The sequence below is a fragment of the Nicotiana tabacum genome, chromosome 12 (assembly GCF_000715075.1).
Source record: "Nicotiana tabacum cultivar K326 chromosome 12, ASM71507v2, whole genome shotgun sequence".
Taxonomy (NCBI): Eukaryota; Viridiplantae; Streptophyta; class Magnoliopsida; order Solanales; family Solanaceae; genus Nicotiana; species Nicotiana tabacum.
This window is the reverse complement of record NC_134091.1, coordinates 76,449,960-76,522,048: the sequence shown is the minus strand read 5'-3', so window position 1 is coordinate 76,522,048 and position 72,089 is coordinate 76,449,960. Positions and strand designations below refer to the sequence as shown.

The 72,089-nt window shown below is 37.0% G+C and overlaps 3 protein-coding genes and 1 long non-coding RNA gene across 14 annotated transcripts; 3 read left to right on the top strand and 1 right to left on the bottom strand.

Moving 5' to 3' along the window:
* The first annotated feature begins 12,687 nt into the window (after nucleotides 1-12,687).
* Nucleotides 12,688-15,039, top strand: LOC107789515 (uncharacterized). 2 transcript variants are annotated; one of them, XR_001648866.2, is made up of 2 exons: nucleotides 12,688-13,297; nucleotides 14,635-15,039. It is a non-coding gene; the product is annotated as an uncharacterized LOC107789515 (long non-coding RNA). The 2 variants fall into 2 exon arrangements; XR_012697377.1 differs by having other exon boundaries at nucleotides 14,436-15,039.
* A 19,646-nt stretch (nucleotides 15,040-34,685) lies between these two features.
* LOC107798599 (ENHANCER OF AG-4 protein 2) lies at nucleotides 34,686-58,072 on the top strand. Of its 10 annotated transcripts, none has more exons than XM_075226637.1 (15): nucleotides 34,686-35,227; nucleotides 36,231-36,307; nucleotides 37,293-39,149; nucleotides 39,307-39,811; nucleotides 42,049-42,157; nucleotides 43,139-43,251; nucleotides 43,329-43,516; nucleotides 45,553-46,237; nucleotides 46,308-46,803; nucleotides 48,433-48,525; nucleotides 48,624-48,707; nucleotides 48,886-49,040; nucleotides 49,581-49,746; nucleotides 56,734-56,844; nucleotides 57,723-58,072. In XM_075226637.1, exons 1-11 carry the CDS (start codon nucleotides 35,117-35,119, stop codon nucleotides 48,677-48,679), a joined length of 4,290 nt encoding a protein of 1,429 aa, XP_075082738.1. In that variant the 5' UTR covers nucleotides 34,686-35,116; the 3' UTR covers nucleotides 48,680-48,707; nucleotides 48,886-49,040; nucleotides 49,581-49,746; nucleotides 56,734-56,844; nucleotides 57,723-58,072. The 10 variants fall into 10 exon arrangements, with proteins under 10 accessions (XP_075082738.1, XP_075082734.1, XP_075082733.1 ...); XM_075226633.1 differs by having other exon boundaries at nucleotides 39,304-39,811; XM_075226632.1 differs by lacking the exon at nucleotides 49,581-49,746 and having other exon boundaries at nucleotides 39,304-39,811.
* Nucleotides 58,073-59,664: 1,592 nt separating this feature from the next.
* Nucleotides 59,665-63,971, bottom strand: LOC107798601 (uncharacterized). Its single transcript, XM_016621616.2, has 3 exons — nucleotides 63,557-63,971; nucleotides 62,826-62,956; nucleotides 59,665-60,814 (listed from the first exon to the last, which is right to left on the bottom strand). Exons 1-3 carry the CDS (start codon nucleotides 63,680-63,682, stop codon nucleotides 60,025-60,027), a joined length of 1,047 nt encoding a protein of 348 aa, XP_016477102.1. The 5' UTR covers nucleotides 63,683-63,971; the 3' UTR covers nucleotides 59,665-60,024.
* Nucleotides 63,972-69,018: 5,047 nt separating this feature from the next.
* Nucleotides 69,019-71,282, top strand: LOC142167221 (uncharacterized). The gene is made up of 3 exons (XM_075227379.1): nucleotides 69,019-69,308; nucleotides 70,634-71,114; nucleotides 71,199-71,282. The coding sequence occupies exons 1-3, from the start codon at nucleotides 69,019-69,021 to the stop codon at nucleotides 71,280-71,282; spliced, it is 855 nt and encodes a 284-aa protein (XP_075083480.1).
* The last annotated feature ends 807 nt before the right edge of the window (nucleotides 71,283-72,089 follow it).

Sequence of the window (72,089 nt, the reverse complement as noted above, 5' to 3'; positions counted from 1 at the left end):
TGCCAATCGGGAATCAATTTTACTAGTTTGAATGCCCCACATCAATAGCATTTCAAGTTCGACTACACATGATAGAATTTTACAAGGATTCAGGAGTTCTGATACTAGAAGAAGAGTTTAGGCTTCACACCTCGCTTTGAGCTTTCCTTAATTCACTACACAGTTTTGAAAATCCTAGCAACTTCGATCTATTTAGAGACACAGCAAAATTGAACACAATTTAGGAAGATATTCATGGTTTCAGCTCATTTGAGTATTTTATCAAACACTAGGTGTGCGAATTTGATTACAAGGTTCTTTCACAAGATTTCCTTCACTCCACAACTAATTCAATACCAAGAGTTTACTCATACTAGTTCAATTACCTCCCCACCATCCTCATAGCTACATGCATGCATAAATAACAACTCTCATACCCAAGAATCATACTCACAATTACCCATCTTCTACCTAAACTCGCAATTGAAGACTAGGGTTAGAACCTTACCTCTTGGATGAAGACCTTGTGAGTTTTCCTTGAGAATTCTCCAAGTCTTGAGCAAGAATTGATGAACAATTAGCCTAGGGTTTCCTCTTCTCTCTCTAGAACACTCTTCCTTCTCTCTAAAATAACAGGTTTTTACCTTCAAAACGAGCCCCAAGGGCTTTTAATCAAAATAGGGTCGGGTAAAAAAATTAGAAAAATGAAGCCACAACACATATCTGCGGTCGCATATGCGACCGCATAACGCTTCTATGGTCCGCAAAATGGACCGCATAATGGCCCTCCAGAACTGGGCAGTCCTGCCTCACTCTGCGACCGGTCTACGATCCACAGACCTATTCTACGGTCGCATAATGCACTGCAGAACTGCACTCCAAAATGTTTTTGTGCTGTGTCTGCGATGGATTATGCGGCTCGCAAAATGATTATGCGGCTCGCAAAATGATTATGCGGCCGCATAATGGGCCGCATAATGGTCCTCAGTATGTGGCAGATCTGCTATCCGCAGATCAATTTTGCGACCGCGGAATGGGCAGCAGAAACACCCTGCACTTCCAACATATTTCTTCAACTCCCCAAAGTACTGGGGAGTCTACTTCGGCACTACGAAACCTCAAGTTTTAGGTAAAATTTTACGGGGCCTTACAACGAGGCACCACTGAAACCACCAAAAATGACGAGGCATCTTAACAGATGTCTCATCTCTCTCTCTAGCCACGAATTTGCTCAATCCTCCTAGTAATCTCAACCACCTGAGTGAATGAAGTCTTAGTCTCGACGTCCCTAGCTATTTGAAGGCTAATACCATAAGCAAGCCCATCTTTGAATCTTCGCACCTTCTCCCTCTCGGTAGGGATTAGGATAGCTGCATGACGAGACAAATCCAAAAACCTCATCTCATACTGGGTGACTTTTATACCACCCTACTGATCAAACTGGCCATGTAGCTCATCTCTCTGAATGAAGGGGATAAACTTCTCCATGAATAGCTATGAAAATTGGGCTCAAGTAAGAGGAGGTGACCCTCTTGGTCTTCCCATCTCAGAGGTCTGCCACCATTTCTTGGCCAAACCATGGATATGAAAGACAGTGAAATCAACTCTATTGGACTCAACTAGTCCCAAATTGCGCAATATATCATGACATCGGTCCAAGAACTCTGGGAACCCTTTGAAGGTGCACCACTAAAGTGAAGAGGAAACAACTTCTGGAACCTATCCATACTCTTTAGCTCATCACCTGATATCATATGCCTAACTTTATGCTGCATGGCAACACTTGGCTGAACCACCCCGACAAGTAGCACCCCTGGGATTTGATACCCATGTACCATCTACTCAGGAGTGTGTGTAGCGAGAGTAAGTTCCTGCACCATCCTGAGAGGCGGCTGGTGCCATAAGGAGCACACCTGCCTGAACCATGCTCTCCATAAGGCTAACCATGCGGACCAAGGAGTCCTGAAGCAATAGGGTAGTGATTAACCCCTCTAAAACCTGAGCTGGTCCCACTTGCTCATCCTGAACTGGAATCTCATCATATGGAGCTATCTGAGCCTCGAATGATGCTGCTTTAGCATGAGCGTGAGTAGCTACAGGTGCTTCTGCACGTGCTCTAGGCTGGGCTCTGCCTCTGCCCATACCCCTGCTCTGGCCTTTACCCGTGGTAGTGGCTACAACCTGGGGCTCTGGCTCCTGCTATGATGTGGTTAAAGCGCGTGTCCTCACCATCTGTGAGAGAATAGAGAGTAAAGATTCAAACTTTAGGATGGAAAGAAAGAAAGGGAAGTTTTCTAAAAGCCTTATAGCCTATCGAAGATAAGTACAGACGTCTCCATACTGATCCTCAAGACTCTACAAAGCTTGCTCATGACTCGTGAGACCTATGCAACTTAATGCTCTTAGACCTACTTGTGGCAACCCAAAATCTCAAACAAAAGGTCGCGATGGAACCTAACACCGCTTGCTAGGCAAGCCAACACTTAATAATAAATTAAGAATCAAGGCTAACAGTTAATAATATATTAATATAGATAAAGAGTGAAAGCTCATAAATACATTATAAGTCTAAAACCAAATACTATCTAGTCCATTCCCCAATATTTGGTATCACAGAGCACATGAGCTACTAAGAGCACTAAATACAAAGTCGCAAGGAATATAATATTGTCAGATACAATAAATAATAATGGAGATAATGGAAAGGTGACTCTAAGACCTGCGGACAAGTATGCACCTCTACCTCGAGTGGCTTGTCTGGTAGAGTCTAAGCACCTCTCAGGACTCTTTTTGCTCCAATGTCCGAATCTGCACAAGAAGTGTAGAAGTATAGTATGAGTACAACCGACCCAATATAAAATATCGAGCCTAACCTTGACGAGGTAGTGACGAGGCTATGATAAGACACTTACCATATATAAACCTATACAATTAATAAGCAATAGTAATGGCAAGGGATATAACAGTAAACATAATAGGAATAAAGGCAGAAAATAGTAAAAGGATCCAATAACATAAGTAATAACTATGTTTATCGAATAACACAACCAAAATCCTTTTTGCAGTTCAAATCAAAGGGGAAGAAACAAAATCCATGAACAACATAGCCAAAACCAACAAAGAAAGAATATATCACAAACTAACACCAATATTCATAACATCTACGTTGTGGTGCACAACCCGATCCAACATACAAAAAATTCTGTTGCGGCAGCAACCTTATTCCATGGACATATTATTGTTACAACGAGCAACCCGATCCTTATCATAGCAATATTGCAGTGGCAACCTGATCTAACATAACATACCAATTCATATAGAAACATCCAACAAATAACCAAACATGGCAAGGTTCATAATATGATATCGAGGAGAATAAATATGCATAATTCATTAAGGAAAAGATGAACACGAACAAGGAGTTGTAGAAATCCCATATCCAAGAGCTAATCTCACTCTTATAACTCAACAAGAACTCAAACAAGGTCATTAACACGTGAACAATCAAGTGATCACACAATCCAACATAGCATAGGTGAATAAGGCATGAAACAAGTAAGGTATGAAACAAGTATAGACATGTTTCAAGTGAAGGCATAAAATAAGTAAAGGCATGTAACAAGTAAAGGCATGAAACAAGTATAGACATGAAACAAGTAGAGCCATGTAACAAGTAAAGGCATGAAAGAAGTAAAGGCATGTAATAGGTAAATGTATGAAATATGTAAAGACATGAAATTAGTAAAGGCATGAACAAACTAGTTCTACCCGCATGCTTTAACCCATGAAAACTCATATACACTCATCACCTTGTATGTACTCTAACCCCCAACCCATAAAACACATAGCAAATAGACCCAATCACATCCTAGTTCCCTCATATTAAGGTTAACCACGATACTTATCTCTTTCCAGAACAAAATCAACAATCCAACACCACTTTCCTTTTATAATAAGCCTCCAAACCACCCGAATCTAATCAAATAATACCCAAATAAGTCAAAACAAGCTTTAGAAACTACTCTAGTATCAAAATGGTTCGGTCTTCAACATATTTGGAAATGTCAACAAAAACTCAACCCTAGCCCACTTGGTTGAAATCTGAAATCAAGATCAAATCCTAATTACCCATTCATCTCCAAGTCAAAATATGTGATTTATTTCGAGATCCGACCTCAAATCGAGGTCTAAATCTCTAAAATACAAAATCTTAAGTTTCTACCAAAAAGTCCTATTTTTACTCTATGAAATCCTAGATTTAGGGATGAAAATCTATGGAAAATAATAAAAATTAATCAAAAACGGGTTCTAAGGATCTCACAAGTCACGAGCAGGCTTGGTAGAGTCTTGTGGATTGATACAGAAACGTTAGTATGTATCTACGAGATGTTATAGGGCTTTAGGAACTTTCTCTTTCTTGATTACCCATCATGCATTAATTATTGCCTATGTCTAAATCTTTCTCTTCTCCTCTCTCATAGATGGTGAGAACGCGTGCTTTAGTAGCAGGAGCAGGTGAGGGAGAGGTAGTACCACCAGCTATAGCCCAGAGAGGTAGGGCTCGGGTAGGGGCAAGGCCCCCGCTAGGGGTCACACAGTCATAGCTAGAGGTGGAGCATCCACCAGAGCCTGTGGCCACGCCAGGGAAGTTGCAGCAGAACCGCCTGCGGATCATATGGAGAATCAAATTACGGATGATCATATTGAGGCTCCAGTACCTACTCAGCATCTAGAAGATTTTATTGTTGCACCAGTATTTCAAGAGGCTATGAACAAGATGGTCAGTTTCATTGATGCGTTGACTTAGGCTAGAGTGGTCCTAATGGCCCCATCCACATTCAGATTGGAGGGGGAGCTCAGACCCTATTACTCGTACTCCCGAGCAGGCAACATCGATGTTTCAAATGCCAGGAGTATATCCAATTGGTGACGAGCGGCCTATTGTAGCAGCTACACTTGAAATTATGTTTGTCATGTCTGCTAAGGAGAAGAAGAGGATGGAGAGGTTTCAGAGATTACATCCTCCTCACTACGAGGGTGGCTCTTCAAAGGATGCCCAGGATTTTCTAGAGAGATATCATCAGATGCTTCGCAATTTAGGTTGGGTAGATTCCAATGGGGTGGACTTCACTATATTTCAGCTGAGAGGGGCTGCTAGGAGATAGTGGCAGATGATCTAGGCAGGCCAGAGGGTTTATCTCCTCTTACTTGGACTCAGATATTGCACTTGTTTCTTGAGAGGTACGTACCACTCAGCAAGAGGGATGAGTTGAGATTCCACTTCGAGCATCTTCAACAGGATCGTATGTCAGTTACTGAGTATGGAGTGAGATTCATATAATTGTCTCGTCATGCTGCTTTCTTGATCCCCACCGAGGCAAAGAAGGTGAGGCAATTTATTGAGGGTTTAACATATAGCATCAAGGTTGCTATGGTGAGAGAGTCGGTGATTGGGACAACTTTCTATTAAGTAGTATAGATAGCTCAAAGGATCGAGCGTATTTTCAGTCAGGGGAGAGAGGCCATGATGAGAGATCAGAGCTCTCATCATTCTGGGTAGTTTCGGTGGCACCTCATCTGGAGGTAGGGGTCAGTTTGGCAGAGGCCATCATGGTAGGTCAGCTTATTCTACACAATATGTAGCATGTGATACAGTGGCTCGACCATCTTTTAGCACTCTAGTTCCTTCATCTTTTAGTGTTTTTCCAGTGAGTTTTTACCGTGCTTCATCTATTCAAGTTTATTCTAGTGTGTATTCAGGTCACCAAGGTAGATTCAGGTTCAGAAGCCTCAGTCAGCTAGAGGTTGTTATGAGTGTGGAGAGTTCGACCATATGAGGAAGTATTGCCTCGGGCTTAGTAGAGGCACAACTCCTCATAGTTCCCAGTCAGTGGTTCCCACACCAGTTGCATCACCCCCTGCCCACTCAGCTAGAGAGGGAAGACATGCAGCTAGAGGTCCCCTAGAGGAGGGGGTTAGGTAGGTGGAGGTCAGGCTCGTTATTAAGCTTTTTCGGGTAGACCTGAGGCAGTCACCCCAGATACTATGATTACAGGTATGGTTTCTATCTGTCATAGAGATATTTCTGAGTTGTTTGATTAGACGTCTACTTATTCATATGTGTCATCATTATTTTGCTCCTTATTTGGATATGCCTCATGGTTCTCTTGGTATTCCTGTTCATTTATCAACAAATGTTGGTGATTCTATTGTGGTAGATCGCATAAATCTGTCTTGTGTGGCCACCATTTGGGGCAGTGAGATTAGGGTTGATCTTCTGTTGCTTAATATGGTAGACTTTGAGGTGATTTTTTATATGAATTGGCTATCTTCGTATTATTCTATTCTTCATTATCACACTAAGACTGTGACATTAGCTATGCCAGGATTACCAAGGTTGGAATGGAGGGGTTCTCTTGGTCATATCCCTAGTAGGGTGATTTCATTTCTGAAGGCTCAGCGGATATTTTAGAAGGGGTGTTTGGCATATCTGGCTTTTATTAGGTATTCTAGTGATGAGACTCCTACTATTGATTTAGTCCTAGTAGTGAGGGAGTTTCCGGATGTGTTTCATGCAGACCTACTGCGCATGCCACCAGATAAGGATATTGATTTTGGTATTGATTTATTGTCGGCCACTTAACCCATATTTATTCTCTCATACCGTATGGCTCTAGATGAGTTCAAAGAGTTGAAGGAGCATTTGCAGGAGTTGTTAGATAATGGATTCATTAGATTAAGTATTTTTCCTAGGGGTGCACTGGTGTTGTTTCTGAAGAAGAAGGATGATTCTAAGAGGATGTGCATTGATTATAGGAAGTTGAACAAGGTCACTATAAAGAACAAGTATCCACTGCCTCGTATTGATAAGGGATTCATTAAATATAGTGTTTCTCCTTGTGGTGCACTGGTATTGTTGGTGAAGAAGAATGATGGTTCAAAGAGGAAGTGCATTGATTATAGGCAGTTGAACAAGGTCACTATCAAGAACAAGTATCCACTGCCTCTTATTGATGATTTGTTTGATCAGCTTCAAGGAGCCACAGTGTTCTCGAAGATTGATTTGAGGTTGGGTTATCACCAGTTGAATATTAGGGCTTCGGGCATCCCTAAGACAGCTTTCAGGACTCGTTATAGACTCTTTTGGTTTGGCGCATGCCCTACCATCTTCATGTAATTGATCAATAGTGTGTTTCAACCATGCTTAGATACTTTTGTCATTGTGTTCAGTTACGACATCTTGGTATATTCCCGTAGTGGTGAGGAGCACGAGCAGCATTTGAGGATTCTGCTTCAGATTATAAAAGAAAAGAAGTTGTACGCCAAGTTTTCCAAATGCGAGTTTTGGTTGGACTAGGTGGCATTCTTGGGCCACATGATGTCTAGTTATGGTATCAAGGTGGATTCGGAGAAGATTGAGGCAATTCAAAATTAGCTTAGACCTTCTATAGCTACAGAGATCAGGAGTTTCTTGGGTTTGGCAGGCTACTTTTGTCACTTCGTGGAAGGTTTTAATCTATTGTAGCTCCATGACCAAGTTGACTTAGAAGGGTGCTCCATTTATATGGTCTGATGAGTGCGATGAGAACTTCTAGAAGCTCAAGACTGCTTTAACTACAGCTCCAGTTTTGGTATTTCCCTCAGGATCAGGGTTGTATACTGCCTATTGTGATGCTTCGCGCGTTGGCCTTGGTTATGTGTTGATGAAGGATGGTAGGGTGATTGCTTATGCGCCGTGCTAGTAGAAGCCCCATGAGAAGAATTATCTGGTTCATGATTTAGAGTTAGCAGCTATTGTGCACGCGCTCAAGATTTTGGAGGTATTACTTGTATGGTGTGTCATGTAAGGTTTACACTGATCATCGGAGTCTTCAGCATTTTTTCAAGCAAAAGGATTTGAATTTGAGGCGGCAAAGATAGTTGGAGTTGTTGAAAGATTATGATATCACTATCTTGTATCATCCGGGTAAGGCGAATGTGGTAGCGGATGACTTGAGTAGAAAGGTGGAGAGCATGGGGAGTTTGGAATTTATTCTAGATATGGAGAGGCCATTGGCTATGGATGTTCAGGCTTTAGCCGATAGATTCATGAGGTTGGATATTTTTTAGCCTAGTAGAATTCTTGCTTGGTTGTTGCACAGTCGTCCTTGTTTGAGCGCATTAAGGCTCGCTAGTATGATGATCCTCATTTTCTTATCCTTAAGGACATGGTGTTGCAAGGTGGTGCTAAATAGGTGGTCATTGGTGATGATGGTGTATTGTGACTTCAGGGTCGGATTTGCATTTCTAATATGGATGGCTTGTGGAAGTTGCTTCTTGAGGAAGCTCTATCTAGGTTCTACGAAGATGATCGCGACTTAAAGAAGCATTATTGGTGGCAGAGGATGAAGAAAGACATTGTTAGACATGTTTCGCAGTGTCTAAATTGTCAACATGTAAAGTAAGAGCATCAGAAACCGGGTGGTTTGACAGATAGTGATACCGGAGTGGAAATGGGAGCAGATTACTACGGACTCTACGGTATGATTACCACGGACCTTGAGGAAGTTTGATGTTGTTTGGTCCATTGTGGACAGACTAACTAAGTCTGCGCATTTTATTCCGGTCATGACTTCTTACACTTCAGAGAAGTTGGCTCAGATCTACATCAAAGAGATTGTCCATTTGCATGGGGTGCTTGTTTTTATCATCTCGGATCGGGGTGCCCAATTCACATTGCACTTTTGGAGAGTTGTTCAGCGATACTTGGGCTTGTAATTGGATGGCCAGTCCAAGATGACCATTCATATCCTTGAGGATATGTTTAGAACCTATGTTATTGATTTTGGAGACCATTGGGATCAGTTTCTACCATTTGCGAAGTTTTTTTACAACAACAATAACCAGTCCATTATCTAGATGGCTCCGTATGAGGCCTTATATAGGAGTCAGTGTCATTCTCTGATTAGTTGGTTTGAGCTTGGTGAGGCTAGGTTCTTGGGTACATATTTGGTTCGTGATGCTTTGAAAAGGTGAAGTTAATTTAGGAGCATCTTTGTACAATGCAGTCCGGGTTGAAAAGTTATACTGATAGGAAGGTTTGCGATGTGGCTTTTATGGAAGGTGAAAAGGTTCTTCTTAGAGTTTCGCCTATGTAGGGCGCGATGAGATTTGGGAAGAAGGACAAGTTGAGCCCTCGGTTTAGTGGCCCATTTGAGGTTCTAGAGAGAGTTGGTGAGGTGTCTTACAGGCTTGCATTTCCACCCAGTTTGTCAGGAGTTCACCTGGTATTTCATGTTTCCATGCTTCGAAAGTATTATGAAGACCAGTCACATGTGTTTGATTTCAGTTCAATGCAGTTAGATGAGAATCTGGTTTATGAGGAAGAGGCAGTGGCCATTCTAGATAGGCATGTTCATAAGTTGAGGTCGAAAGAGATTTCATTAGTGAAGGTTCAATAGAGAGGTCAACCGGTCGAGGAAGCGACTTGGGAGACCGAACATGATATGCAGAGCAGATATTCTCATCTTTTTGGCATTCCAGCTATGATTTTAAACCCGTTTAAGGATGAAGTTTGTTTTAAAAAGGGGAATGTAATGACCCGGCCGGTCATTTTTGTGTATGAGAGCCATGTTCCCCCTATTTGATACTTATTGTATGTTTGTTTGATATTTTATGACTTGCGGGAATGGTTGGTTTGGTTTCGGGAAGGTTTGAGAGTGAATTGGAATGCTTAGTTCTATTTTTGGTAGCTTAAATTGTAATAGTTGACCAAGGTTGAACTTTTGAGTAGACGACCTCGAATTGGTGATTTGATGGTTCCAATAGGTTTTTATGGTGATTTTGGACTTTTGCATATGTTCAAAATACGATTTGGAGGTTCCTAGAAGGTTTTGGCTCTATTTGCCGAAAGTTGGCAATTTGAAGAATTGGAGAGTTTATAGGTTTGATCGATAGTTGACTTTGACGTTATCGGGTTCCGATTGGTGTTCTGGGACTTTGGAGAGATTTATTCTTTTTAATAGAACTTGTGTGCGAAGTTTGGTTGAAATCCGGAATGTTTATGCATGATTCAAATGTGTTTGGCGAAGTTAGGAAGTTTGGAAATTAAAGAATGGATTTTGATCTTCGATTCTTGGTTTTGATGTTGTTTGTGGTGTTTTGAATCTTTGGATAAATTTGGATTATGTATTCGAACTTGTTGGTAGGATTGGATGGGGGCTCGGGTGCATTTTGGGATAGTTCTAGACCATTTAGGAGTTGTTGATGTTGTTGGTTCTGGTGCATCGCACCGGTGAAGGGAGGTGCGCAGGTGCAAGGGTCGAACCTGTGAGGAATAATATGCGCCTGCGAAGGCATTCCTAGGATGGGGACCGCACATACAGAGGTCCTGGAGAATATACATTGTCGCGCTTGCGAGTGAGTGTGCGCACTATGATTCTGCAGATGCAGATTGTGTGTCACATGTGCGATGTCTGGCTGGTGAAAGGGAGCTCGTGGATGCGAGGCTTTAGTCACAGAAGCGGTGCTCGCAAATGCGGACATTTTGGGCACAGCGAAAATGCTTGACGTCATGTCATATTTCGAGTTTTGACTCTTTTTCATTATTTTGAGTTTTGGAGCTCGGCAAAAAGTGAGTTTGGAAGAGATTTTCACCATAATTTTGGGAGTAAGTAAATTCCACTTGGGTTTAATTATATCTCTTGATTCACATGGATTTCTACACCTAAACATGAAATTTTAAAGTGAAATTTTGGGGATTTTATCTAAAACCTAAAAGTGTGTAATTTGGGGTTTTGAGTGCCGATTTAGACTCCGTTTTGGAATCTAATCATGTATTTGGACTCGTGAGGTGATGGATAGTCGGGATCTATTCCAATACTCGGGTTTTGATCATGTGGGGCGCGGGTTGACTTTTGTACATTTTTTATTAAAAATTGAAGCTTTATTGTTTGGAGTTGATTTCAATAGCATTATTTGACTTATTTAAGTACTATTTGACTAGATTCGAGTCGTTTGGAGGTGGATTTGAAAGGAAAAGCATTGTGGAGGTAAGTCTGTTGTCTATCCTTGTAAGAGAAAATTCTTCATATAGGTGATCTATCTGCTACCTGTTACTTGATTCAGGAGCCACGTATATCCGAGGTGATGTGCGTATATGCGTAGCTAGGTTATGACAATACCTAGTAGAGTTTGGGTTATGATATATTTTGTTTGGACTATGTGAATTTATTATCCATTTTTCGTTGATTATATGACTACGTGATGCTTCATAGTTATGTCTTAGAAGCATGCTTAAGATTATGACTTGTTGAATTGGGCATAAAGGATCATTTTGGCATGTTGAGCTTTCTTACTAAGTCGTAGTCATACACTTACCTTATTTGATTCATGATTGGTGGTTATATGGCTTAATTTATTCATGTTAAATGTTATGAAAAGACTTTTTGAATGTTAAAATTACTTATTGAATTGTTGAGATAATTTGAGTTACATGATTAGTCATAGTCATCGTTTAGCCATATGAGCTTTTATCCGCGTCTCTATTGTTATGTCTGTTGCTTCTTAATCATATTATTTCATACACATATGCATGAGCTGGAGAATAGGATATTGTGAAAAGTAGAGGAATTTGGCACTATGGTATTATGAACGGATATCTATTATTGATCACTAATTGTAAAATGATTAACGCTTGGATGTGCATTCGTCTCTCTAGATTTAGGTGATTACCCATGTTACTTTGGTCCCTATGAGCATAGGCATTCAGATTTGGTGCTTAGTTTTGACACGTGGCCTGTGTCAGGCACATGGATTTGTGTTGTGACCTTTGAAAAGGGATCCTGACATGCATATTTACATATCATAGACTCTTTATATAAATGTTGATTGATTTGCATCATGTTTTTGTGCGAGGATTGAGGTATTGGACACCTCATTTGACCTCCTATATATGTTAAGCATGCCTAAATTCCATATACACTGTGCTTCTTGCTTTCGTACTTATTTGATGATTCCATGCCTTATTTCATATCTCATTTATGCTTCTGCCTGATTATTAAACTGTTAATAAGTGTCGATATCGACCTCTTACCCCTAGTTCTTCGAGGCTAGACTTGATACTTACTGAGTACCATGGTGTTGTACTCGTACTACACTTCTATATATTTTTTAGCAGGTTGTGAGGCAAGTACTTGTGGTACCCATCCAGTTGAATAGGAGCATATTTGGAGACTCTGTGGAGAGCTGCTTTACTTGATCCGATCCGCAACACATGGAGTCCCCCTTGTGAGCTCATAATTTTTGCCCCATGCAAAATTATTCCTAAAAATACTTCAAATTAGTTTTTTAAATTATTTTAACTTTTTATAGAAGTTTTAGGATCCTTTATTTATTTGTTTGTTTACATTTTATAGCATTTGTAGATTTACATGCATTTTTTGGCATCATCAGGCACACTTTAAATCACAAAATTACCCAAAAATATGTGCATTTAGTTATTTTGCATTTTTAGAAATATAATTGGTATGACTAATAGTCAATTAGGATAATTTATATAATTTTGATAAAATGGTTTTATTAGACAATATAGGCTGGAATTGAAAATAGGTTTTAGTTTGTACACATTTTAAATGTGGTTACAAATTAAATAGGATGGAGAGGGCATGTTTTGGATTTAGATCAGACTGGGCCTGCTCATTTGGCCTATTATTACAAGAAATACCCGCTCCAAGTCCACTTTCAATGCCCGGTTTGCCCCGCATTCAATTCAAAGATCAAAGCGATGTAGTTGCGAGCCAAAACTACGTCGTTTTTGTCCAATTTCAATTTTAATAAAATTAAAATGTAAAGGTCGGACCTTTATTCTCAAACAAACTCACTTCCAAAACCCCGGCGCCCAATTTCAGAACCTGCTTCTCCTTGCTCTCCTCTCTTCAAATCTCATACCAGTATCTTTTGAATCTCAACCAGAATCCACGAATCTAGCCACGAAATTTGAAACCCTAGCCCTTTGGCCCCTTTTTGATTTTATACCAAACCTAGGCCTTGATGGCAACAAAACCTACATCAGTCGATCAATCTCACGAAGATCTTTAGATTGATGCTGGTCTTGTGAAGTTTCACAGCCATCGACGCCGGTCAACTCACTGATAACCGGCCAAAATCGATCAATTCCTTCGTCTCCGTCCCCATCGAACCCACAGTAGCCTTACTCTAGGAAGATCCACCAGGACATAGAATTTCAAGGTGGATCTCCTAGAAAAAGGTCCATTGGTGGTCGGATTATGCCGAGTCGGCCACCATTTGAATCCTCCCATTTTTGGCTCCACCTTGATGGGTATTCTCTTACATCTCTATTTCTTTTTCTTTCTTTATTTTTCTGTTTTTGTTTCTTTACTTTAATTTTAGTTCCTTCTATTTTGTTTAAACAAAATAGCATGCATGAGTGATTAGGTATTAATTCACTTTCATAACTTAATTAACTGTTGCATGAGTTAGTTGGCATGTTTTAGTTAACTTTCAAGTGGCTAATTTATCTTTGACTGATAATGTTTGGTTGACTTTTATTTTTAGATGATCAAATAGGATTTGTAGATATGGGGTGCTAATTAGGTTTCTGGGATGTACTAAAGGGCTTTAGGTGGTTTAGTAATTCATGTTGGACCTTCATTTGGTCCACATGGGCTTAACTTGTAATCCCAAAGCTCGATCCAGCTTGACCGAGCCCCTCAAAGGTCGCCTAAGGGTATAAGGGGAAAAGAACTAAAGGAAAAATGAAAAGAAGGTTCTAGAAGAGGGTGAGTCAACTGCAATTAGATAGGTACATGAGAATTTGTGATAACATGGGAAAATAACTAAGAAGAATCTTCTGTAACTAATAAAAGCCGAGAATAGAAAACTAGTCTTGTGATTGGCTAGGGGAAAAATAAGTAAGAGAGGGGAAATGGAGGGAACCCTAGGGCATGGGATCTATATAAGCCCATTATACACTCATCTTAAAACGCAGTCAGCCGTTGCAAGAAATAGTATTCTTCCCTTGAAGTCACTAAAGGCTGAGATCCAAGAAACATAGAAATAAAAAGGGGGTTTGAAGGATTTTGAAGAGCTAAGAAAAGATTAGGAGTTTGCTATTGGTTTTCCGCTGATTCTCGAGTTTTCAATCTCTTTTTCTCTGAGCTTCAAGAACTGACTGTGATCTAGTACTCTATTTGCCTGATGCTGTTGAATTTTGTTGCTTAGCTCCATCCTTTCTCTTTTAGCCTTTATTTGGCCATTTTCAATGATTTATCTTGCTATAGGTAAACACAAAAACCTTTGTACCTATTGTTGTTATGAATGATGGAAAGTGTCAGTTTATTTTTGGTCTTTGCTGATTTATTCGAACTTAAATTTTTTACTATAATATGTGTTGAATGCTCTTTTAATGTTCAAAATAAAGGCTATAAGTTCATTGACAACTATTGTGAATGAAATAGGTTACTAAAATTAGGAAAACTCGTCCATTGAAGCAGCATGTGTTTATTCTTTGCCTCTCAATAAAGATCTGAAAGCATATGTGTTTGATCTACTATGAACTTTAAGGTTTGATTTGTTGTTATCAGTTCATAGTTTGGATGCTGTAATTTCTATATTGTGAAAGTTTCTGATTTCTAATGCTTACACTATGCCTTAAAGGTTGTTTTAGTAGATGAAAATTCCAGTGGAAGGTTCTCACTTTTAGATCTGACCATCTATGAGTCAGATTTGCACTTCCAGAACCAAAAGATTAATTGTGATGGATAGATCTCTAGCATAGAAGTGATGTTTGTACGTTTGAGGATTAGTATATTGTTAAAGGCTTTAATCAAATCTATGCCGGAGTCATAACGGTGCAGAAAAAGAGAATAGGTACGCCTGGATGTGAAGAATGTGAGGGATTTGACTTTAGAGTGGTTAGTTAGGAAACTTGCTTGTTTGATTCTGAAAGACGAAATTAGGCGTTTGTTTATGTAAGAGTTCCTATAAATTTTGACATGATAATTATCTGGATGATTGTAATTATACTGCTTCACATTTTATTATGGAAAGATATTTTGCAAAGTGTAATTTTATCAGTAGAGCCGGCCATTAAAACTCGTAATTAAACGAAATCAATTGATGATGTTTGGCCAACGATCGCAAAATCATAGGACTATTAGCGTAAAGGGGTTCGATTGGACCCCTGAATTAAGATCAGGCTTCTGAAGGTCGTATGGGCCTCATTTGTTTTTCTAGATGAGTCTGTTGACTCTAAGATTTCTGGGCTATTTGGGCTTGGAAGTATATGATAAATTGGTTGAACTCGGTTGTGTGTAAATGATTCACCTCTAACCCTGCAAGTTCGATTTTATTCATAAATTCAGAACTAATCGTTGGTTCATTTTTTCTTAAATGCCTCCATTGCTACACCAAGTCCGATAAACCTCACGCTCCTATCAAATATGCAATATATCTAAACCATAGTTTTAGTCTACTTTAGTTCAATTCATAGTCTTTTTCATAGTAGACAGATTGCTAATAATCCTTTAAAATCCTAACAGGCGTAAAATATTTTTTTTAACAAACTAACTTACCAATAGTCTAAACTCCACCCCTAATCAACCAATAAATTCCACAATTCTTGGCCTCACAATAATCTCAAGCTAGGAAGAATAAACATCGCTAGTTGCTTTAGGCGCGCTTCAATTAATAATAAATTTTTATAGTTGTGGGTATTATTTCCGTGGCACAACTGTGATATGTAATCCCAAAATTCAAGCGCGCGTCTACGTACCTTGATCCTAAACTTAAAATAATAAATAAACGTGATATGTAATCCCAAAATTCAAGCGTGCGTCTACGTGCCTTGATCCTATAACTTAAAATAATAAATAAACGTGTTGTTAAATCATGAGTATGTACGCGTGGCATGATCTTTCAATACATACAAACAATAAGTGTGCGACAACGCGACTTGTTCAAGATTAGTTTCATAACTCTTTTAAAAATAACAATAAGCAAATAAAAGTAAAAATGCATAAAATGCCTAAATATGCAATAATCTAGATTAATTAAATCCAAGTGTAGTTTCTTAAAGTGGTCGTGCTAAAACTACGGACTCGGAGAGTGCCTTATACCTTCACTTTGGTTAACAAAATTTCTTACCCGGTCTTATGTGTTCACGGACCATAAATGGAGTCAAGTTTTTCTTGAATTGGGATTTTAATAATTTGGTGGCTCGGAACACCGTAATAAATAATTCTAAGTGGCGACTCATTAACTTAATAAATTAATCAATTTTTAAATAATTTTAATTTAATTGGAAAAACTCCTTTCCTTTTCATAATGCCCATAAATAGGAGGTGTGACACCCCTCCCTACTTATCTATTATGTCAATCTATTCCCTTTTCGGACATATATTGTTGTTCAGTTGATATTGTTTACTCTTGTTAGATGCTCGTGATGAGGTGACACCAGGTTTTGGGATATTATTTGTGATGGTGTTTAGACCTTGTCTTAGACTTATGTATTTATGATATTGATTTGAGATGTATTCTGTTAAAGACTTAATAATCATGATTCTGTTAAAGACTTGATAATCTGTTTTCATTATTGTTGATTGAGTCTTCGCTTGCTAGAAAGCGGGTTAGGGGCCATCACGGCTTTTGGTGAGATTTTGGGTCATGACAAAAAGTTCTAGAAAGTTCTGGGCACTCAAGTTAGTCTTAGCACAAGTTTCCATTCCCATACAGACGGGCAAGCAGAGTGGACAATCCAAATGCTCGAGAACATGTCGAGGGCATGTGTTCTTGACTTTAAAGGAAGTTGGGATAATCACTTACTACTCATTGAGTTTGTTTACAATAACAGCTACCACGCGAGCATTCGGATGGCTCCGTTTGAATCTTTATATGGAAGGAGATGTAGATCTCTTATTGGGTGATTCGAGGTTAGTAAAGTGGAACTCATGGGTCTCGGCCTTATTCACCAAGCTATTGAAAAGTTAAAATAATTAAGGATTTATTGAAAACCGCCCAAATCTGCAAAAAGTCCTATTCGGATATTCAATAAAGAGATTTGGAGTTCAAACAAGATAATTGAGTATTCTTGAAAGTTTATGCTATGAAGAGTGTAATGAGATTTAGGAAGATGGGGAAATTAAATCCAATGTACATTGGATCTTAAAGAATTTTGAAGAAAATTGACCAATTAGACTATAAGATTGAATTGCCTCAAGAATTATCTTCTGTATACCGCGTGTTCCATGTGTCTGTGTTAAAGAAATTGATAGGCGACCCATCGCTCATCGTTCCCTCGTAATCTATTGAGGTAAATTAGGGGTTGACTTATGAAGAAATTCCTACTTCTACTCTGGATAGGTAGATTCGCAAGTTGACAACTAAGGAAATTCCCTCCGTTAAGGTGTTATAGAGGAACCAACATGTCAAAGAGGCAACTTGAGAAGTGGGAAAAGGCATAAAGAAAATATATCCCCATCTGTTTCTTGAAGAAGATGAACATGTTTAAGGACTACTAGAGTTCTTTTCCTTCATGTGTTACATTTTATGTCATATATAAGACCATACGTTAGCTTCTCCCGGATTCGAATGCAAAGATAATGTTAATGAAGAAGACAAGAATGCAGCAAATTGGAGTGTACAGGTTGAGGGACCCAGAATGACTTGTGAGGATCTGTTTCTTTGGGGCGGCACGAGCTACCGATTTAAGACTCTTTCAGTGTGTAGTGAGGGCTAACTTTTGACTTTCAAGGATGAATGTTCCTAAGTAGGGGACAATATAAAGACCTCAGAAAGTCCTAACCTCTACTTGGGTCAGTCAAGGCTCAGAAGCCGAGACAGAATAAAGGAAGGCGCATGAGGATGCCTCAGCAACAAACGGGAGATCCATAATGAACCATGAGAATCCGGAGTGTCACATGGGAATCAGGAGCAACCTACGAATGTTCAAAGAATTCCATGTGTAATCGAAGAGAAACCTATGTAAAGTGAGTGTCCGGAGGAAACCCTCGCGGTACCCCAAAGTCACTATATAAGGAATGTTATGAGTCGAAGAGAGAGAAGCAAAAATATTTCTGCCAAAGTGGAATATTATTCTAGAGAGAAGGATGAGCATATCTTTCATAACTATCACCAAGGTAATAATTTATGGTATGCTAACACCATTTAATATTATCCTAACGACATTTGTGAACTGAATCCATAGGATCCTATCTCAAGATTCAAGAATCTCAACCAAGACCTAAGCTAAGGTTTTGAACTCAAAAATATAAATCTTTAGATCTACTCACATACAAATTAAGATGGATCTTTGGGAGTTGTAGTGAGTTGAGAAACATCTTTTTAATGAGAAAGGAACACAAGTTCTTGGAGCAAATTATGAACTAGGATTTGTTATGAACAGTAAATGGATAGGTTCTTTTCTTTTTTTTGCGAAAGGGTCACTAAGCAGATTGCTTAGCGACTAATATATAAAAAATCAAACCAAATAAGTCTTACAACTTGAGGAAGTATAAACTTTGCACAAAATAAACTTAGTACCAACTTAGTGATAACAAGTCCTAAGTTGGGTATAAATACAAGAATAGATACATGTAAACTGGTGCTAATTAAGTACATAAAAATATAAGCTAACCTCGATTTAATCAAGTGGAATGCAAAAGAATCCTTGCAGCAACGTCCCAAGGCCATGATTGGATGTCATCTCAAAAAACCTATAATGCTTTCACTAGGTGCTATAGAATTCAAACCATAAAAAGAAGAAGCCTCCAAAGCAACATAGGGCAGTGCAATGTATCTTTTGCCCAACGATCATACCAGAATATATCAACCAAGAAAGAACTATCCAAGGTGTACACAAGCATGCATCCATAAAGTATGAGTAAACTCCCTTACTATCATTTGACTCTCCTCTAATAGATTTAACACTATTCAATATTAATACCAAATATTAGAAAGGATTCAATAGACAGTCATAACCAAGGAACCCTAACCCAAGCAAATGGAAATAACTATGCCTCAAATAAGTGAGAATGTAGGATAACATGAGACATAAGTAATGTAAGACATACAAGCAAGATATGCACATATGTCTAGTGAACCAAAGCAGCATGTATGTCCCTTTCTTTCTCACCTTTGAAGTCTTCTTTAAAGTGTAAGCTTCAACTCGGATCCCTTCTTTTGAGTTTAGTAATACGGATATTAGGGATTTGAGATTATCAACATTGAGGATATTTTTAAGTTGGAATAGAAGTTCATGGAAGTCTTCAAAGGATATGTCACCTGCAAAATTAAAAACAAGGTTGGTTAAAATTCCAGCCAGTGCAATGCCCTCTCTCAACACATAGGCAACTTGCACTTGGCCTAGCCCCCTCAACTACCTAACCCTATTCACCTCCAACACTATAATCCAAGGGATCTCCCAAACTCCATACAAAACCTTCTTGATTGTCAAGGAATCTGTCTCTTTGATAACTGACAGTAGGCCATAGATACACAAAAATTCTAACACCTCCTTTATGGCTATAGCTTCTGCCTACATATTTCCACCATCCCTTAGCCTTCTTTCCTTTGCACACATAATATCTCCCTACATATTTCTAACACAAAAGGCATAGGATCTAGGGCTTGGATTGCCCCTTGCAACCCTATCTATATTACATTTGTACCAACCTACCGGCGGACAAGACCAATGCACCAACTTACTCCCAAGTAATGGCTTATACCCTTCAAAGTATTGTACCATTTAAGGCCATGAAAAATGTATATTAGGAAGCCAAGGGTACCTCACTCTAGCCAGGTAGTGGAGGTTGTTATTGATTTCATAAACAACTCTCCAAAAAGATATTGTACCTCCAATCATACATGTGTTCCTCCACTTCCATAGTTGCCAAAAAATCATGGCAGAGGCAGCTTGGATCAAAGGCTTCAACTTACTCACACACTCAAGGCTCCACCACTTCAATATGGACGGGTGAAGTTGTACAAGAGGGCCTTGCACACCCACTGCATCACCAAAATTCTTTCACATTCTAGTAGCAAATGAGCTATGAAGAAACACATGAGAAAACTTTTCTTGTTGTGGATTCGGGTAGCACCAACATTTGAAAAAAACCGTATACCCCATCCTTTCAATCACATCATTAAGCGGAAGTTAAAACTTCCAAAATCTCCAAAGAAAGAAGGACAACTTGAAAGGAACACCCTTCACCCACATAGCCTTGAAAGGTTGAGATATTGGAGCTTTATGCCTTAGAAACTCCCATGCACCACTCGCCATGAACTTCACAAAATTATTTAGCATCCACCATGGTTTGTCCCACTATCTCATCCTCAATTACACACATTTCCTGCTCAACATGATCCATTATATCCGCCAGGAACAAGTTTTGTAAGTCTTGCATCTTCCATGAGGTCCTCCATGTCTTGGATGTCTTCATTGATATTAAAATCCTCTAGAACAACACGATACAAATCCCCCAATCTCGTCCAGTTATCATGCCAAATGCTATAGGTAACTTTTTGGTCCCACCAAATTTCATGCTCAATTGCATCCCTTGACTCCAATATTTTTTCACGCATGTGATCCTCCCACCACTGCACCAAGGTTGGAATTTGTTTCTAGTAATATTTATTCCACATATAATCTACCCATAATAATTTGCAAATCCGAAATTTCTACCATAAATTATCAAATAATTCCTTAGACACATCATAGAGCGACCGAAACCCTAGTCCACCTTCTTCAGTTGGTAGACATAGGTTAAACCAAGAGGACCAGTGCCTACTCATCTTATCCTCCTTATTACTCCAAAAGAATCTAGAAAATATCTTATGGAGATCATCAAGAACACATTTGGGAGGATCAAATATTGATAGAAGATGGATTGGTATGCTTTGCAAAATATCCTTTTAAATTGCCCCTCCCCCCCCCCCCAAAAGAAAGCAACGTACCTTTCCAAGATTGCAGTTTGTTCTTCACCTTTTTAATCAACTCAATGTAGTACATCTTTCTCCTTCTAGTATAGAAGATATGATACCCCAAGTAAGTGAAAGGAAATTGCTTCTTGAAAAAACCTGTGAAGTGTGATTTGTTGAACCTCATTATGCAAGACTGTCGCTGCTATTTCATACATGTAAAAAGAGCTTTTGCCTCTATTTATTTTCTGCCCAGATACCTTTTCATACTCTTTCAATGTAGACATAATCATCTCCAAAGATTCTTATTGGGCAGAAGCAAAAATAATAGTGTCATCCATATAAGAAAGATGATTCAAGTTGGAGCTACGCTTAGGCATGCCAAACCCTTTGAAATCCTTATTTTCAAAAAACTTGTTCAACGCGCTAGATAATACGTCTGCAAAAAAGCTGAACAAGGCAGGAGATAGGGGATCTCCTTACTTCACTGTCACATCCCAAACCCCACCAAAGATCGTGATGATGCGTAACCTGCTTGTTAGGCAAGCCAACACCAAATAGTAATAACAAAAGTCAATTATCAAGTTATTAACAGAGTTATGATAAATATAGAAGCGGTAACAACTTCAACCTTCCAACACAGCTTTTTCTTTCAAGTCAACCTCCAAACACCTCAAATCTAGTCAAATACAACTCAATAACGTTAAATAATGCTATAGAAATCAACTCCAAACAATAAAACTTTAATTTTTACTTAATTCTCCAAAAGTCAACAATAGTCAACTATTCAAAATCTGAGCCAAAGGGTAGATCCTGAGTACCCATAATCCTACGAGTCCAAATATATGAATAGATTCCAAAATCGAGTCCAAATCGACCCTCAAATTCCTAAATACACCCTCTTAAGTTGTAGACAAAAACCCCCCAAAAAATTCAAAATTCCATGATTAAAGTTTATAAATCCATGAGGATTCAAGATATGTAGTCAAATCTAAGTGAAAATTTACTTACCTACAAAGTAGTGATGAAAATCTTCTCAAAAATCACCTCTTACCGAGCTCCAAAACTCAAAATAATAAAAAATTAGCTAACCCTCAAATTGTATGAAGCCTGCCAGTGATCTCGCATCTGCAGTCCAAATGGTCGCATCTGCGACACCACTACCGGAGTCCAAGGCTCGCATCTGCGAGCTTCCGCCTAACTAGTCGACCTTTATAACGGCACCACTACCGCATCTGCGACTCTGCAAGCGCGTCCAACCTTCAAAGGTGCGCTATCTCCAGGTGCTGCCAATCCTCGCAGGCGCACGCACAATCATCACAGGTGCGCCTTTGCACCTACGATCCCTCTCTCCGTAGAAACGATCCTCCAAAGACCAACCAGTCTCGCATGTGTGCTCCACCCACCGCATGTGCGACCTCCCCACATGTGCCCCCTCTTCCGTAGACAGGAAAATTTCCCATACTAGCTCAATACTGAAAATGTAACAGACCAGTCGTACCAATGACATCGCACCTGTACCCAAACTTTCGCATGAGTGATGCACCAGAATCAGAACTTCCAAATGACACCAAAAAGCTCTGAAATCATACCAACAAATCCTAATACCTTATTCAAACTTATCCAAAAGCTGAAAATACCACTATTAACATCAATATCAAGAATCAATGATAGATATCCCTTTCTTAACTTTCTAACTTCAATAAACACATCTGAATCATACCTAAACATTCTGGATTCTAACCAAATTTTGCACACAAGTTCTATTCAACAAAACAAACTTATTCCATATCCTAGAACACCAATCGAAACTCGATAACACCAAAGTAAACTCTTGGTCAAACCTATAAACTCTCCAAACTTTCAAATTTCCAACTTTCGGTAAATAGTGCCAAAACCTTCTAGGTACCTCAAAATCCAAATCTGAATATATTCCTAAGTCTAAAATCACAAAAAGAACCTATTGTAATGATCAAATCACCAATCTGAGACCGTCCACTCAAAAGTCAAACCTTGGTCAACTCTAGCAACTTAAGCTTCCAAAATGATAAGTATCCCAAATCCATCTCCATTCTTCCTGAAGCCAAACTAACCATCCCCGCAAGTCATAAAACAACAAAAAAAACATACGAGAAGCATCAAATAGACAAACAGAGCTCAGATACATAAAATGACTGGTCGGGTCATTACATTCTCTAATCATACCTAGAATGCAAAAAAGATGAGGATATCTGCTCTACTTATCATTCTCATTTTTTCAAGTAGCTTCCTCAATCAATTAGCCTCTCCACTAAACCTTTACTGATGCAATATCTTTAGACCTCAACTTTTGAACCTGCCTATCCAATATGGCCACCGGCTTTTTATTCAAAAGTCACATTCTCGTCCAATTGCACTGAATTGAAATTCAACACATGTGACTGATCTTCATGATACATCTAAAGCATGGAACACATGAAATACCGAATAAACAAGCTGGGTGGCAAAGCAAGTCTATAAGCCACCTCACCAACTTTCTTCAAAATCTCAAATGTTATTATGTACCCAGGGATCAACTTGCCCTTCTTCCCAAATCTCATCACGCTGTTCATAGGCAAAACTCGAAGAAGAACCTTCTCACCCTCCATAAAAGCCACATCACAAACTTTCCTATTAGCATAACTCATCTGTCTGGACTGAACTGTACAAAGCCGCTTAACTTTACCTTCTCGAAAGCATCCCGAACCAAATTTGTGCCCAATAACCTAGCCTCACTGGGCTCAAATGAATCAACTGTAGAACGACACTGCCTCCCATATAATGCATCATACAGAGCCATCTGGATACTAGACTGGTAGCTGTTATTGTAGGCAAATTCAGCTAATGATAGAAACTGATCACACTGGCCTTCAAAATCAATAACACATGCTCTGAACATATCCTCAAGGATCTGAATGGTCCGCTCAAATTGCCTATCCGTTTGTGGGTGGAATGTAGTACTCATCTCCATCTGCATGCCCAACTCACATTGAATAGCTCTTCAAAAGTGCGATGTAAAATACGTGCCCGTTCCGAGATGATAGAAATAGGCACACCATGGAAATGGACAATCTCTCTGATATAGATCCGAGCCAGCTTCTCTGAAGTGTAAAAGAAGTCTTAACTGGATTGAAATGTGTAGATTTGATCAATCTGTCCATAATGATCCAAATAGTGTCACATCTCCTCAAAGTCCGTGGCGATCCTACCACAAAGTCCATGGTAATGCGCTCTCATTTCCACTCTAGTATATTTAACCTCTAAAGCAAATTACCTGGTATCTAATGCTCATACTTGACCTGCTGACAATTCAAACACCGTGAAACATGCCTAATAATGTCTTTCTCCATCCTCCATCACAAATCATATTGTTTCAAGTCACGATACATCTTTGTAGCACCTGGGTGAACAGAATACCTTGAACTATGAACCTCATGCAGAATCAACTCTCTTACCATCCACATCAGGAACATAAATTCGACCCTAAAGTCGTAATACACCATCATCACCAATAGTCACCTCCTTAGCACCACTTCGCAACACCGTGTCCTTAAAGACAAGCTAATGGGGATCACCATACTGGTGAGCCTTAACTCGGTGAAACAAGGACGACTATGCAACAACTAAAGCAAGAACTATGTTAGGCTCAGAAATATCCAATCTCACAAATCTATTGGCCAAAGCCCGAATTTCCACAATCAAAGGCCTCTCCACAGTTGAAATAAATGTCAAACTCTCCATACTCTCTGCCTTCCTACTCAAGGCATCCACAACCATATTAGCCTTGCCCGGGTGATACAAGATAGTGATATCATAATCCTTCAACAACTCCAACCACCTCCACTACCTCAAATTCAAATCCTTTTGCTTGAACAAATGCTAAAGACTCTGGTTATCATTGTAAACCTCACTAGACACACCATATAAGTAATGCCTCCAAATCTTGAGTACGTGTAGAATCGCTGGCAACTCTAAATAATGCATCGAATAATTATTCTCATGGAGCTTCAACTGGCGTGACGCATAATAAATCACCATATCGTACTGCATCAACACACACCCAAGGCCAACACATGAAGCATCACAATAGACAGTATACATCCCCGATCCTGAGGGCAATACCAAAAGTGGAGCTGTAGTTAAAGAAATCTTGAGCTTCTGAAAGCTTTCTTCATACTCGCCATATCATATGAACGGAGCACCCTTCTGAGTGAACTTGGTCAATGGAGCTATAATAGATGAGAATTCATCCGCATTGCGAAAATAGTAACTAACCAAGCCTAAGAAACTCCTGATCTCTGTAGCGATAGAAAGTCTGGGCCAACTCTGAACTACCTCAATCTTCTTTGGATCCATCTTGATCCCATTACTAGACATCACGTGGCCCAAGAATGTTGCTGAGTCCAACCAAAACTCACACTTCAAGAACATAGCATACAACTCTTCTTCCTCAGAATCTAGAGCACAATCCTCAAATGTTGCTCGTGCTCCTCTCTGCAAAGAGAATACACCAAGATATCATCAATAAATACAATAACAAATGAATCCAAATAAAGCTGGAACACAATGTTTATCGAATGCATGAAAGCTACTGGGCATTAGTCAAACCCAAAGACATTACCAAGAACTCATAATGCACATAACGAGTCCTGAAAGCCGTCTTAGAAATGTCTGAAGCTCTAATCTTCAACTGGTGATAACGTGAGCTCAAGTCAATCTTCGAGAATACCCTGGCACCCTGAAATGAATCAAATAAATTATTAATGTGAGGTAATAGATACTTGTTCTTATTCAGCTATCTATAGTCGATACACATCCTCATAAAATTATACTTCTTCTTCACTAACAACACCGGTGCACCCCAAGGTGAAACACTCGGCCTTATAAACCCCTTATCCAATAACTCCTGCAACTGCTCCTGCAACTCCTTCAACTCAGTTGGAGCCATACGATATAGTGGAATAGATGTGGGTTGAGTGCCCTGCACCAAATCAATACCAATGTCAATACTCCTATTAGGTGGCATGCCCGGTAGGTCTACGAGAAACAATTTGGAAACTCCCTCACTATCAGGATCGAATCAACAATAGGAGTATCAACACTAATACCTCTAACAAAATTCAGATACGCCAAATACTCATTCTCAACCATCCGTTGGGCCTTCAAAAAAGAAATTACTCTATTGGGAGTGTGACCAAGAGAACTCCTCCAATAAATTGAGCTTACCATTTGCAATCAAATTAAATGGACTATCCCAATATATTTGCACATAAATAGTTAAATCAAACATATTAGCCACAAATTTAATTGGACAAATGTCTTGAATTTAAGATAATTCAAATTATCTTATGGATTTAAATCCAATAAAATTTGAATGATTACAAATTCCTTAACCAAAAATAAATTTCTAAATACAAATAATTTATTTGGTCATGGAATACCTGAATAGGATGCTGAGGAGAATGGTTAAGACTACAGAGTCCAAATACCATCCAAAATGTGCTAAAACAAGAATCATTCAACTTTAATTTGTAGATGATCTCTTACTCTTCTGCAAAGGAGAAAAAAAGTTTGTCAATTGTTGTCTGATTGCTTCCAAGCTTTCTCTAGAGCTTCAGGACTGATTTCCTAAGAGTTCAACGTATTTTTGTGGATTCAAACATGTAGTGCAACACCAAATTCTTGACATGTTGGGTTACTCCAAATGGGAGCTTTCTTTCCGACATCTTGGAGTACTTTCAAGCTCAAAGAGGCTATCTGTTACTCAATGTCAACCCCTGTTTGATAAGATGCGTAGTAAAATTACCAGTCGGACCACTAAATTTATCTCATATGCTAGTAGAATCTAGCTAATTAATAGTGTCCTATTCTCAATTCAAACCTTCTGGTCCTAGATATTTGTGCTTCACAAAAAGATTACCAGGTTGATCATATCTACATGTAGAAAACTCATAGATTGGTAACAAGATGGAATCTAATAAGACATTATTAGCTTGGGATATCTTATGTCAAACACAGTCTGTTGGTGGTGTTAACTTTATTGATATAGAGATACAACAACAATAACAACCCAGTATAATCCTACTAGTGGGGTCTGGGGAGGGTAGTGTGTACGTAGACCTTACCTCTACCATGAGTTAGAGAGGCTGTTTCCAATAGACCATCGGCATCTTTCTCTCCAAGAACTCCCCACCTTGCTCTTGGGGTGACTCGAATTCACAACCTCTTGGTTGGAAGTGGAGGTTGATTACCATCAGAGATATGGAATAGAATTACTATGCTCAAACAATTTTGAAACTTATGCAAGAAGAATGACGAGCTTTGGTTCCGTTGAGTACATGTTTACTATTAGAAAGGTGATCCCATCACGAAAATAACTTGCAAGAAAGCATCCTCGTGTTTTCAAAAGATTGTCAAGGCTGGAAAGTAACTTGACCAATGTAAGCTCACAATGAATTAATTTCTATTTATGGAGCACTTCTCTATCAGAAAAATATATAAGAAGCTCAAAGGTGATTTTGAAAAGGTTCCTCGGAGAAGATTAATATGTAATAATTTTGGTGCTCCAAAATGGATATTTATTCTAAGGCTAGCTGCGCATGGGAAGTTGTATACAAGGGATAGGCTAGCCTAATGGGGCATAGTCTCGAACCAAATTTGCCCCTTGTGTCATCAACATGATAAAGTATTTTCCACTTGTATTTCAAGTGTGTTAGTGCTATTGAGATAAGTGAAAAGATGTGGGTTAGCAGGGCATACAGAGGCAATCACTAAGTTGGATGAAGAGCTCACCTGGACTATAACTTATTTTAATGGTAATAACTGTAATGTTGAATTATACAGGATGGTGCTAACAGGGAGCATCTACTATGTATGGATGGAGAGAAAAGGTATTTACGGGGAAGGAATACAGTTCTAGAGTTATTACTAGGGTGATTATTCAAGATGTCTTCTACAGAGCAAGTAGGAAACCTCACTTAGTCAAGATCAGTGGAGGACCCAGGATTTTTATCAAGCGGGTTCAAAATACGAAGAAGCAAATATATAAAGAGGTCAACAAAAAAATATATTAATAAAATATATTATTACAACTGTCCTCTACGAGTTTTCATTTCCTGAAACGTATTCATAATAGTCTCATCAGAAATGGTGTTAAATATTTTTCTTTCTACATAAGGTACCAAACAACCGCTCATGAATTCGTCATTCATTCGGTTTCGCAATTCACTCTTGATCAACTTCATCGCCGAAAAAGTTCTTTCAACGGTAGCAGTGGCAACAGGTAGAAGCAAAGCAAATTTCACAAGGCGAAACACAAATGGATAATTCAAATGCTTCTTTGTCTTAACTAGTGTTTCAGAAAGATCAACAAGTCCTTGTAGATTTGAGAACCTTTCATCAACATCACGAACATTAACAATATAAGTTTCAAGCTGATTCTTGAGTGTAACCGTTATATTCTCATCAAAATCATCAGGATATAATTCAGCCATCCTCAATATCTTGTTTATGTCAAAACTGGAAAATGAGTCAATTAGATTTAAGCAAGCTACTCCAACAAGCAAGTTCGTTGTCACCTCATTAAAACGAGCATTGAGTTCTTGAACTTGCCAATCAATAATCTTGAAAAATATATCAGCACGATAGTAATGTAAAATAGTATAATCAGCAACTTTACGTCGAGATCTTCCAGAGTTAACATAGAGGTCATCAAAGTTTGGTATCAAAATATTATACTTGACACAAAATGCAGATACCTTATCAATAAGTGAATCTCATTCTTCTTCTCTTAGCTTTTGCAACCGTCTCTTTGCCACTTCAACAAGTAGAATAGCATTTGCAATATCTTGCTCCTTTTTTTGTAAGGATGTATTAAGCTCATTTGTGATCCCCAAAACATCTCTCATTAGGTGCAACATGAAAGCAACCTCAAATGTTTGACAAGTGCTAAGATATCCCTTTGCCTTAGCTCTTTCTTCTAAAGTTCGGGCATCAACAACGATAGTATCAAGAACATCAATAATTGAGCCAAACATAGAAATAAAGTTCTTAAAAGATTTGTAGTGCGAACCCCAATGAGTATCTGCAACTCTAGCAAGACCAAGTTCTTGATTCAAACCCCTACCAGATTCAAGTTCACCCATGTCTAATGCCTCTTGAACTTTTTCTGCTTGAGATTCTCGAAGATCATCCATACATTTAAAAGAACCTCCCACTATATTCAATACATTAGAAACCAACAATACAAGTTCTCCCACTTCAAGATACTTTTTGGATACCGCAACAAGAGTCAATTGAAGTTGGTATGCAAAATAATAAATGGCACAAAGCAGTAGTATTACGAACATGAACGATCCCAATAAAATGCTCCACCACAGATCTGCATCTATTAACATATCGCATGACAATAGCTAATTGCTCTTTGCGTGATACATCACATGATTCATTAACTAGCAATGCAAAAAAGTCTCTATTTAAATCGTCCATAATTGCTTTAACCGTTTCAATTTTACATACAATGATAATGTCTTTCTGAATTTTATGAGAAGTCAACTGATCATTCTTTGGAGCCTTTTTCACGATGTCCACGGAATGCCAATCCTTGATTCAATAGGAGTCTCACCACCTTAATTGAAGCCTTCAAGCGAATTTTGTATTCGAGCTTGGTTTGAGTGGATTGCCTATCAAATGAAGTTTGAATTGACTGTTTTTGTTTTAATAGATCTTCACATTTCCTTTTTGCCTGATTATGAATACTGCTCGATCCATGCATATCTAATCTGTTCTTTTTGTGCTAGCTCTTAAATCCTAAACTTGAAAATACATCACCTCCACCTTGATGAATGCCTTCATCTTGAAATAAGTAACAATACAAACAGTAAGCTGCATCTTCAATCACACTATACTCCAACCAATTATGATATCCTTTAAACCATTTAGGATTGAAACGACGCTTTAAGCCCGAAAAATTTCTTTGAGGAAACTTATGATATCGGGGTTGGCAAGGACCTCTTCAGAGGTATTCTCTTATAATCTCATCATGCTCATTTGGATGAAAGTTTCTAATGGGTAATCTCTCCTTTGGATCAGTCTTTAAAGAATCAAGATCTATTCCTTATCTTTGTTTTTTAGAGGATTGAGGTTGTTCTACTAATTGGTTCAAATTTTCTTCCACGGGAGTAACAATTAGAGAGGATGAACTTGATTGTGGCAACTTGGAAGATACCGGAGGATAAAATCTCTTCATTGTAACATAAACTGGATTACCAAATTAGAATTCGAATTAGAAGAATAATTTAATTAAACTTAAATTTAAACTAACATTTATTCATTCTTCACCAATAATTTAATTTTTTTTTATTTTACATATCATTATATTATAAAACAGTTAGATGAGATTTTAATCATCATTAAATAGCTTTGGACCACATCTTTGAAAGTTCAAAATGTCTTTACAAGAGTTATTGTTTTCATCATAATTTTTCTTGAAGCAATAAAGAGAACAAATAAAAAAATCAGCAATGTAAATTCTAGTGATGGGCAAGTATTTAAAAGCAGATTATTTATATCATAGAATAATTGAGTTAATTGAAAGGAACACCTATATAATGCAGTTAGCCAAACACATATACATAATACACTCATACACTTAAAAAATAAAATTAATCTGAATCCAATGTGTTATAGTCAATTAGTCATCCCTAAATCACTTAATGATAATTGATAAGATAGACCTAATTTATATGTACAAGAAAAAAATTTAGAAATCAGAGAGAAACCTGACGGTAATAGTTGACGGTGAGAGAGTGAGAGGCTAATGGCAGGAGGCAGCTATGGAAGGAAGCAATATGACCTTGAAATTGAATTAAAAGATTCAGTAGAGAGAGAGAGAGAAAGGGGAGGGAGATAGAGAGAGACAACAAGCATTTTTTATGAAATATACAAAGAAATAGAGAAGGGTTTCGGAATTGGGGGTGTTAGTTTGGGAATGGGTTAGGTCACTGTATTTTAGACATAAACGACGTCGTATTTAAATAGAAAATACGTATTAAAACAAAATAATTCTGACTGGTTTCGAACTCAAGACCTTGGGGAAAATTTGAACCCACTTTGCCGACAGGCTATTCGTCATCAATATTTTAAGCGGGGTCAAAATAATTTTTATACATAAAATATTCTTAGAAATATAAAATATACTTATATATACAGTATTATTTTTCGACGAAGCGGGTTCATTTGAACCCTCTTGACCCTACGTGGGTCCGCCCCAAGATGCTGTTGAACTACATTTTTAATCCATGTATAGTTAGGGATGGTGATATGGAGTTTATGTTGTTGATGATATGAAACTGGGGATTTCTGTCCAATTCCTATTTGTTTGATATTCTTTTCTTTATTCTTTGAGCTTTAGATATTCACAAATAATAATAAAATTCTTTATTTACAAAAAATAAAAATAAAAATAATTTTATGATTCTATTAGTGCGAAAACAAGTACTTGGATGTTGCTTCACTTTTCACTCATCACAAATTTTAGGTTGTATCTCCTGCCTATTACTCTCATCAATGATATTTTATACTATTTTTTATAAGTATTTGTATGAACACATATGTCCTCATGCTCATGATTATAATCTATATTTTTGTCCCATTCAATAACATCAAAATGTACTTATCATGCATATTTTTCCTTACTAGTTCAATTTGGACCATTATAATTCATAATAAAAAATTGGTTAGACAGTTGATGTAAGATTTATTAATAAAATATCTTTATAGTTTAATTTTTTTTTACGAATCTTTGTTGCAATTTCAACGTTTATGATCCATTTCAAAGATGATTTACCTATATTCAAGATAAGAGTTCATTTTCATGTATGTATATTTTCAAGATATTTATGAGAATGATATTGGGGTATATGTTTTTCGTTTGGATTTTTGGTGAATATTTGTGATTTACTGTGAATTCTTAAGTTCTTTTGTTTAGTGCGTTGTGTAAATCATTTTTTAAATTTTTTTCCTTTAGTAAGCGGGCTTGTGAATATTTCCCCCCTCTTTTTGTGATCAATGAGTTATATAAATTGGTTCTCTTTCTAATATTATAACAATAATTATATATATAGGGGAGCAAATCTAGAAGAGTTATAGATTAGGAGAGAAGAAGAGGTGGTAAATTTATTTGTTGATATTTTTAAATGGTTGTTCCCTTTTTAAAAACTATTCTCATAAATGATAGTAATCTTTGTTTATTCCAAAATTGGCACATTTTTTTACTTCTTTAGCACTTTCATGTTGGTAACTCACTAACTGAGGGATCCCTCTACATCAATACACTTTTACTATTACATTTCCTTTTCCCTCTCTCTTTCATAATTTTTTTCTTCTCTTCCATAAATAACACTTATCCAAATATATCAAAGATTTTGAAAAAAGAATATCTAAAAAATAATCCCCTCTTTAACGAGGCTGCACAATGAGAAATTTAGTACTATTTTTTTGCTTTAAGTTTTAAAATTTTTGCTGTATAATTTTATTTTTTTACTCAGAATATACCTTTAATATATTTTAAGTATATTATATTGTGATAATTTATAATGTAAATATTCCGTCAATATGTCATATATATTTTTTAGAGATTTTTACATGGCCACTCCCTTTTTAAAAACTATTCTCATAAATGATAGTAATCTTTGTTTATTCTAAAACTGGCACATTTTTTTTTACTTCTTTAGCACTTTCATATTGGTAACTCATTAATTAAGGGATCCCTCTACATCAATACACTTTTACTATTGCATTTCCTTTTTCCTCTCTCTTCCATAATTTTTTTCTTCTCTTCCATAAATAACACTTATCCAAATATATCAATGATTTTAAAAAAAGAATATCTAAAAAATAATCCCGTCTTTAACGAGGTTGCACAATGAGAATTTTAGTACTATTTTTTTTCTTTAAGTTTTAAACTTTTTGCTGTACAATTTTTTTTTTTACTCAGAATATACCTTTAATATTTTTTAAGCATATTATATTGTGATAATTTATAATGTAAATATTCCATCAATATGTTATATATATTATTTATATGTATTTTATACCACATATATAAATTATATATATACACATCATAATATGTAAATAAATAAAATATACCATACATATTCTTTATAGATGTGTATTATACTTTATATATGCCACTATTATATAATTTATCACATATACCATTTAAGTATAAAACATATAAGCACCACCGGTCAAAGTTGTAATATATTCTCTTGAAAATATTACCTAGCAAAGAAATAGGAAGCAAACGTTTAGGATTGTTTGTTCCGTGAATCTTGTCAGCTTGATTATTTTAGGAATTGGATCGATTTGGATTTCCTTGAACGTGATTCTCGGACCAGATTTATAAGTTTTTATTAAGTAATGTAATTACTTAGTTGCCATTTATGTTAATTGCCTACTCTGCTAGGTTTATGTAATTTTTTTTTAAATATTGCCTAATTATGTTTCTTCTGAGCTATTCTTTAAAGCCAATATCTATTTTGGCTTTCCTCTTTTTGCTATCTTTATAATCATGAGTTATTTGTGAGTTATTTTTTTAATAATTTATCAAGGTTAAAGTTATAAATACTTTATTTTGTACTTAATTCTCGCCGATACGGTAATCATTGGGCAGTTTTATGTTTTAAAGGGTTAGCTCATTTTCATTATTTTGAATTTTGGAGCTCGGCTTGAGGCAAGTTTTGGGGAGATATTCATCACCACTTTGAGGTAAGTCTTTCTACTTGGAATTGATTTTATATATTTATTCCCCATGGGTTTCTACACCTAAAATATGGATTTTTAAATAAAAATTTGGGTTTTTGTCTACAACTTAACAGGGTGTATTTTGGGGATTTGAAGGTCGATTTGCTTGGATTTGAAATCTAATCATATTTGGACTCATGGGGTTATGGGTGGTCGAGGATTTACCCTTAACTCAAATTTTGACCGTGTGGGACCGGGTTGACTTTTGATAACTTTTGGGAATTTGTGTAAAGATCGAAGCTTTATTATTTGGGATTGTTTCCTATGGCTTTATTTGATGTTATTGAGTTGTTTTTACTAGATTTGGGTCATTTAAAGTTGAATTTGGACAGTTAGGCGATTTTGCTTGATTTGAGGTTGCCAGGCGGAGCTAAGTCTCTTGTCTATCTTTGTAAGAGTGAATTCTCCCCATAGGTGTCTTTTTGCTCTCTCCTCCAATCCAATATATTCATTCCATTTGTTTCTTTCTTTCTGTAATTTTCCTTTTGACATGATTTAGTGATGGTGGATGATATCAAGTCATTATATATGATTTATTTTCTTATCCCATAGTTAGTAGTTATAGCTGATGTAATAATTTAATTATTGTGTCAATGTATAATATATATTATTTAATTAAATGATCATTGTAAATACATAGTTCATTCTCACTCTATACACTTTCTATTGATAGAATAGAATATAAGTGCAATACACCTATACTAAAATTACATACTTAAAATTAGAGAAAAAGTTTAATCACAAAAGTTAGGAGGTGTAGATGATTCGCACCATTGTTTTAGTATGTGATGAAAAAGGGTTAAAAGTAAAAATTGTATAAGAAAACAAAAATCACGTTAACCATGGTTTGATCAATGAAGACGCAAGTAACCCAAGGTAATAGCAACGTGTCAGCAGTTGCAATACGAATTCCCCATTATACCCTCTCTGCGGTCACCTATTTTCCTTTTTCGTCGTCCCATTTCCATATACGACGTACAATAACCATTACTGCGGTCTTTTCTCTCTCTTTCTCGCTCTATCATCCACCGCCACACACAAACCCACTCTCTCTCTCTAAATGCAAAATTCGAATGTAGAGAGCAGCAACTCTGTATGTGCAACTCCGCCGTTTCCGATGCTCCGCTCTCCGTCGACCGCCCATTCACCGCCGGCGAAGTTCTTGCCATATCTTTCCTCTTGAGTTCTAGGTTTTTTCATTCGTTAACCGCAGTTGCAATTGTGGACGGTACTCTTTTTCAATCGAATTCAGAAGTCGAAAAAAGCACAGTCGCGGAAACTTCATAACCGGAAGTATAGCTAGGTTTTCTATTTCCGGCTTTGTTTGTGATCGGACGGCAAAAGGAGACCTGGTGGGAGAGTAGTATATATATATCTAGGGTTTTGATAGAATTAGGGGATGGCTCCAGGGCGTAGACGTGGAGCTAAAGGAGTGAAGACGACGAGCGAGTTGAGTGTGGGTGATCTTGTCCTTGCTAAGGTTAAAGGCTTCCCTGCTTGGCCTGCTAAGGTAAAGAAACAAAACCCCCGATACAATGCTCATCAATTTTTCATCTCAATGTACTTTGTTATATGAAGGAGCGTTCAGTTAAATTTATTGATGGTCGTTGCTTTAATCTTAATCTTTTGACTGTACTTGATTATTGTTTCTCGATCTTGATAATAATCTCGGAAAATGGTTCTTGAAGTGTGTGGAGTGAATTTAGTGGTGAAAAGATATCAAGTTTCATTTAGTTGATATGTACATAAGTATTATTTAGCTTTTGAGATTTTATCTTGACTTTTCTTGGAAATTTAGGTCTGGTTGACTTAAGAATGAGGTTTTTTTCTATCTTTGTTTTACGATTTTGTTTAGAGAATCGTAAAACTGGATGTGAGTTCTTATTAAGGAGTTATATTGATTTTCTTTAAATAATGGATCTTGTGGGTTGTCTAGTATGTTTCAGTTCATGAAGTTTCAGATGACAACTCTATTTGAAAGGATGAGGGCAAATCAGCAATGCATTTGCTTAGTTTCTTGACCTCTTATCACGGGTATTAAATACCCATGAATGCTTGTCTGTTTCCTTTTTGTTTGTAATTGATGTCATTTGATAAGTTCCTACATCTCCTGTTGCTCCTGAGATTTTTTTTCTGCTGTGAATTGTGGTAGAAAAGCTCTTTGTAAGGAACTTGTGTGTCTGTCCCTTTTTGTGTTCCTGTTTTCCAAGTTATGTTGACCAGTAGAGTAAGTGGTCCTCGTTCATTGGTTTCGGAGACTTTGAAATGTGGTGTTTGTTTGCTTATTCGTTGCGCTTTTTGCTTTTTGACACGTTGCTATTTTGTTTAACAGTCTCCTCATTGATTTCTGTTTCTCAATAAGATCTTGGGGTTGTCCTTTTTGGTAGTACAGAACATTTGGGAGATTGTTTTGTCAGTTCTGGTGCTTTTGTCTCGGTGCTCGTCGCGTTGTCGTTTTTCCATTTTGTCGCTTTGTGTTGTGGTTTTATTTATGTTACCTTCAATTTTTCCAGATTAGCAAACCAGAAGATTGGGATCGAGCTCCTGATCCTAAAAAGTATTTTGTCCAGTTCTATGGTACAGAGGAAATGTAAGTGCTTCCTGCATCTGTTTTCCATGCTTGTTTGTGAAGATAAATGGTTTATTGTAGGATTTCCTTTTACACTATAACATCCTTTGCTTAACTTCACTGAAATATGGAAGCAAGGCAAGCTTTGTAAACTTCTTCTGGTATATGGGAGTACCTGCCCAGGCCAGTTATTGGGAAAAAGGAAAGAGAAGAGTGTATGCCAACATTTTTTAACTGAATTTCTCATTATGTTCCTTATGGAACGATGCTTTACAAAATGCTACTGCAGCTCAAGTAACATCCGCCACCATTCTTTTAACTGACATTCACATGTCATGCTCGTTGAGCTGTGAAATCTGGGGCGTGATTGAATGTTTATTCAACAGGTGCATACACAGTTAGAGAGGTTCTGTGTTGGTTACCTTTGAAAATGTCTTAGCTTCAGACCTCCTAGCAGAATTAGTAAAGGTTATTTTTCACTTCGGCTTGCTGCGTTGTTACTCGTCGATGTGTTTAGGATAACTCATTTCGTCTTCTAGGTACTGATATGAGTATTGATGTGTCGTTCTTTTGTATAACTAGTCATGCCCTTTTGGTTCTTTTCTCTCTTTCAGTAATCCAACTACATGGTTTTTTCCATAGTTGGTAGTCAATTTGGCTGGTGCGGATTAACTTTTGATTTATCCGGATGCTTTGTGATCTTTCCATTTATTACATTCATTTTAGTAACATATTCAAGTAGCCTAAAGCAGGTAACATTGTGGTATCATTGTAATATTTAAGTCTTGTATCCTTTTTTGGACAGGAAATGTCCCTGATTTGTAGGTTTTTGATATGACGATTTTGTGTTTGTGTGCTTATTTAAGGAATTGTTATGTGAAATTGGCAACAAATATGAAGTTGTCTACAATTTGAATACCCTAATGTGAAAAACCATATTCTGCCTTTCTAGATTCCGTTCGTCATTGAAGCATGCTTTCTTCCCTTTCTTTTACTTTGTCAACAGAGCATTTGTCGCCCCAGCAGATATTCAGGCATTTACTGTTGAGGTTAAAAACAAACTGTCAGCTCGATGTCAGGGTAAAACAGTTAAATATTTTGCCCAAGCAGTGAAGGAAATCTGTGAAGAATTTGAAGAGTTACAACGGAAAGACTCAAGTGTTTCCGGAGATGAGGCCTATAAAATAGCTCCAAACTGTGGAATAGCTTCTTTTGGAAGGGTGGATGCTGCTGCTGAGTTGGATCAAATGGATGGGGATAAAACGTCTAAGCAAGAAACAGATATCAAAAGCCTGGTAGAAGGATCTGGACTAGAGCGCTGCTCGATGATAAAAAATGAGACAGTTGATTTCGTTTCACATGATTCAGAGGGTAATATGTCTCCATCGACATCTTCTAAAAAGAAGGTTTCAATTCCCAGTAGGACTTCTAATTCAGGAAAGGAGTTGGCTTCGTTGCCTAGTCCAGAAAGCACTCATGATAACCAAAGTGAGGACAATAGAGATCCTGAGGAGCATGATAAGCAATTGATCCACAAGGATAGCTTGAGAACTGCTGAGAGGAGGAGTCATTTTCCTGATCCAGATTTACTGCCTTCTACATCATCTTATGATGTGAAGCAGCTTGATGGTGGTCGGAACCAACTGGCAAATGGACACAAAGCAATGCTGGCGAAGAGGAAGCCTGGGGGTGCAGATGAAGAGCAAAGAATTAGTGATACTGCCAGTGATCTGACTGTTAAAAAAGAAAGTACAAAAAAGTTATTGCCAGAGGTTAAGTCAGGTACAAATGGTAGGAAAAAGGCAAAAAAGCAGAATGATAGAATACCTGAGACGGTGGATGCTGCTGTAGACCATGTTGAGGCGAAAAAACTTCAGTTGTCAAGCAAGAAATTGAAAGTTGAACCTGGACAGGTGTTGCGACGCAATGAAATAGCAGATCCTTCTAAGAAGATAAAATCTGCTGATGGGGCCATTGATGCCGCTACAGTAGTCCACTCAAGCAAAAATTATGATGAGGCTAAAGTGGTGAAATCAGAGGCTAAAAAATCAACACCAGTGGGAAAAGCTGAGGACTGCACTACGCTGAAATTCCAGGAAGGTGCTATTGGTTCAAATAATTGTGGTGAAGAAGATATTCTCCCACCATCAAAGCGCCATCGACGGGCAATGGAGGCTATGTCCAGCTCCTCTCCTGTTCCTCAACTGCCCACTAAGCGGAGAGCTGTTCGTTTGTGTGAGGATGAAGAAAATGAAGAGCCCAAAACTCCAATTCATGGAGGATCTATTAAAAGGGATGCCGTTTCCGGCGTCCCTAATTCGGTGAAGAAGCCTGACCTATCTATCGGAACAGCTAGTAATGATCAACTGGGTGTGAAAGATTCAGGCACAATTGACAATAGCTCTATCAAGGAACATCCACTATCTGCCAGACTACACAAAGAACTTTCTGTACGTATTTCTCAGAAAAATGTAGAGAAAAAGCGTATACCTACTGATACAAGTGTTTCATGTAGTCCTGGGAAATTGGGAACTCCGAAAACAGCGATCAGGGAAGGTAAAAGTGATACTGTTTCCCCCAAAAAATCCCCTGGGTCCACTGCAAAACCAGTCTCAGAGCCACAAAAAGGTGCTAAAGTACCTGGTAAAGCACAGGGTGATCATAGAAAATTGGTAGCTGAATCTAATACAGGCACTAGTGCTGATAACTTAAATCCTTCTCATGATCAACCTATTAATGAAAGAAGTAAGATGGCTTCTATCGGTGAAAAGAAAAAAACAACTCCTCGGTCCAGTTCCTCCATGAATGAACCTGCTCTTGTGCCTGGTAATCCTGTGGAAAGTATGTCTACACGGGCAGAAAGGTACATTTGGTATTTGATTTTTCTTTGATGCCTCTTATTTATTTACTTTTTTTTTTTTTTGATAAGGGAAATGTTTTACACCAGCCAGGAAACTACTTTGGTGCCTCTTATTGACAGTTCATTCTAATGTGATGTTCCACTTTTGTGGCAAAAGCAGGCTGGACTTTGTGAGAGATGACAAGCATAATTTTTCCATAGATTCCAAAGTTCTGGACCCTCAAATGTCCATGAAAAATCTTATAGCAGCTGCTCAGGCTAAAAGGCGGCAAGCTCACTTACAGAGCGTTCATGGTAATACCCTTGGTGCTTTGGCCCCCTATACTGAACCACAGGGAGGGAGTCCCTATCCAGCTCTTGGTTCTCAACCATTAAGCTCTGGCATCATGCTGCACCCCGAAGTCCAAGTATTTCCTCGCTCATCTCCTTCGTCTGAGATTCAGCAGTTATCATCAATTAATCCACCTGAGCCTGAAGAAAATGAGGAGAAGAGAGTGAGTTCAGGCCTGGTGGCCGCTGGGGGCTCACTCAGCGGCGATACTGAGGCAGCTGTTGCTCGTGATGCTTTTGAAGGAATGATAGAAACATTATCACGGACCAAAGAGAGTATTGGACGTGCAACCCGTCTAGCAATTGATTGTGCAAAGTATGGCATTGCTAATGAGGTAAGCAACACTTTTCTCCCTTTCTAACTGATATAATAATAAGTTTAATGAGTTTCTTCTGCGATTTTTATGTTTTCGTGTTTTATTTGTTTTCGGCATTGATGTCAATATTGGGAGAATCTGTGTTGATCCTTGAATGAAAAATTAGGTGACGTACTTGTAGATGCCTAAAGTTTGCGACAACTGTTTTTGTGTCAAAAAGTTTCATACAAGTATTTCTAAATGCCATTATGGACTAGTCATAAGCCCCGCAATATTGCCTTTTGGGCTTCTCGTTGCACGAGAAATTCTGATCTGGTCGTTCTTCACCTCTTTGCCTGTCATTGTGCTGATACAAGATCTAGGAGTGTTTATGGGTTCACAATATATAATATGCAAGTTTATTCATGTTATGTTCGTGTTTTCCAACTTTTTCCATCTACATGCCTTCTGTTCGCCCTTTTTTATTCTTTTATTTCATGGGGTTAAAGGGTACAGGGTGGTGTGTCAAAGCATAGTTGGTGTGTTTGATTGAGCTTTTCCTTCTGCGTCATTATTGGGAGGCTCTGTGTTGACATTTCTCATTAAATAGATGTCTAATACGAGGTAAATAGCAGTGCTTCCATGTACAAGTATGCCTTATGGCTCGAAAATGTGTGAGTTGTCTCTTTGTGTGCATCTCTGCATGATAAGATCCTTTATTTACTGGCCTTCCTGCTCATGACTTGATAATTTTTGCCGGCGGGACTGATGTAACACCAAGAAGGGAACAAGGGAGAAAATGCAGGGAAAGAAATGAGAAAGGGGAGAAAAGGGAAGAATAGAGAGAGAAAATGGAGAACAGTGTGAGAGAGAGAGAGAGAGAGAGAGAGAGAGAGAGAGAGAGAGAGAGAGAGAGAGAGAGAGAGAGAGAGAGGTGAAAGTATAGAATGCTCTATTAATCGATCTCTGTGATTTTAAAAAAAAACTGAAATAGAAGAAGGTAGGAGCGGATAGACATAAACTGTAAAAAAACAGTTCAACTCATCAGATAAAGAGAGAGTTAGATAGAGAAGAGAGAGAGAAAGAAAGAGAGGAGTAATCTGGTTGTTTTAGGGTTCGAGTGTATGAAATTTAAATGGAGGTTTTAGGAGAAAAAATCTTAAATTTCCTTGTGGTTCATCTAGTGGAATGAAGTGTCAGTGGCTAATTGAGGTAAAAGCGATTGTGCAAGAGTGATGTGACCAGAAATAGTTGAAGTGCTTAGTGATGAGTCTGATGACTGTATGAAGTTTAAGAGCTTATAGTCATGTTCTCATTATCGATGATTCTTGTGGGATAAATTTCTTCTGTTAATTATTCCAAGGACATTCTGGGTATGTTTTTGCTATATGAGTTTATCATTCTTGTAAATCGGAAAAACTATTTTGAAATGGCTTTTTAGAGCTGGGCTTCTTCCACAAAAATCTTCTTTCTAACCAAAGCTTAAAGAGTTGCACAGTGTCATGAACCAGGACAAATGATGGTCTCGTGGTTCCTTTTCAAACCTAATAAGCTATGATAATTAAGACTTAAACAGCAAGATAACTGGGTGAGAGGCTGGCTTCACAGAGTTTGTTTCTGTTTACTTGCAAAATCAAGTCAGTTTGATCATAGCAGTTCATGTAATATTGATCTGAATTTTAAAAATGTTAAACCAGTAAAAGTAAAGGACTCTTCCCTGTGTTGGCTGAAATGGTTAAAACTTTGTGGTTAAATCTGGTACCTGCACTTTGTCAAAGCTAAAAAAGGAAGGAAGGGAAAATTGAAGGGGAGTAGTGAGCAGGGAGAAAACAACAAATGAAAGTGCTTTTGACTTGCCTGCTCGGAGACTTTTTACGAGTCTAACTTGCTACACATCTCATATCGTAGGCCTTCTTGGAAAACCTAAAACAAGATTTAGTTGGCAAAACTGCTCTTTTTCCTCTATAATCTCAAGTCAGTTTTAATCTAGACAAAGCTTTTACCGAAAGTTCTTTCTTAAATATTTTGAAATTTGAACCACTTAAATGAGCTTTGAATCTTTCTTATTACGTAAATTGTGGGTTCTGTGGAGTGACTTTTTAGGAACTAAGATTTGGGTTCTGTGGAGTGACTTTGTAGGAACTAAGATTTTAACTTGTCGAACTTGCTAAATAATCATCATAAATAAAAATATCTGCATATTGCAACTTTTGTGATGGGTACATTTATTGTCACCTTTTGTAGTCTTCTTGAGCATTCAACCCTCTTTAATGCAGGTCGTGGAACTTCTTATCCGGAAGTTGGAAAATGAAGCTAGTTTTCATCGCAGAGTGGACCTGTTTTTTTTGGTGGATTCTATAACTCAGTGCTCTCATAGTCATAAAGGTAAAGATTCTTGTCAAAGAACACTACCTTTATGATTCTTAATTTTGTTTTCATCTCCTCTCATATTTCACCAATTCCTTCTCCACCCACCTCCCTTCATTAAGTGAGATCTCCGAGTCCATCTCTGCACATAGTTTTGTGGGATTGCACCGGTTAACGAGATCTTCCCTGATTTTCATTAAGTTTTGTGGGATTGCACCTCCCTTCATTAAGTGAGATCTCCGAGTCCATCTCTGCACATAGTTTTGTGGGATTGCACCGGTTAACGAGATCTTCCCTGATTTTCATTAAGTTTTGTGGGATTGCACCTCCCTTCATTAAGTGAGATCTCCGAGTCCATCTCTGCACATAGTTTTGTGGGATTGCACCGGTTAACGAGATCTTCCCTGATTTTCATTTTCTCAAATCTTTTAGGGTATTTGCTATAGCATGTGGGTACCAATACTTTACAGATGCATTCTCTATTAATTCAGTCTGTGTGACCAGGATGATTTGTGCTAATTTAGTAGCAACATTACATTGTGGAATTGGATGTTGCTTAAGGTATCTTCCTGCACTGCACAATGTTACCAGGTTTACCAAAGCGTTTAACTTACATAATCGGACAGAGAATTGAAAATTTTACACTACCAAAAAAGATATTTGGTAACCCTCCATAAAAAATGAGATTTGTAATTTTGAAAATAAGGCAGGTTATCTGCTATTCTTCAGTTTGGTTTGCAAATTTTTCTGATCTAAGAAGATATAAACAAGGACCTAAGTCATCTCCTTAAATTACGGAGGTTATGGGAGTCCGGTTTGTATGGAGATTGGTGGATGCTTTCTGTGGTAAGATCAAATCATCTAACCGATCCAGTTAAGAAACACATTATTTTGTAATTTCTCAATCTATTTACTTGCTAGAATCTAGAAAAAAATTGTGAAATCTGTGCTTGAATTAGATTTGATTCTCTTTGCCTTGCTACGTGTATTTTTGTTTAGGCATAGCAGGAGCATCATATATTCCTGCTGTTCAAGCAGCATTGCCTCGTCTTTTGGGAGCTGCTGCTCCGCCAGGAGTGGGTGCCCGAGAAAACCGTCGTCAGTGTCTCAAGGTGATTGTGCAAACACTAGAACCAGTTGGTCATTTAAAGAAAATCCTGCATGATGTTGATTTCATCTCCTCTGCCAGGTTTTGCGATTATGGCTTGAGAGGAAAATATATCCTGATTCTCTTCTTCGCCGTCATATGGATGATATCGGTGCGGCAAATGATGATTCATCTGGTGGTTTATCCTTTAGACGACCATCTCGAGCTGAGCGTGCTATTGATGATCCTATTAGAGAGATGGAAGGCATGCTTGTTGATGAGTATGGCAGGTTGTCAACTTACTTTCATCTTTGTTCTTTTGAAATATTTTTGGCTATGAATTTTATAAAAAGAATGCTATTAACTTTCATTTGGTTGTCATGGGAGTCTGGGAAATAGTGCCCCATTGTTTTATTGGTTGTTTTGGAAAAAAGCAAAGCACTGTAACTTGCTATGTTGTTATCGTTACCGCTTCGATTCATGATCTGAATTCGGTATAATTCTTTGTGTTGATGTTGCTGTGGACTAGTTAAAGATAGGGCACAATGGAAGAAAAAGATCCATATAGGTGATACTTACTAGTTAGGAATAGGCTTTAAATTTGTTAGAGAACCTTTAATGTTATTATTGTTATATATATATATATATATATATATATATATATATATATATATATGAAACTTATTTTCACTACTATTATTTTATTTTGGCATGGTGATAATATGAGTTGAGCTTAAAGTAAGAAGTGAGGATTCATATCGCCGACTCAACTTTGTTTGGGACTGAAAAAGTTTTGGATGTGAATCTACAACAAACCACTTATGAGTTTCAGATAGGGGATGAAGGCGATTATCCGTACCTCTTTGAAGTGGTCTGTCCCATGTGTAGGACTGTAAACTTGTAGATTCTCTTTTCTTTGGAATGGTTAGAAACTGGCTCTAAAGCTAAAATCCAGTCTTATTAAAAGTCAAGTGACATAGAGACGTGAGCTAGATATCATTTTCCTGGTGTCTAACAACGCAAAGAAGCAACCCTTCTAAGCCAATATTGTCAAAGGCTCATTTCAGGCGCGCTTAAGCCCTGAAGCTCAGAAAAACTCAAGGAGGGCGCTTCGCCTCGCTTTAGTTGCGCTTCAATATAAGGCAAGGCACTAAGGCGTGCGCCCCATTGACCATGAGTTCTCTCTTGAATTAAGCGGCACTAAACAACAACTATAATCAGAAATAAGTGTATTAGCTGCTAAGGGAAACATTATGAATGAATTTGTTACTTTGTTCTTGAATTACATATAATTTTTATTTATTTCCTTCATTGTGCCTTTTTTAACTAAAGCCCACACTTTAAGTACGCTTTGCCCTTAAAGCCCAAATAGACCTAGAGCGCTTTTTAGAGCTTTTCGCCCTTGACAACACTAGCGCATGCTAAGACTTCTGCTTTTCATTTCTTGCTTAAATCCCCAGGAACTTTGTCGGCTTTTGCTTTTCACTTGTAGAGAAACTGTCTAAACGCCGTAAATCCCTCCTTTTTCCTTGTTTTTTTTTCCAAATTTTAAATTGTGTTTTCCTCCAGCTAACTCATGGAACCATACTCTAACATTTGAGTTCGGGTTTATCCCACTGCCATCCTTGCGAGTGCATTTGCTGTAAATATTTGGATATGTTGGAATAGCACTGAATATATGTTGGTAGTTGATAAAGGAATTGCTCCATAATACTTCTTTAATTTGTTCGAGCCTTTCAATTTCATTTTTGATTCATGAAATAGGTATTTGATTCTTGTTTCAGATTCCAATTCGAATGTTAGGAGAATACTTGAGACAGGAATCGGTGTGCAATATTTTTTTCTCTGTTTTTGGAAGTGTTAATTGAATTTCTGAAAATCTGAATCCCTGTTTTTCATTGGGCCACAAATTTCAGAGATGGATTTCAGGGATTTTATGAACCCCTGTTTTTGTTTTTGGGTCTGAGCACACCGCATGATTATTATGCTATCTGTCTCCTGTCGATGCAAATGGTAATCTCAGAGTGGGAGTAAGACCACAAATTTGACTAGTTGTGGGAGTAAGACCTTGACTGTTGGGTCATACACCAATTTGAGATCAGTGTTTAAGATTGTAGCCAATTGTGTTTTGCCACAAACTCCATCTATCAGCCCATCAAAATTTCTCCTTTCCACTTCTATAATTATCTGATAATCTGTGGCATTCTGTTTATGTGCTTATCGGTAGCAACATTTGCTTTTTCGTTGTCAGTAAAGTGATAGTATTGTTATTGCTGATGTTTTTACTTTAATATCTGACATATTTTATTCCCATTTGCGTTTCCAGCAATGCTACATTTCAGTTGCCTGGCTTTTTATCTTCTCACGTCTTTGACGAGGAGGAAGAAGAAGATGTTCTTTGTAATTTTCAAAAAGAAGCTGCTGAGGAATTAGCAGTGGAACGTACACCTGCAACAGGTGATAATGCTGGAAGATGTATGGTCATTCCTAGTGACAGGCGTCATTGTATCTTGGAGGATGTGGATGGTGAGCTTGAAATGGAAGATGTGTCTGGTCACCCAAAAGATGAAAGACCTTTATTTGCAGATGATGTGAACCGGTCTGGCTCTGATAGAACCCTGGAATCATGTTTAGATAATATATCTGATTTGCCTCCTCTACCTATGGGATCCCCTCCATTACCTCCTTGTTCTCCTCCACCCACTCCACCTTTGCCTTCTTCACCCCCTCCATCGCCTGCGCCACCTCCACCTCCATCATCTCCATTGCCACCTCCTCCACCACCACCACTTCCTATATCACAACCCCCACCACCTCCATCTCAGCCACATACTTTCCCTCCACTGCCCACCGGACCGCCTCCGCTGATGTTCCCTCAACCTTCTTTTCCACTTCAACACGAAGTAGGGACACAACACTTGCACTCTCTCACTCCAACAGTACCATCATCATCACCTGTAGTGGCATATTCGCAACCTCCTCTTGCAATTGAAGTTGGTAGCTTGCCTAGTGTAAGGCTTCTTGCTTTGAGTTATTTATGTTCTCTCATTATATAACACTAAGGTTTATAATCCTTTACAGGGTCATCGGCTACCACAGATAGCTGGAACTATGCCTCATGGTCCTTGTATCAATGCTTCTATTAGGAATGAGGTATTCCCATTGCAACCACCTTCTTTTACACCAGCAGGAGTCAGTAGTTCACGGGAACCTTCTGGATATAGTTCACGGCCTTTAGAATATGGTTATAATGATGCATATATAAACCCACCAGTTTCTCAGTCCGCACAGAAATTTCAACCTGGTAGTGCACCTTTTGCCCCAAGGCCCGTGCATCTTAACCCTCCACATCAAATCCCTTCCAATAGTTTTTCGTATCCAAGGGCCCCAGTGCAGCAGCATACACAGCAAGCATATCCTGCACCATGCTCATTACCAGAGCGCCCTGATGGATCAAGACGTTATATTGGTGATGAACAATGGAGGGTGCAATCCAATGAGTTTAATGGTGACCACCAGCGCGGTATATGGATTGGTACAGGAAGAGCATGCCCTGGTCCAACTATTGCTCAGGAAGGTTTGTCTCTTTCTTTGTGCTTTCGTTAATTTACATGGGAAGCAAAGTGGCAGGAGTTGGATATAGTAAATTTCTACTAGCTCTTAGCAAATTTCCCAGATTCATGAATTTTGTTAGGAAATATTATTCAAATTCTTGAACCTGCATATGATGCTCATACTGGCTGGCTTTTATCTGCGTTGTTAAATGGGTTAGTGCTGAAACTGGTACAAGCTCTAAGTTTGGTGAAGTGTTGAACTGGATCAGTTGAAACACAACGTCATAGAAGCGACTTACCAAAACCTAGCTGTTGCCTGTCACTGGTCAGGGCGTAGTTAAGATTTGTCTGTTATTGCCAGTGAAACATGTAATTCGAGTTAGGTGTTGCTGCTTGTTCATTGTTGACAAATAATACTATGCACCTGATTGTGCGCTTTTAGTAGAGAGTCATGTTTTTGTATGATAAGTATCTAGTTTGGATACATCTTGTATGCGGGAATTCTTGGTAAAATTTATTTTTAATCAGAAAAGAGAAGTGACTAAGTTGCTCGGCCTCGGGTGTGGGTATCTGATATGGGCATGGATCCGAGTGTCGGATTCGGCAAAATTTAAATTTTAAGATACCGGGGTGCGGATCCAGTTATGGGATACGGGTGCGGTGATTCAGCTAAGAAAATTCAAAATTATAAAAAATAGAGGTATAAAGAGAAAAAGAAAGCCATTCAAGGCCTTCCACCAACTCTCCATCTATATCATTGCTACTGTCTAAAGCCATTCAAGGCCTTCCACCAACTCTCCATCTATATCGTTGCTACTGTCTACCAGTAGTCCGAACTTAGAACACGACCCCTTGAATTCTTGGTTTTTTTGAAACACAAAGCAGCAAATATGAGACAAAAGTACTACAATATTGAAGGTATGCCATTTCCCATGTCTTAATTTATTTTATTTTTTTCCTTATAAAAAAAAAATTTGTTTTATTTTTAATTTTGAGAAATCAAAATCTCAATTTTCTCCCCAAATTTGTCGATGGACTCAGGTCAAAGTATCCGAAGTTAGTTGACCGAATCCGGGACGTATCCCGCACCCGTCCCGTGTCGAGACGGGTGCGGCACCAAAAACAAAGAGTCCGTGCAACTTAGAGAAGTGATAGTGTATTTGGCATTCCACCACAGTTAAGGATGGTAATACAGCTCTCCCATATACTTATCATGATCAGCAACAAACATCAATATATTCGGAGAAATATTGCCGTGTTAAAATTTAACCTTCAATATTTATGGCAGAGGCTCGTCTCAATCCCTTTTGTGGCATGGCATTTGATGGAAATGTATTTAAATGATTCATATGACGGCGTGGGAACTCACTTATAGTTTTAGTAGGCTTTGCCTCTTTCCTTCTTTTCCCGTTCCAATTCCACTCCGTCTCTATGTCCGGTTTTAATGTGGAGTTTGTACTTTCTTCACATTTGTGGGCCTACAATACATACCTATGTTCTTTACTTGGTAAAATGTTGAAGTTGTTGCTGGAAAAAGTTTTGTACTTTTCTGTTAACTAAAAAGAAAACATGGAGCAATCTTGAATTTGATTTGTCAGTCATGGTATAGCCATTCTGCGATAGGTTAGTTTGACGAGTGACTTCGATGGCAGGTTATTTCAGACCTCCCGATAGACCATCTGTGAGTAATGTTGGATTCCAACCTTCTGGATCAAATGCTTTCCCTACTGGTCCTCCAATTTCAGGTGATAAATTGGTCAAGAATTTCTGTTATAGTTTAATTTGCTTTTCGATTCGCAGTCTCAGCTTTTTGGGAGAAGGAACTGACTTGCTAGTGTGGTAGGTCATGGAATGCCTTGCCGACCGGATGTAACTGCCCTCAACTGGAGGCCAGCATGAGAGTTGTTGGAGTGGATTTTGATCTTTGGTGAGTTTTTGGTTTATCAAGATTTTTTATTTGGGGACAGGACTTGGTTGACATATCTCTACATCTGAGCCTTGTGCATGTAGAGTGCTTCGGCTCTTCAGGATATGTCATTTACTGCACTTCTATCTTAAATTCTTCTTTCTTGGTGAAATATGACCTTTGTGTTTCTTCTTTGCAGCATCTAATGGTGACTCGAGTAGGATTCAGGATTGGTATCTGGACAAACGTCAGTCATTTAAGCAATTGCTGTAAAGTTGGGTGACCCTTGGCAGGATTTTGTACTATTGTAATTTTCCTGACAAATGCATCTCACAGACATATACTTAACAAAGTGTAAGCCCTGTTGACCCTTGTAATTATTCTCACTATACTGAGTTATAGAGTTCGGTTCAGATGAGAAGTACTTGTATTAGCTGGTCATCTTTCTTTTATTTTCTTACTAACATAAAAGTGTTTTTTTAAACTCCTGGTTAATCTTATTTGATTTGGTGATGCCTTTTAGTCTCCAGGTGATGCAGAATAAATCACTGATATATTAGCAATGAGTAACTGACCCTGTACATGTACAATGAGGATCCTTCATAATTCGAAAATATGTTTACCACTGAGTGATATAATTTTTTGCTGCCATACTTCATAGATAACTGAGGATTTGAGAGACGCATAACCGATATAGGCTCTACCAGACTTTTCCTTTTTCAGATTCTTATTTTAAGCATTTCCATGTTGGCATTCTTAACAATTGCTCACATTTCATTGAACCTAACCTTGTAAAAGTTCAGAAGTTAATCAGACTCTCTTTTGTTTTACAGTTGAAGACTTATGATACCTATCTATTCAAAATTTCTAATTGGACATCCACGTGAACATTAGGGTTGGGGCTCCCAAGGTACCATATGGCCAGACCCTTCGGGTGTCTCTTGATGCAAACAAAGAAAAGTCGACGGGCTTTAACATAACCTTTCAAAGCATCCCCTCATCGCATGGCTAAGAACATCTATGTGGATAGGATTGGATTCATAGTGCAAATTAGGAGTAGGTACAAACCTTCATTCATCTTCTCCGATCTCTACCTTGGAATATCCATCATCTTGGTGAAAATGTTTTGATTTTGCCTCGTGTTATTTATTATCTATAAATATAATAATTTCATTAATTCTCTCTGACTTAAAAAGTAACAAGTTAGTAATCTCTCTCTTTTTTGTTTTCTGATATTAAACTGTTTCACAGTAATCTGTATCAAGAGTCCTATAAATTGCCCCCCCCCCCCCCCAAAAACCCCCAAAAAAAATTAAAAAATAGCTGAGCTAAAATCTTAACATGCACCATTATTGAGATGTTGTCATGCTGCTTAATGCATTTCTTACCCCTCAGTCCCATCCTAGGCTGTCTACTTTTTAGTTCATTCTACCCTAAAAAGTTGTCCCAATTGCATAAATTGCAATTATTTTCCCTCTAATGAGTAATGACTGAAGTTAGTGCAACCTAGAAATATTTATTAGTTCAACTTTGATGCGACATCTGGTAACCAACTTTTTGAATTTTACAGAATTCAAACTATTATTTTAAACATCTACGAGACTCCATATAGTTCACTCAAACATAAGGATGAAGGGAGTTTCTTTTTATCTTTTTCCTCCTGTTTATAGAGTTAATTTTTTGGCCTCTTAGTCTGCGTCAATCTCCTTGGGTAAATTGTTATCGGATGGGGTTCTTTAGAGCTAAAAGATTTGACTTTGGAATCCGTTGAAGAAAACCATCACTTGTGCTGTAAACAACATTGTTTCATTGTTTTCCGCAACCGAGCTGTAAACAATAAAAATGGCATATCTGATATAGTCAATGAGTAACAGTCTACCATTTGTTTTTTTATTGAAATAATGTCTTCACATGTTCTTCCCATGGGCTACAAATTGCAGTATCCCGTCTTCGTGGCTATTTTTTCATCCCCGGCCAACATAGCTGGCAAAGAGTCGCTTCTCTATTTGGTCGATAGTTTAATTTTATAATTTGGAACCTCATCTGAAGTTGATTTAGAAAATATAGCCTAATAATTATCATAACAAAATTTCGGGACAAAAATGGAAGCATGTGTAATTAAATTTCGTTACATATCAGATTACGGTGATGATAAGTCTCTGTAATCAATTCTCTGAAGCTGCAGCTACCACCGTACTGACTTTTAGAATTGAACAATGGTTAGTGTATTATCTGATTATTCGCGTAATCTGATTCTCAGAAGCTGCAGTTACCACATAGTAAGTATTAAAATAAGCTGTTCAGATGGTTAGTTCTTACAATCATAATCTTTGAAGAATCTGAAAAGGCCTACCTGGCCATCAGAAATGCTTTGATTTTATTAGCTGTGTTGTCGGCATTTCAGCATTTTATTTCGTACATTTATTGAAACAGCTCCTCCATTTGGCACTGCCTTGAAACTGATGTTATTTGGCATTCAAATCATTCATAGTATTGGCTGGTCTTGTTCTTAAAACTGCTGGATGTGACAGAAATTGCAAAGTACTTAACTGTTCTCAATTTTATTGCATAGTTGATGGAATGTCAAAAATTACAGGCTCCATTTCAACCTATTGTGAAGTATGGATCTGGTAGCACTATTAATACTTAGAACATTCTGGGCGAACCAATGGAATTAAATCATGTAACTTTATGAACATTGAAATTAAGAGAAAGCATTTCAAGTCCAATTAAGTTACTGTGGTGCAGTCTAGTCTAGAAAGAATTCTGGTCTTAGAAGCTCAAATCAAACCGATGCCTCAACGCTTTTTATCTAGTGTTTCCCCTCTTTCTTTTTATGGTGTAGTGTTATTTGCGCAGGTTTCTTAATGTGTAATACGTTGTAGCAGTTAAATTAGAGTAGGGTGAGTAGAAATGGCATCAAGAAAAGGTGGTCTCAGCATAGGGTTTAAAAGACAGTTTTGAGTGACTAAGCTCCTATAATCACACATACAAATGTTTCAGAGAATGATTGTGCCTCTTGTTCTGTTGGCTCCCAGATCCACTTATTCTGAACACATTAGTATACTTGGATATGTTTTCTCTGCATGTCGGTTAGAGAGAGAGCATGGTTTATAATAAGTATGAGATTTGCCACTTTTCGCTGGTTGAAGCGGGATCACCAAAACCACCTTGTTCTTGTTCTTGAAACCCCTATTGGAGCCTTCAAGAATGTGGGTTCTATTCTTTCAAATACTTTTCTTCCAGGATTCACAAAGAAGATGCTGCATAAAGATTGTTCTTATCAAAATACTTTACCTACCTCTATAGTTTCATCCACATACAAGAAGATAACAGTTTTTGATTGGTTTAGCATTAATTTGTTGCTAGTGGCACACATTTGCTGACAATTACATTATCCTTCCACAAGAAAGCATCTTCTATTTGGGTATCCTGTGAATTTTGATGGTTAACAGATGTGATATGCCTTGGTGGTTTAGGGGTGATTATCATTTATTGTTCTACTCATGGTTTTCAGGGGAGATTTCGTCAATCCTATCTTGTGGTAATTGGTGCTTTTGCAAGAGTGTCCTCATTTTTGCCAAACTATGCACAACATTAAAAAAAAAAAAAAAAACTTATGTTATTACCCCCCCCCCCCCCCCCGACCTTTATTCAGACCCCGAGTAGCTTGTTGTTCACTTTTGAAGTCTGAAAAGAAATCTGGTATCACCTAAAGGAGACACCTTCAACCCAGTGTTTAAACCCCAACCTACTGCCGCCCGATTTCTGACTGCTTCTGGAGAGCCGACACACTTTACAAAAGCTCCCAACCAGACAAGTACTCAAGAATTTCTTCCTTCTTTGTATGTGTTTGTGTGAAAGTCGAAACGTGGTTCTTTGCATGCATCCAATTTCCTACTGTTGGCTTCAATTTCAAGAGCCGGCCAAGCCAGAGCACCTGTGAATGTTATATTTTCTCTTTTCCCAGATTCTAGAGAGAAGTTGGAGTTTCTCTCGAGAGACCCCATATCTTTTATATGCAGCCTAGATTTTCGAGGAGAATTGTTATCAATCAACCTTACCTCAAGCCCAAACTTGGAGGAAAATGGATATGTTTGCTAAATTGGCACTTTTATTTGGTTCTGATTCTTGCAAGTTTGTGATTTAGTCTAATTGAGATTGCAGCTTCTTGGTTGTTTAGGTTCAGGCTTTACTGTTAGCAATTATTTGCAAGTGGAGGATCTAAACAGAGACATCTCTAGCCTTCATTTTACTGGAATTAAGAGGGGTGTTTGATTGCAGGTTGTAGTAGGAATACTTCTCATGCCATGGGATTAGGGATGGTGCCTAACAAAATACCGGTGGCCTTTTGTTTAAGAGTATTATTTGTTCCATTTAAAAATAAATACTATTAATGTATTTTGACTTGTTTGAACCAGGTAAAGATTAGAGTAATTGGTTAGGTCATTACAGAGTAAATTAGGCATCAATAAAAAATACTAATATTACAAACTTTGATAATTCTGAAATTAAGTATTTTATTTTGAAATTGGGTATGGAGCATGGTGTGGATTGAGACTCACAAAAATGGAAGTAAAACTGGGTTCTTTCAGGCTTATGGGGATGGTAAGAACCAAACCTGGACTACAGCACCCGAAATCATATCTTCCATTTTTTATTGAAACATGGAATTTCAATGAAATCCCAACAACTCTTAAGGGGTTGGTTCACCTGCTAGTTATGCTAATATAATTACGCAGGGATATGTTTGTTGTACTGCGAATAATATTGTCGGGATTGTTATGCAGTGAATAATTAAAGATTATCTATTTTAAGAGCATTTTTGTCTTTCAATACCTTTTTTTTTTTGTTTTTTTGGTAAGGTATTTTTTTCTTTCAATACTTTTGTCTCTGCATTGCTGCATTGCTGATACACGTAATTTTATTTCACATTATACTCCACATAAAATAATACCTAGATTCTCAAATAACTTATGCGTGTACTCCTTTCGTCCCAATTTATTTGACGGTGTTTGACTGGGCACCGAGTTTTAAGATAGGAAGGAAGACTTTTGAAACTTGTGGTTTAAAATGAGCTATAGATATTTGTGTGGGTATAAATCATCTCATTATGGATAAAGTGGAGATTTTAAAGTTAAATTGTTACTAAATATAGAGAGGTGTCATTCTTTTGGGACTAACCAAAGAAGAAAGAGTCACACGTAATTTGGGACGGAGGGAGTATTATTTATTACCACCACTCAAACGTTGCATTAGTTGTATAGGGATTTTTTTTTATACGCCAACCAAACGCTGCATTAGTTATGCAGAAATTATTTTCTTAATCCATCCAACCAAATATTGTATTATTTTATGTGAGATTTTATTCCGGGACTGTTTTTCCTAATCCCTTCAACCAAACGACCTCTAAGTGAAATAACAACATTTTGGTGTGGGAACTCTGAAAGAGATGTGCTTTTTAGCATTTATATTCAAATGTGTATATGAAGGGAAGATGTGTGTGAAGCTAGATGGAAAAGTACCATTCAATATTCAGTTGGCAAAAGAGCTTGTTAACTTTCTCTAATATCTACATGTGCTCTGTGGAAAAGTTTAAGTTAGTATCACTGAGGGAGCATGTCAGCCATGCCCTTACTTGTGTAAGCAGATGCAGCACAGCTATTGGAAACACATCAAAATTTTAACGTGCTTCTTGAGCATGCATATTTTGCTGTGTATGTTTATTTTCATGGGTAAGATTTGGTGCAGAAGTCCTTAATTTGGTATAGAAGTATCTATTATTGTTTGCGGAGCAGCATAGTGCATGAAATTAGTTGTTGCTTCAAGCAACAAATTGCAGGTCCTGGCTAATGAAAGAGACCTACTTGTGTGTTTCAGTAGGCACCGTAAGCCTTTTTTAATCTCATAGGTGCCTTAAGATTTTGTTCTGCTCTAGTTTAAAGTTGTGTTGTGCATGGGTTTATTGGGGCATGAGACAAAGTTTGCTTTAGTAGGAAACGATGAACTTCTTGACGTGTTCGCTCAGTTTAAAAAATGATGTCTTGGAATGTATAGAATAATGGGCTGGTCTAGTAGTAACTTTGCTGATTTAGTTTCATCTGTCAGAACTTCTCGTTGCTGTACTTTTCTCAGCATCCTAACACTTGGACACTCTTGAAATATTTTTCATGTGGAGTTTGAAGTTGCTTTGGGCTATGCCCCAAAATGAACTTCGCCCTTGTATGACTCGTTATGTGAGATAGGCCCAATGATTCACTCGCTTTTATTATTGGGGTGGAAATTTGTTAATATTGCATGGTAAAATCATGACATAGGGTGTGTCGTATTGTCTCTGTAAGATTTGGGTTTGTGATGTAACATAATAAAGGCTATCTCAGTGTGTATGTCCGTGTCATGTTGTGTATCAAATGATGTGTGATGTGTTAGTGTTACAAAATGATTATTACGGTGTTTTGTGGGGTTGCATGCTTTCAGCTTGAGAGCCTAGGTTCTATATAAATGTTAAACGGGAAGGGTCATATTTACCCTTGTACTATTTAATATTAGTTATATATACTCGACGTTAATTACCCTCGTCATTACACTTTTGAACACAAATACCCCTCCCGGCTCCCACTAACGGAAAACTTGGATCCACCTTCAAAATAACACATGGAGGTCATCTGTTAATCCGGGTGATTAGCCAACCCATACCCTTAGAAATAACCCATCTTCCCGGAACCAAAAATCCATCAACGAGACCCAAAAAGAAAAACCAAGAGACCCCTTTCCCCTCCTGGATATGCCGGAAAGGCCCAAAGACGACCAGACTCTTAAGAGAAAGAAAGGATGACTATAGTTGTTTTTTGCTTCTTAGAGAGGAGGGTTAGCAATAATGGGGTCCTTGTTTGAGGAAAATCCAAACTAGAATGGAGAATGCTTGAAGCATGTTGTTGATGGAATCTTTGCCCCTGTTCTCAAAATTGAATGAAGTTTAGCCTGAGAGGGATGGCATCTAATATCATCTTATTTTGTACTTTGACAAGTATTGCTCTTTTTCTAAGAGAACTAGTTCTCTTCTGTTAGACGTGTAACTTGAACTTGCCTGAAACATGTAGAACAACTGAAAAGAATGAAAAGTAATGCTTAATTTTGTTACCTTTTAGAGACCATTTTGCATTAGACTTAGACAATAAAAAGGCACAAATCTCTTTCATTCATTCACATCTGATTGAGTATTTGGTTATAACGGAAGGTATATATAACTAATATTTAATACTACAGTGGCAAATATGACCTTTTTCCGAATATCAAACTGCAGCTCATATTGAAATCGTCCAATGCCTATAGATCTTATGTTTGATCACATTGTATCTTAGTCCTGGTAGTTAGCTAGGGCCGAAGATTCCTGTCTATTGATTGATGCATTTGTAAACAGCTATTCAATATTGGCCCATGGATGGGAGGTGTAATGTGTTCAAAATTTAGGAAATAGATTCTATCACCTCTATCTCTCCATCCTCCTTTATTGCTTGTTGAGATAATACTATCAAACAGCCTTTTGATGTGAAATGTTTGATAGGTTTTGAGTTTTTTTTACTGATCTCTCTCTTGGCTACATAATTTCCTTGAGAAACATTGTTTATCACCCAAAAAGAACTGTTTTCAAGGCATAACATTATAAGCCTTCTATACTGGAATGTGTTTGATAATCCCTTGGATAGGAAGTGTTGACAGAAGTCATGTGCGCTACTTCTGTACAATTGTATTTCAGCAATTGCAGCACGTTTTAATGAAACTCCCTTAAAGGGAATGCTATTAGAGTAACTAGTTATAGCGATTTTTATTTGTTCTTTGTACAAGTGACTTGTGTATGCTTCCTAAGGAAGATCTAAAAGTTCTTTTTCTTAAATTGGTTTCCTGACTTGTGTGATTCTTGTTCCTAATTTTCCTTTTTTCCCTCTTGGTGTTTTTGCAACGCTAGAAATATATCTCTTATTGTGTTTACATGATGGAGATCATCTAATTTGAGAGTGATTTTGTCAGCAAATGTCAATTGTTTCAGGTATTTACAGAAGGTAGCTAGTCAGAATGCAACATTGTAGCCCTTTATTGGTCAGCGGTACTCAAATAAGGTTTGATTGATCCTGGCAGATTTCTGCTGCAAAATTATGAGGTAAATTGTGTAGTCAGATCCCTGAACTGTAGCAGTGATACTGCTTCCCTTTTTGTCCTTTCACCACAAAATGGCGATCATTTTTGTGAAAGAGCATTTGCAGTTCATATGACACTGGTAGCTTCTTTAAAGTAAGAAGAGTTGATAGTTTGACCAAGAAAGTACTGCTTATGTAAAATTTTCATGTATATCTGTCATCGAATGGAGTTAAAATTTTGGAGAAAAAAGGTAATTCTGTAAATAATTTGAAATATTATATAAATAGGATATCCAGAATATTTCGTCTTTTCCACCTGGCAAATATTTGCACTTCTATGTTGTTGATTGACCAATTGACATTGAGCAATCTGCTTTAGTGGTTTTTCTTTTTGGGACCTTTAAGCAGTGATTTTGTGCTATGGATATTAATCTTACACATCTGAGCTTTCATTATCTGCAACTGCTTATGGATGTTGACTAGCGTACATGTCTAAACAGTGATGTTGTATTCGGGAGTTTGCATCTGAAGTATTCATGATTATTATATAATCAATCACTTTAGGATGTTATTCATTGAGACCATGGTAACTTTTGGGTTATGTTTGTTAAATTTTGAAGTGCACTGATTCACTCACTGCTGTTTAGTGCTGAGCGTTTAACTTATGATCTGTGCTTGAGTTCTGGTAAGGATGAAGGGAATGCCACAAGAGAGTTGAGAAAGGAGAAACGTTGAGGGAGAAGGTAGAGGTGAAAGCAAATTGCTAATTGATCTGTGTTGACCTACTTAAGAAATTTTTTGGGTTATGTGAAATAAAGGCCAAAAAAAAACCGAAATTGTAGGAAATTTGTTTTCTATATGTTTTTTTAAAAATTTATAATAATAATAATACATTGTGAAGTGTTGGAGCTGAGGTGAACAATCAAGATGGCTGCTTGGACCCAGATTAACATGCTCGAATGGACGCGGAATAACGCCCCTTCTAACAGAGCCATTCGTTCATAGAGACAAGGTGGTATGGACGTTTTCTACCTCTTGTGTTCTAAGCTGAAGCAAATAAATTATGGGTATTTTACCTTATAATGATTATGATTGTAAAATGCTGCATAATATATCCAAATATTTTTGTGAAAGCATTTCAAATCTAGGTAGCTGCTATTTTGTGTTCATTGTTGCCCTAGTCTGCATTTCTTACTCAAAAAGAAAAGAAAAACGGAAAGCACAGAAGACCAATAAGTATTATCCTACTAACATGTAGGCTTGAGCCACAGTGCTTTATGCAATATCTGTATCGTTTAATATCCCTTTACCTATTGGATAATATATATATATATATATATATATATATATACTGTGTAAAACATTTTTTTTTGTTTTGTTATTATTTTGAGAGTGGCTACATTTGTTTAGCATTTCCCTATGAGATTCAGTTTTCAGCATTGACCTTCTCGAGGACTACAGAAGCCGGATCTGACCTTTTTACTTTTAGTGCTTAATCATCTACATTGGAGAGTGGGTACTTGAACTAAATAGAAGCTACGCTTTGTAAGTTTAAATACAAACCCCTGTGAAATATGAAGAAGGAAAAAGTAAAAGTATACAGCAAAAGTTAAAAGTTGGTCTTTTTTCCGTTTGATTTTCTGGAGTTGTAAGCGAAGTGTCGACTGTTACTAAAAATCGTCGCTAGTCTTCTTGCGTCTATTTCACAGGAAATAAAGACGTGGGAAGCAACCTTAATTTCAAGAAATCGACGTGGTAGGCACCTCTTCAAGCACTTTTGTTTTATTCTCGTATTGAGCTTTCTCAACCAAAAATAATAATAGTAAGGAACTACTCCTAGCATTTTTCCTGGAAAGTAACTTAAGGATACACACATCAGTATTAATTGTAGTAACAATCTTGAGGCTTGGGAGGATCTTGATGAGATATGTATTATGCATATGAATGATATTGGAGTAAGAAATTTGTTAGAGTTGAATAATATTGATGACGTAATGGTAATGAATCGAATTAGTTAAAATTTCGTGTAATTTAAGGGCTATACCGCCTATATGTCTAAAATTATTCAAGTCGTCTTCTCCTTTCTTTTTACTTGGCTTTTTTGGCCGGAAGAAGTAGGAGATAAAAAAATTTAAAACGTTGACCATGGGAACTCAACTGCTTCGGTTTCGCTTAAACTCCTCTTGTGCTTACGTTCTTCCATCATTAAATCATCTGACTATTTTGAGTCAAACACTTCATTTCCAAGTTGATGAATTTTGCAGCACAAATGAAGGAATGAAACAGGTTTGAAGCAGCCTTTGCTTTGTTTTCCTTACCTGGTATGACTTTTCGAGCTATAAACATTAGCGGTTGGACAACATGATTTAATGATTGTTATAATTATAACAGAGGATTCTAAAGAAATACACTAGCTGTAAAGGAATTAGTTGGGTATCAATGAGAATTAAATGGAAAAAAAAAAAGGAGAAAGCGAAAGGTGACAGAAAACAACCAATGAGGAGTTGTGATAAAGGGAAAATCGCTGTCATTGAAAAGGATAAATCATCGTATTACAGAAGAAAATGTAAAATACTTACGATAATCTGATAAAGGGAGCGGCTATCTATTGGAGCTTCGACCCAACACCACTGGTCGTCTTCATCACGCGAAACATGAAAGTGGGACACTGCCCCACATTCTCAAGGGACAAATCCTTAATTAACTGCAACACAATTTCGGAAGTACAACTTCATGGAAAAATTGAGGCTCCTTATTGAAAAAAAATTAGCAATTCAACGTAAAATAATTATCAATCTCCACTCCTGAAGCATAAGGGATGAAATAAAACACAAACCATGTGAAATAATGCAGGGAATATATAATATAGGTATGAACAATATCCTTTCTCCCCATTTCAGATCAATGAACTTAAATGCCTAATATACATATGCTGTGAGTCGCAATTTGCACAATGCAAATTTTGACTATAAACGTATATATTGCTGCTAAGTTTGGTGCTGCTATAACTCTTCAACTTCTGAGACCAGTTCACTTCACAAATTGAAGATATGAACATGTGCCAATCAAAATTGATAAACCAAAGGAAGCGACCAAAGTGTTTGCTTCTATCTTCAGCTCTCCAGTTACCACTTCACCGGAGGATGCTCCGTCTAAAGTATTTAAGAAAGGAACTTGTAAAAAGGTTATCTAGAAAGAATAAGCTAATCGAGTGCAGTCTTGTTTCTTCGACCTGTAATTGGTTTAGGTAGGCCATCAAAGATTGGCTTAGTAATGGCTGCAGTAGAAATTGCTTGAAAATCTGGCTTCAAATTCCACAGGGAAGACAATGTACCGCTATCTGAATCCTGCAAATTTGATGTACTTGATGACTTCCTAACTATGGATGCACTGTCATTTAGGAAAGAATCCCCCAAGCCAATAGGAATAGGACTTATTGAACTTGCTTCAGCATCCGCTCCAGAGAGAGCTCGATTAGCTGACTTGGGTCTCAAAGCTAAGCCCTTGCTGCCGACAGCTGAAAACCAGCCACTGTTGCTGTTATCTTCCTTCAACAGCATTTCTGGGGTACGTGTGAAATCAGTCTCCGACTTTTGACGCCTTCTCACTAATTTCTCAAACCATCTATCTGAACCATTGTCTCTGTTGTCTTGTGTAGATGGATGATTGGCAGGAACTCCATTCTCTGACATAAAACCATTAGCTACGCTTTTAGATTTTCTCTGCAGACTAAGTGGTGGATTTGAAAGAGGAGAGGATTTGACAAATGGGCCGTCTTCCAGATAATGTGATCCTCCCTTTCGATACACTGCCATTTCAAATCCTTCAGATGCATGTTTCTGATCTGGTTGTTTAAGCCCATAATAACCTTGTAAGCTGCTCATGGCTGGCGAAACTTTTGACTGGGGAGAGCATTTCAGTTTCAGGGACTGAAACGAATCGAATAAATCAGAGTGTCGACGGCTTGAAGAGGTCTGTTCAGAGCAGCTAGGTCTGAAAAGAAATAAGTCACACTTAGCCACTGTTGCAAATCATAGGGTGAAAAGGTAAAAGAACCAAGGGACAAGCTTTGCATATTTGAAAGAAGGTTTCAGGGTTTTTCGCGTTGAATAAGCCAAATAAATAAAATCAACTTTGCATGTAGTTACACAGTTCTACAAATACACAATGCAGAGGTAAATCAACTTAATAAAACTAAGCAATCCTCATACGCGTAACTTCAACAGGTACATATAACAGTTCTGCTGAAACTTGTAAGTTCAAAAGCATGAGCTTCAGACACAGTTCAGGTTCTCCCCTCAACTTGTCTAGGTCAGATTAGTGATAAATTCCTATGATCTCTCATTATCATATAGTGTTTATATTTTAGTGACTTTGAATTCCTAACCTGAAACCGCACAGAACAAGTTCCCTACATTTTCTCAGGGCCCTAATTCCATCTGCCTCTAGTTGATAGATGACACATATAACATGTTTTTAAGAGATGTCCCATGTAAGACACTAATTCCAAACTTTAAGAAATATCCCATGTAAGAACGCAATTCCCCCTTCAGTATGGATATTTCCTAAATCGAGGGAAGAACTAACTGAACTTGTGAAGGTGAATGACAACAGTTATAAGTGCAAGAAACATCTCGTACGACAACCCAAGTAAGCTTATCAATCTTGAAACAGGAAAAAATAAAAGCATTCTCTTTGTAATTGATATGAATCTCTGCTATTCTCTTTAAAACTAAGGCCATGAGAACATCACGTAAAACAATCACTCACAAAAACACTTATTAAGCATGAATCATCAATAAATAAATCTAAGTACATCAAGCTGATCTCAATTATCAAAAAGAAAAAATGAGCCGAAGTAATCATTCATGAACAGCTTGGTTTCTTTGCCACCCTATCTCTACTTATTTCTACAGCTAGTGTCAAATAATGCTGGCTAGTACTATTTACTATTTTTCAGGAAACTGATTGAAACCACAATCTTTGAACACCAAAACACAGTCCATTAGTGCAAGTGTATGGAAGAGTTCTAATTTGTTAGCTTTACACTTTCACGGGGTTCATCAAACAAAACCTAGACCAAGCACGCCCGGTATAAATTCAGAAGCAAATAAAGGTCGGTTGACCTCAATATACAACACAGGACCAATAAGAGATGGTTCGAGTAGCTAGAGATTAAAGCACAAACATAAATAATAATATGTAGATGGATAAAGTATTAAACTAACAAATAGGGAGTAAATATAATTTGGCGGAGGGGAACATCAATGATTTCACCGTCAAATAATGCTGGCTAGTACTATTTACTATTTTTCAGGAAACTGATTGAAACCACAATCTTTGAACACCAAAACACAGTCCATTAGTGCAAGTGTATGGAAGAGTTCTAATTTGTTAGCTTTACACTTTCACGGGGTTCATCAAACAAAACCTAGACCAAGCACGCCCGGTATAAATTCAGAAGCAAATAAAGGTCGGTTGACCTCAATATACAACACAGGACCAATAAGAGATGGTTCGAGTAGCTAGAGATTAAAGCACAAACATAAATAATAATATGTAGATGGATAAAGTATTAAACTAACAAATAGGGAGTAAATATAATTTGGCGGAGGGGAACATCAATGATTTCACCGTAAATGTCACGAAAACTAAAACTTTGTGCAGCTCGATTTTTGGAAGAAATTTTCATGAACTATATTAACCGGAGTGCAGCAAGTAACTGAAAGCCATGAACTTTGGACCTCATCTCAGCTGGGCACAATACAAAATAGAGGAAGTATACGGATTCCATACCAGTATGCAGTGAAAACAAACAATTAACATAGATTTTATAATAGCAATTGGTCATGCATAAACAAGTAATAAAACACACATCTAAACCAGAAATGCAAAACATAAATTATAGTTCCTTAGACAGGAAAGTCTTATGTTATCAATAGCCTAGTTGAAAGAGGAAGGAAAGAAACATTATGATTTATGACAGAAAATTTTTGGGCAATACCCTTGTGTGTCTTGACCATTTGATAAGACTGGAGATGGGGGATGCCTCCCAGGTAATGGTATATGAAGTGTTTTTAGAGCAAACATTTGGAGATCTGATACCAGGCCATTTATCCTTTTAATATCAGCCACCTGCCACATGCAACAACATAAAATCATCATCCACTTCACATAAACAATCCCCAATAGCAAAATGATATAAGCAGGGAGTGATGCACCTTGCTTCACATAAAAACCAAAGCAAACACAAATTCACAAAAAAACAACGGGTCGCTTTAGCACATTACTGCATGGAATCAGTTACAAAGTTTCAAGAATCAACCCTTTAGCCATCCTAACATTAGGTTTCAAAAGGTAAAAGGCATTCGCAAAATTTGTCACGCCACTAGAAGACAGTGGCGGAGCTAGTTTGGAATTGAAGTGAATCCCCTTCGCTGAAAAACTATACTGTGCAAATAGGTCAGGGTAAAAACTAGTGTGTGTGTGTGTGTGTGTGTGTTTGGGTTATATATAAGCTGTTGAAGAAATACTAGTAAAGTGGGAAAGGGAGTTCATAAATTGCTTTCGATCACAGGTTCAGTTTTAGTAATGCAATGTACATAACTACCAAAACCAACATTAATTGTCTGTACATAAACTACTCTATAGGATGAAAAATGCATTCAACTCAATAATCAGAAGAGAGAAAAAAGAATGAAATCAGATTAAGTAAAAAGGTAGTATTAAATTTACCTCAACGCCATATCTGATAGCAACACCAGCAAGGGTATCGAATTTGGAAACTGGGTGTTGTATATAACTTGAAGAGGATGTCAGATTATGACTATAATCCCCTCCTCCATTCACTCTCCTTTCCATAACCCAAAAATCTCCCGAATTACAACCCACCAATAAATAAATAAATAAATCCAAAAAACTAACAAAAACTCAATCTACACATTCAGATTCAATAGTAGATGAATTATGTGCCGCATACAAGAAATAGGGGACGAGAATGATGAAAAGGGTGTCAGATCTGGTAGATTGCGTTGCCGATCTCGTTGAGGAAAAAGAAGAAGAAAAAAAATGTGAAGAGAGAGTGAATGGGAAAAGGAATAAGGATGATGATGGCTAAAGGCTAATTGTGATTCTTATGACTCTTCGCATCGGCTTTTCAAGAATCTCTTTTTCTTATTTTATTTTACTAGTACTAGTATTTGTTTTTTCTATAATTTTCTAATTTCTACAATATAAATAAAAGAATAATAGGAGTAGTTCAACTCAAATTACAAGGCTAGCCTATGAAATTTCATATATTGCAACAACACACCTTTTCCCACGAAAAAGAAAAAGAATTAAGTTCTACGTAGTGTGGTGTAATTAAATTTAACTCAATCAGACAACTTATTAGGTTATTGCAAGTGAATTTATTGATGAGCATTATCACTTTGCTTGCAAAGTGAAAAACTACACTAACAATGTAAATTTTTTCATTATTAGTGAATATAAACTAAATCTATACAAAGAGAGAGAGCCATTTACATGTTGTATAAAAGAATTTGAGTATGAAATAATTTAACAAGGTTGGACTTTAGGGAAGAAAAGAGTTATTAATTATTCTTTTTGTCTCAATTTATATGAAGTTGTTTGAGTGAATTCGGAGTTTAAAAGAAAAAGGAAATTTTTAAAATTTAAACGTAAAATGAATTATAATAAATCAAAATATTTTAAACAACCAAGAAAAATTAACTTGGTAGGTAATTTAATGTACTCTATTAGCCAATTGGATATAGTTATTGTGCAAAGTTAAGGTATCAACTATCAAGAGTCTCAATATTTTGGGTTCTTTTCTTTTAATACATAAATGAAGGGTCTGTATGCAAGTAATGTTTTTAATGCTCAATATATTGGTAGTTATTGATTACTATATTTATGATCATTTAGTTCTTAATCTCGTTTCAACTCTCCAAGATAGTCAAGATATTTCAATTTTATCTTTTGACTTAAAAACCTATCCAAAAGGTCTAAATCTAAAGGATTAGAAACCAATACTTTTTAGAAATTTTAACGAACGAAAATTAATTTATTTGAATTTCCACCGATTTCCAACTTTTAAGATTTCCTTTAGATGAAAACAATTTTCTTTGAAAACAAGCCTGTTTTTTGTGCTTAGGTGGGTAACTTAGGGGTTAATCACCTTTGGTTATTTATGTTCCCTCGGAACTCTAATAAAATGATATTCTTCCCATCACGAAATGTTCTTTCTCAAAACACCTTTAAACATTGATAAAATTTTATTTTTTCTATTTCGAACGGTTCTGAGTTATTTCTTAAACGATTACTCAATTAATAAAAATTGTGAAAGAAAGTTATTTTTTTCCTATTTTGTAATAGAAAAAGTTACTCAGTTAATATAATTATTGTGTAAAAAATCACTTTTTTTTGTTTTATAACAAAAAAATAAATTATTTTTTATTTCACCTACAAAGTCACTCTATACCTTCAGGTAATAAGTAATAATTCTGGTGGCTTTAGTTGATGTAACAATTATTTTTAAAAATAAGAAGCCACCCAATTTAATTAACCATTCTATTGACCCGCTCTAATGCTCCTACCTACTACAATTATAAAGGTCAATAATATATTAGAGGATTCCTTTTCATTTTACTAATCGATGGCTTCATCATTTCTTCTCTTAGTCAAGGCGATCTAGGACTTTTTTCAGTCTAGTTCATTTTTTTTTTTGAAGATGGAATTTAATAGATGATCGAGGAGAAAAATCAAGGAACCTTCAAAAGTAAAATTTTGGACTAGACTGAGAAAAAATCCTAAATCACTTCCTGAGAGAAGAAACACTAAATTCATCGATTAGTAAAATAAAAAGGGGTCCTCTATTATATATTTGATCCATATAATTATATCAGATCAAATCATTGGAGCGGATGAATAAAACAGATATAATAGGTGATATTTTATTTCTAAAATTTTGGCTTGATAAAAATTATCACATCAACTAAAGCCGGCGAAATTATTACCTAAATGTGTAGAGTGCCTAAATGTGTAGAGTGGCTTTGTAGGTGAAATAATAAAAATAGAGAGTTACTTTGTTGTTACAAAAGAACAAAAGAAGTGATTTTTTGACAAAATTTTCATTAGTTGAGCAACTTTTCTATTACTAAAAAAAAACCCTCTTACACAATTTCTATTAATTGAATAATTATCTTAGAGATTAACTCTTCTTTTTCACTTGAAAAAATTCCCAAATAAAATAGTTTCTTTAGTCTCTATGCATAAGCTAAAAAGATATATATGCAAGTTCTCAGTCCGTTTTCTAAGCAAGCAAGAAAGTACTATGTGCAACATCTTTTAGAAATTCTGTAAGTTTTTCTTTTTGCCCTTTAGACAAAGTTGACTTGTAGTTGGAGTCAATTTGAGGAAAAGATTGTGAATTTATAGAAGTAACAGGGGTAGAACTCATAATAATCAATAATATTAGTCATATAGGGAATAGAGGACTCCTCTAGCTTTTTATTTAAAAACTAAAAGTCAACAGTAGAGAGAGAGAGGGGACTATTGTGTGATAGGATGGTCACCGACAACTTTCCGCGTTCAAAAAACGCCGAACTCGAATTCAAGGACCTGCTTTTTTATACTCCACGTGTTCTATTTTAGCCCATGCACATTAACATTCAAAGGGCGATGTACACATATAGCCAGTAATAACACATGTATTTACTTTTAAGTCACTGTTTTAAATGTATTTAGTCTTTAGCCACTGTTTTAATAAATTTTTATCCGTCCGGACGAAAATACCCTTCTGCTATATAGGATATCGTTGATACATACGCTCCTTATTCACGATCAGCAGCAGCTCAAACTTACGTGCAAACTTACTTGCAGAGAATTGTTGTGATCGTCCAAAATTCCAGAAGCTTCTCTTCCGATTTCAAACTTTTTGTCTAAGTTCAGAATTCAACTTTCTCGGCCAAAATTCACCATAAATTACAGTAAGTTCTAAAGTTTTAGATATCTCTATATGCTTTTGTGTGTTGGTGTGGATTTTTATTTCGTTACTGAAGAATAAGATGCTAGGAATTTAATTTTTTTTCTTTTCTGTATTGATAACGTTAAGGACATCGCGTCCTTAACTATGTGATTGTTCTGTAAATATTGAGGACATAATGTTAAGGATTTGGTGTCCTTAACATGATTGTTGTTCTAAAAAATATTAAAGATAAAGTGTCCTGTATTTTACAACTTGTATTAATAAAGTTAAGGACACGATGTCCTTAACTTCATGACTGTTGTTCTAAATATTAAGGACATAGTGTCCTGTATTTGCAAATTGTATTAATAAAGTTAAGGATACGATGTCCTTAACTTCATGACTGTTGTTCTAAATATTAAGGACACCATGTCCTTAATATTTTCACTGCACACAGTAAAGTTAAGGACACAATGTCCTTAACTTTTTCACTGCACACATCAAAGATAAGGACAGCTTGTCCTTATCTTTTACAATACACACATCAAAGTTAAGGACAGCTTGTCCTTAACTTTTACAATACACACATCAAAGTTAAGGACATCATGTCCTTAACTTTTACAATGCACACATCCAAGTTAAGGATACCATGTCCTTAACATTTTGACTGCACACATCAAAGTTAAGGACATAGTGTCCTGTTTTTGCAACTTGTACTAATAAAGTTTAGGACATGATGTCCTTAATTTCATGACTACTGTGTAAAAATTAAGGACATAGTGTCCTATTTTTGCAACCTATACTAATAAAGTTAAGGACACGATGTCCTTAACTTCATGACTGTTGTTCTAAATATTAAGGACACAATGTCCTTAACTTTTTCATTGCACACATCAAAGTTAAGGACAGCTTGTCCTTATCTTTTATAATGCACACATCGAAGTTAAGGACAGCTTGTCCTTAACTTTTACAATTGTCCTTAACTTTTACAATGCACACATCCAAGTTAAGGACACCATGTCCTTAACATTTTGACTGCACACATCAAAGTTAAGGACATAGTGTCCTATTTTTGTAACTTGTACTGATAAAGTTTAGGACATGATGTCCTTAATTTCATGACTACTATGTAAAAATTAAGGACATAGTGTCCTATTTTTGCAACCTATACTAATAAAGTTTAGGACATGATGTCCTTAAGTTCATGACTACTATGTAAATATTAAGGACATAGTGTCCTGTATTTGCAACTTGTATTGATAAAGTTTAGGACATGATATCCTTAACTTTATGACTGTTGTTCTAAATATTAAGGACATAGTGTCCTGTATTTTGCAACTTGTATTGATAAAGTTTAGTATATCTTGTCCTTAACTTCACGATTGTTGTATAAATATGTCCTGAATTTCTCATTTTCTTGACTTGCAGGATGGATACAATATGTATTATAATTGCTTTTAATGGTAGATGGACTGCAGACTATAAGTATCTTGATCATCAAACAAAGCTTGTTCTAGTACCTGAGGCAATTCGATTTGAAGATTTCATTAACCAGGTCTTTGAAGTTATTGAATTGGATAGAGACAAGTTTGAAGCAATGATATGGTTTGATATCAATCTGGGAACAAGCAAGGGCTGTCGTTTCATTGTTGATATTTCGGAAAGAGTTTTTGATTCTACAAGCACCTTTGAACATGTCAATACAGAAACTCAACAAGACAATCAAGACAAATGCCAACAGATAATGGAAATAGATGTGGTTGAAGCTCAACCAATAATTAAATAGGTGTTTCAAACATTTGATTCTATTCAATTAGAAGGACAAAGCATTATAGAGATTGACAACGAACAAGCTTTGGGTATTCAAGTCTTAGAGAGTGCACCAGTAATAGAAGAAATTGCTGAAAAAACCTTTACTCAACTAACTAGACAAAGCTCAAACTCAAAACAAAAAGAATCCCCAACTACGATATTAAGAGAAAATGCTTCGTTGGATGAAATAAAAGTGGGATCAATATTTGACAAAAAGAAGAGTATAATTAACTGTTTTTCCAATATAGCAATTAAAGGACATTTTGAATTCAAGGTTGTTAGATCAAGCTCAACAAGATATTCGTTGAAATGCAATGATGATAGGTGTGGGTGGTGTGTGCGTGCTTTCAGAATTAAAGATTCAACACTATTCAAGATAGTAAAGATTGAGAAAAATCATGACTGCTCAGTTAACACTATGAAAGCTGATCAAAGGCATGCAACTTCAAAGTTGATTAGTGGTTACATTATCGACAATCTTCGAGACCCAATGTTTGAAGTTACACCAGCCTTTGTCATGGCAGAAATGCAAAAATTGCATGGACTAGACATTGGTTATCACAAGGCGTGGCGTGCTATTCAGCGTGCTTCAGCTTTAATAAGAGGAACTCCTGAAGAGAATTATGAATTATTGTCTTCATACTTGTATATGATGAAAAGTAAAAATCCGGGAACATACACTAACATAAAGATAGACGACAACAACAGGTAAACAATCAAAAAGATTTTTATTAGTCTGTTTTATAAACTTTAGGACATGGTATCCTTAACTTGGATGCGTGCACTGAAAATGTTAAGGACATGGTGTCCTTAACTTTGATGTGTGCAGTAAAAAAGCTAAGGACATAGTGTCCTTAACTTGGATGTGTGCAATAAAAAAGTTAAGGATATGGTGTCCTTAACTTTGATGTGTGCAGTAAAAATGTTAAGGACATGGTGTCCTTAACTTTGATGTGTGCAGTAAAAATATTAAGGACATGGTGTCCTTAACTTGGATGTGTGCAGTAAAAAAGTTAAGGACATGGTGTTCTTAACTTGGATGTGTGTAGTGAAAAACTTAAGGACATGGTGTCCTTAACTTTGATGTGTGCATTGTAAAAGTTAAGGACATGGTGTCCTTAACTTTGATGTGTGCAGTGAAAAAGTTAAGGACATTGTGTCCTTAACTTTGCTGTGTGCGGTGAAAATATTAAGGACATGGTGTCCTTAACTTTGATGTGTGCAGTGAAAAAGTTAACGAGATGGTGTCCTTAACTTTGATGTGTGCAGTGAAAAAGTTAAGGACATGGTATCCTTAACTTTGATGTGTACAGTGAAAAAGTTAAGGACATTGTGTCCTTAACTTTGCTGTATGCAGTGAAAATGTTAAGGACATGGTGTCCTTAACTTTGATGTGTGCAGTGAAAAAGTTAACGAGATGGTGTCCTTAACTTTGATGTGTGCAGTGAAAATGTTAAGGATGTGGTGTCCTTAACTTTGATGTGTGCAGTGAAAGTGTTAAGGACGTGGTGTCCTTAACTTTGATGTGTGCACTGAAAATGTTAAGGACATGGTGTCCTTAACTTTGATGTGTGCATTGTAAAAGTTAAGGACATGGTGTCCTTAACTATGATGTGTGCATTCTAAAAGTTAAGGACAAGTTCTCCTTAACTTTGATGTGTGCACTGAAAATGTTAAGGACATTGTGTCCTTAACTTTGATATGTGCAGTGAAAATATTAAGGATTTGGTGTCCTGTATTTTTAACCTTCTGTTAAACTGTATTTTCAGGTTTCTTTATATGTTTTATGCATATGGATCATCAATAGCTGGTTGGAATCATTGTAGACCAGTGATTGCTGTTGATGCAACTTTTTTGAAGTCAAAATATCGTGGTGTTTTAATGATTTCAGTTTCAAAGGATGCAAATAACCAAATATTCCCACTAGCCTTTGGAATTGCAGAATCTGAAAATAACAATTCCTATGAGTGGTACTTTAGTGAGCTTCGCAATGCAATTGGGAGCCGTGACAATTTAATTTTTTTATCGGACAGGCATCAATCTATTGCACATGGTATTGCAGAGGTATATCCTGAAAGCCACCATGGGATTTGTATCTATCATTTGGAGCAGAACCTAAAGCGAAGGAAAGTGAAAAGTGAGGTCATAAAACTTTTTCAAAGTGCTGCAAGAGTATACAGGCGCAAAGAATTTGATCTATACATGTCAGATATAGCAAAAGTTGATAAGAAGACTTTTGACTACTTGATGGAAGAACCACCGGAAAGGTGGGCACGTTCTTGTAGTCCACGACGAAGATATGACATGCTCACAACAAACATAGTTGAGTCAATGAATTCTATGCTATTAGAAGTAAGGGAGTTGCCTATATTAAGAATGATGGATTTCATCCAAGTGAAGCTACAACGTTGGTTTTATGAAAGAAGAAATGAAGCAGAAGGAACTTTTTATGACGTTTCTTGTTTGGTAGAAGAGGAATTGAAGAAAAAGATAGATTTAGCTTTTACTTTAAATGTAAGTATTATGTTCTTACTTTAGCTTATTATTTTAATGATAATTTAACATAATGTACTAACTTATAGTTTTTCAACTTTGAAGGTCTTCTCTGTTGATTCATGGCGTTCCAGAGTTGAGGAAGAAGGAAATTACTTTCTTGGTGGACTTAAACAAAAGAACATGTGATTGTTTTCAGTTTCAATTTGATGAATTACCATGTATACATGCAATTGCAGCTATCGAGAAGAGAAACATCAAGAAGTCCAATTTCTGCTTGGACTGGTACTTAAAGGAATCTTGGCTGAAAATATATAAAAGATAAATACATCCTGTAGGACATACGGATTCTTGGATTGTACCAGAGAGTGTTAAGTCACAAATTATTAAACCTCCAGATTTCAAAGTCCCGCCAGGTAGAAGGCAGAAGAAAAGGCATATTCCAGCTACCGAATCATCAAAAATAACATTCAAACGTGGTCGTTGCAGAAGAATTGGTCATAATAGAACATCTTGTATATATTCTCCGGCAGTCCATCCATTTTTAAGGAAGCATAGAGAATAATAGATATATCCACTTATGTTTATCTACTCTTTTAAAGTTTTTGCTATAAATTGGATTCATTTAGATTGTTTTTATTTGAGCAAGTAAACATTAGCAGATGGTTATATAAAAGATGTCCTGAATTTTCAAAGTTTCTTTGCACTTACTTGCTCTTTATTTCTTTTTCTTTTTCTGGAAGTTCAATTTACCTTTGTCGGACCAATTATTGTTTATGAAATTTTATTCTTGTTGTAAGTAAACAAGAAAGTCCTTTTCTTTATATAATTTGATGCCTGCAACTTGCTACATCTTTATTTTTAAAATGAGATTGGTACAAGTAAAACTTAAGGATGTAATCTTTTACAAGTCCTGAAAATTTCAAGTATGAATCTAATATTAAGGACATAAATTTGTAAAATGTCCTTAACTTCTGAAAATCTCAGATTATTATC

Excerpts from the sequence above, each read along its gene's own strand:
- LOC107798599 (XM_075226632.1), top strand. The coding sequence starts at position 35,117 with ATGGCTCCAGGGCGTAGACGTGGAGCTAAAGGAGTGAAGACGACGAGC. Across the intron at positions 35,228-36,230 it reads TCCCTGCTTGGCCTGCTAAG|ATTAGCAAACCAGAAGATTG; the intron begins GTAAAGAAACAA and ends CAATTTTTCCAG. Across the intron at positions 36,308-37,292 it reads TTCTATGGTACAGAGGAAAT|AGCATTTGTCGCCCCAGCAG; the intron begins GTAAGTGCTTCC and ends CTTTGTCAACAG.
- LOC107798601 (XM_016621616.2), bottom strand. The coding sequence starts at position 63,682 with ATGGAAAGGAGAGTGAATGGAGGAGGGGATTATAGTCATAATCTGACA. Across the intron at positions 62,957-63,556 it reads CTATCAGATATGGCGTTGAG|GTGGCTGATATTAAAAGGAT; the intron begins GTAAATTTAATA and ends TGCATGTGGCAG. Across the intron at positions 60,815-62,825 it reads AATGGTCAAGACACACAAGG|ACCTAGCTGCTCTGAACAGA; the intron begins GTATTGCCCAAA and ends ATTTCTTTTCAG.
- LOC142167221 (XM_075227379.1), top strand. The coding sequence starts at position 69,019 with ATGAAAGCTGATCAAAGGCATGCAACTTCAAAGTTGATTAGTGGTTAC. Across the intron at positions 69,309-70,633 it reads AAGATAGACGACAACAACAG|GCATCAATCTATTGCACATG; the intron begins GTAAACAATCAA and ends TTTATCGGACAG. Across the intron at positions 71,115-71,198 it reads ATTTAGCTTTTACTTTAAAT|GTCTTCTCTGTTGATTCATG; the intron begins GTAAGTATTATG and ends TCAACTTTGAAG.